Source organism: Panicum virgatum, chromosome 5N, assembly GCF_016808335.1.
Source record: "Panicum virgatum strain AP13 chromosome 5N, P.virgatum_v5, whole genome shotgun sequence".
Lineage (NCBI taxonomy): Eukaryota > Viridiplantae > Streptophyta > Magnoliopsida > Poales > Poaceae > Panicum > Panicum virgatum.
Window position 1 is genome coordinate 8,695,001 of NC_053149.1, and position 60,607 is coordinate 8,755,607.

The 60,607-nt window shown below is 44.9% G+C and overlaps 4 protein-coding genes and 1 long non-coding RNA gene across 7 annotated transcripts; 1 reads left to right on the forward strand and 4 right to left on the reverse strand.

The window, feature by feature from the left end:
* Window positions 1-1,674: 1,674 nt before the first annotated feature.
* On the reverse strand, window positions 1,675-43,067 carry LOC120676903 (LEAF RUST 10 DISEASE-RESISTANCE LOCUS RECEPTOR-LIKE PROTEIN KINASE-like 2.5). Of its 3 annotated transcripts, XM_039958236.1 has the most exons (5): window positions 42,645-43,054; window positions 12,748-13,256; window positions 3,387-3,425; window positions 2,111-3,161; window positions 1,675-2,017 (listed from the first exon to the last, which is right to left on the reverse strand). In XM_039958236.1, exons 1-5 carry the CDS (start codon window positions 42,917-42,919, stop codon window positions 1,876-1,878), a joined length of 2,016 nt encoding a protein of 671 aa, XP_039814170.1. In that variant the 5' UTR covers window positions 42,920-43,054; the 3' UTR covers window positions 1,675-1,875. The 3 variants fall into 3 exon arrangements, with proteins under 3 accessions (XP_039814170.1, XP_039814171.1, XP_039814168.1); XM_039958237.1 differs by lacking the exon at window positions 2,111-3,161 and having other exon boundaries at window positions 42,645-43,067; XM_039958234.1 differs by lacking the exons at window positions 1,675-2,017; window positions 2,111-3,161; window positions 3,387-3,425; window positions 12,748-13,256 and adding exons at window positions 39,316-39,862; window positions 39,943-41,008; window positions 41,177-41,212 and having other exon boundaries at window positions 42,139-43,040.
* Window positions 6,073-9,305, forward strand: LOC120676904. The gene is made up of 4 exons (XM_039958238.1): window positions 6,073-6,193; window positions 6,582-8,360; window positions 8,455-8,573; window positions 8,666-9,305. The coding sequence occupies exons 1-4, from the start codon at window positions 6,139-6,141 to the stop codon at window positions 8,705-8,707; spliced, it is 1,995 nt and encodes a 664-aa protein (XP_039814172.1). The 5' UTR covers window positions 6,073-6,138; the 3' UTR covers window positions 8,708-9,305.
* Window positions 27,686-34,752, reverse strand: LOC120676906 (LEAF RUST 10 DISEASE-RESISTANCE LOCUS RECEPTOR-LIKE PROTEIN KINASE-like 2.5). The gene is made up of 3 exons (XM_039958242.1): window positions 33,929-34,752; window positions 29,173-29,202; window positions 27,686-29,026 (listed from the first exon to the last, which is right to left on the reverse strand). The coding sequence occupies exons 1-3, from the start codon at window positions 34,701-34,703 to the stop codon at window positions 27,963-27,965; spliced, it is 1,869 nt and encodes a 622-aa protein (XP_039814176.1). The 5' UTR covers window positions 34,704-34,752; the 3' UTR covers window positions 27,686-27,962.
* On the reverse strand, window positions 37,192-38,237 carry LOC120676908. Its single transcript, XR_005676033.1, has 3 exons — window positions 38,178-38,237; window positions 37,552-37,767; window positions 37,192-37,451 (listed from the first exon to the last, which is right to left on the reverse strand). It is a non-coding gene; the product is annotated as an uncharacterized LOC120676908 (long non-coding RNA).
* A 4,562-nt stretch (window positions 43,068-47,629) lies between the features above and the next one.
* Window positions 47,630-50,166, reverse strand: LOC120674513. The gene is made up of 4 exons (XM_039955682.1): window positions 49,681-50,166; window positions 48,882-49,595; window positions 47,732-47,818; window positions 47,630-47,650 (listed from the first exon to the last, which is right to left on the reverse strand). Exons 1-4 carry the CDS (start codon window positions 50,164-50,166, stop codon window positions 47,630-47,632), a joined length of 1,308 nt encoding a protein of 435 aa, XP_039811616.1.
* Window positions 50,167-60,607: the final 10,441 nt, after the last annotated feature.

Sequence of the window (60,607 nt, forward strand, 5' to 3'; positions counted from 1 at the left end):
CAAGTTGGAGACGATCCGATAGAGGTACAAGTGCTTAATATGCTGTTAAAAGCTTAAATAAATTATTTAAGCATCTTAATGACTTTAAATGAAAAAACTCAAAACTACAAAGTTATAGATCTCGTTGAGAGCTACAATTTTCATATAAAAATCATCTTCATCCGAGTTCGTATGAAAAAGATATGATTTTTCTAAGGTCAAACCTTGTCGCGCCGGCGGGGGTGGCGTGACAAGACTATACTGTGGAATATGCACTGGCAGACCCCTTTCGAGCGCTCCAGAACGTGCCAACGTGGCACACCTTGTCACGCCAATGCATGTGGCGCGGCAGCATGTTTTTGTTACGCCACGCGGATTGACGCGACCAAATGGGTTAGATCTGCAAATATTTTTTGGGTGGGTTATTTTTAAAATAAAACTGAAAAATCGGTTAAAAATAAAAAAAAATCTCCAGTCGAGACAGTGGTGATCCTGTCTGCCAGTACTGAGGAAAGCCACTGAGATGAGAGCTAAGCACAATACAATGCAAGTGGAAGCAGTAAGCGTACGCCGAAATCTCCATGATTGTTGCCGGAGGGTTAAAAGGGCAGAAGCACTAACGCGACGACGCCAATGCGCCACGGAGGCGTCGCGATCGGCGTGATGCGGTGGATCAACAAAGTCTTGCAGCTAGCAAGCTAAAACCGTATCGATCTCTGCCGATTGCCGCTCGCGTCCAGGCAGTGTAGCAGCAGAACGTACGTGAGACGTGGGCAAGTCCTCAGGTGGCTTGGGTCTCGCCGGTGCTTGTCCACCTTGCGCGCAGCGCCTGCCGTCGGGGAAGAGGCGCGCGAACGCGGCGGCGGCCTCGTCGTACCGGCACTGTGCCCGCCGCACCCAGGCCGGCCGACTCCGATCTCGCTACGAACGCCCTTCAGCAGCCGGCGGTCGTTCGCCACCGTCATGCATGGCTCATGACCGCCGCCTCCGGCACTCCGGCCGGAGCACCGGCTCCATGTAGTATGAACGTACACTGGCCTGTCGCGATCGCCGGCGAACTGTCTGTCCAGATAGTCGGTTCTGTCGTGGTAAGCGTACATGGCAGAAAGCCAGAACTGCCTGGCTCCGTGCAGATGCAGTCGTGGAAAAAGCAAATAAAGGCCCGGCTACAACAATGATGGATATGACTTGTTGAAATCTCTACGGTATACGAATACGATGGTGTTTCATTGAGGTTGGTATCTCTGATAGTAGCTAGACAACTAGTCTGTAGTTGTGTTAGTTTGTTGCTGTGAGGGAGTAGTTTTCTTTTGTGTCTTACCCTTTCCCCCCTTTTGTTGTTCTTGTAATCTCAACAACGAACTGGCTAGTAGCGAGTCTAGCGACTTCTACGGGAGTGCGCGGCTAGCAAGGTTTCAGCGAAGATGCCAAATCTCTAAATCTTTCGTGTGGTTTCTTTGACTGTTCGTATGGGTCAGTGGTTCAGAGTAGCTTTCAGGCGAGGGGGAGGTCTTGAGCTCTTCTTAGTCATCTGGAAAAGTATGGCTCAATGGCCATGCTTAGTCGACGCCGCTCACGCATCCGACTACTTGATTGAAGCGCATATGTATCATCAGCATTTGGAAGATTTTGGGTGAGTGAATAAACAGTGACAACTGACAAGCTGTAACTAGCAAAAATACAGATATGTTAACATTGCATAAAAAGCATCATATGCATCTTGGATATAATATAACTTTCCCTTGGAGACCTTAATTTTTATGGCCTTGAAAAAAAATATAGTAGGCTTATTGCCTTTTCTTTTGTAACAAGTATCCTAATAACTCATCATTAAGATTTGATCCTTCTCTCATATAGACACACAAGTTCAATGCCTAATTCAAATGCTAGGAAACATCATAGAGTAGTTGGTAATCGTTGCAAGGTTTTTGAATCCACAACTCTTATCTCCATCTCTAGTACTTCGCTAAAAACTTGTGTTTCCGTACAACTAATTGTTCTTGTGCTTTCCGCATTCAAACTGTAAGATGGATCTTCGCTGCAAAAGAACAAACAAAGATGTTGCTACGTCAACATTATTGTAAATGGTATTAGCAGTTGCAGAAATGTATATCGCAAATATATATCTTACAGTATTTGACTGAAGTTTTGCCTTGGTGGCATGTCCAGTTCATCTAAACTTCTCTCAAACATTTCCAAAACCTTTGTTATGGTAGGGCGATGCATTGGTAATATTTGGATGCACCACAGGCCAATCACACTCATCTTCCTGGCTATTCCTTCATTTTCACTTGAGACTTCACATGCTTGTAATCCATCACCCTGACCAAAGTGGTCATAAATGCAATGTGGAAAATACTTTTCGCTTGACTTTTGAGCCACTGAACTCATGTTTTTTCTACCTCCAACCATCTCTAGTAACATCATTCCATAACTATAAACATCTGATTTTGTTGAAACAACACCAAAGGTTCGGGAGTGCACTTCAGGAGCGATAAACCCAATTGTTCCTCTAGCACCAGTCATAGAAACCCTGCTCTCCTTAGTGCGACACAACTTGGCCAAACCAAAATCAGCAATCTTTGGGTGAAAATCCTGATCTAGAAGAATATTTTGAGGCTTGATATCGAAATGGACAATGCGCGTATTGCAACTATGGTGCAAGTATTCCAATCCTCGAGCAATCCCAATTGCTATTGTATAGAGCTTTTCCCATCCTAGAACTGCTTTAGGATTCTCTGAGTATATGTACTTATCCAAAGAACCATTGATCATGAACTCATATATTAGGGCCCGTTTTGAGCCTTCCAAACAAAATCCAAATAAACTAACAATATTAACATGAGAGGTCCTACCGATACTCATAACCTCGTTCACAAACTCCTCTCCATCTTTTGAATCATGCAAGAATTTCACAGCAACTAGATGACTGTCATCCAGCCTTCCTTTCAAAACCATGCCATAGCCACCTTCCCCAAGTTTATGATTAAGAGAAGACGTTATCTTTGTTACTTCCGAGTACTTGTATCTTTTTGGAAATAGTGATCCATGTAGTACTATTAAAGCCTCAATTTTCCTCTCAATATTGCTGCTAGTCTTTCCGCAAAGTGTTCCCCTTTTTCTGTGCCTTCGCATCACATATATACATGGTAGGAGCAAGCTTGCAGCTACTGACATTGAAACTGAAATTAAAATAGATGTTATCTTTCACTTAAAATAGTGAGGCATATACTATGAGCATTCATATTTGCATCCTTTATATAAAAAAAGAAAGGAGGAAGTACGAAGTGCAAAGTACTAAAACAAGCTATATATAAAGATTGTGATTTTACTCCGATTCAGCCAGTTTTATATTTAAAGACATAAATCATGGATTGCTTGTGAAACTTTAGTCAAGTATTGCATACCTATTAGCATTATCTTCATCTTGTTCTTCCTGTTGTCACCTGAAATAGCACATAATATTAACTATATTGCTAAAAGGGAGGAATGAGTTATGCTCATGAAATGTGAATTATATGATACTCTACTAAGTTCAATTCTGTGATGTGCCACCTCCTAAAGTTGACCTTGTGATTCACCACCCATTTACTCGACAATCTATTGTTAGGATGTGCCTGACTGCCAGTCTTGTTTGTTGGGGGAAACTGCCTAAGTCCCCCTTCCTTGGCTCTAGATCCAACCTCTCATGAATCAAGGAAGGGAATCAGAGTCATCGTCCAAATCGTCAGGAGCACGTGAGTGATAAGAGAAAAGTGCAGGAGGAGGACACAGCTTGATACAACCCCCCATCCCACGCACCCCCCCCCCTCCCCCCACCCACCACCAAAAAAAAAATTGAAAATGAGCCCCGAGAACGGCTAGACACGGGTGGGAGGCAGGGGCAATTGGTATACAAAAGAGATAAGATCAGAAGTTAGAAGATGACCCGGAGCATTCGGATCCAAAGCCTGAATAAAACGAAAACATCAAGCACCTATTATTTAGCATCACTCTTTCGAATACCTAAATGTGAACCGAAAAAAACTTGATTATTATAGATTAATATTTTTCTGGCAGGGAGATGGACACAAGAAGTATAGACTAGTCAAGTGGAGTATCCTTTGTAACCCAAGATTGTGGGTGGCATGGGTATTCTTCACCTCGAATTGCATAATATCTCCGTACTAAGGTCTTGTTTAGTTATTTTGGCCAAATTTTTTTGAAACGGAATCTTACTATTTCGGAGTACTAAATAAAGTCTATTAACAAAACTTTTTGCAGGGATGGATTCTAAATCGCGAGATGAATCTAATGAGCCTAATTAATTCATAATTACTCCATAATTAGCAGATGGTTAATGTAGCATCACTATTGCAAATCATGAATTAAGTATGCTCATTATATTCGTCTCTCGATTTACAGCCCATCCGTGCAAAAAAGTTTTATAAAAAAACTTCATTTAGTATTCCATGCATGTGTCCAAACATTCGATGTGATGTTTTTTGTGTAAAAATTTGGCATCTAAACAAGGCCTAAGTGGCTTTTTAAACTTATGATGAGGAGGTCCCTTGGTAGGAGATTATAAAGAAAAATATTTAAAAATAAGACCTTGGCTGAAGTTGAAAAGAAAGCAGGTGATTCTCAATTTTGGGCAGGCCTGATTGCCAAGAGTTAAAAGTGATTTTGTAGCAAGAGGGAAGTTCCAAGTCAATGATGGCAACCAAACTAGATATGGGAGGATTTATGACTAGGAGACAAACCCCTTATGCTTAGCTACCCCACTCTTTATAACATTATTAGGACAAAAAATATTTCAGTTGCTAAAGTACTAAGTAGAAGGCCTCTAAACATGTTTTTCAGAAGTGCTATAGTGGGGAACAATCTGAATCTTTGGCTTGAGTTAGTAGGAAGAGTCTTGCATGTTCAGTTTAATGATAGAAGTGATAATTTTGTGTGGCTTTTGAACAAAGAATCTTTCTCAGTTGACTCTATGCATAATGACATGATGAAAGAGACAATGTTAAATGAGAATTGGATTCCCAGCTGGAAGATAAAGATTTCTCTAAAAATCCAAGTGTTTCTTTGGTACCTAAGAAGGGGCATCACTTTATTATCTAAAGATAATTAAAAGGAATTGGAAGGGTTGTACTAGGTGCTGCTTTTGTAATCTGGAAGAGTCTATTCAGCACCTCCTTTTTGATCGTCATGTGGCTAAGTTCATGTGGAACGCTCTATATTATGCTTTTGATTTTGTTCCTCCCTCTGGTGTAGTTGTAAGCTACCATCTTGTGGTAATTGAGGCCGGTTTCCTCTTATCTAAATTTTTTTTGGCATCACTCTTTATTTTCCTGCCTTGTTGTGTGTGTTTCAACGAGACCAGTCTTCATTAAGCTTGCATTGGCCGTCCGCATTCAATCATGAAATCAAAGAGTATTTAGGCGTAACGAGTTTAGGCTTAACGAAATAAATATGACATGGAGAAGAGAATCCTTCAACTCGATAACCTATATGGCACTGAACTCACCACAGGGTAAATGGTTCCACGGTGTCAGAGGAGTAGCGCTCGGACACATCTTCGGTGACTCGAGCGGAAATAGTAAGAAGCACAACCAATTGGACCTGACTACATGAAAAGCCTTATCCTTTTAGCGTTAACGGGAGAACAGTCGGTTGTTTCCGTTTTTCGTTTCTATTTTTAGCATAAATTAACATAGTTTTAAATAGCGCGCTATAGTGGCCCGTAGCTCTCACCGCGAAGCTATTCTTCTTTTCTGCGCTATCAGCGCTATTGCCGCTATATCGCGCTATCGCATAGCGCCGCTATTTTGCCGCTATAGGCTCGCAAAAAAAAAACACAGACAAGTGGACCGTAATTATAAAAAAATAGTGGCCCAGCCCAATTGGCCTTAGGCTTCCGCTTTACTGAACCCTAGTCCAGTAATTCTCATCCATCTTTCCTCACTCTCCCGTGCTCCTTCGGATGGCTGCTGGTCGAACATGGCGGCGGCGGGCGGACAGCTGCTCGGGGGCGTGGCGACTGCGGGGCTCGGAGGCAAGGCGGCTGCGGGGCTCGGAGGTGCGGCGGACGCGGGTACTCGGAGGCGCGGCGGCTGCGGCCCCGCCGAACGGGCGGACGGGCGTTGGACGAGCGCGACTGCAGGCCACCAACAGGCAACCATGGCTGATCCAGTTGAAACAGGTCCAAGTCGTGATCCCACTGCTTTAACAACAGGCAAGTTTTTAGTCTTCTCCCCTGATCTACTCTTCTGTGAATATGAGATTATGAGATTATCTGATTCTTAGTAGTTAGGTCATGTACTCTTCTCTTCTGTGGACTATGAGATATTGAGATCAGATTTCTATTAGCTATATTTCAGATTGTCATATGTTCGATTCGATGTTACTGTCAAATTATCTGATTATTTCAGATTGTCATATGTTCGATGTTACTGTCAGATACTCAGATTATCTGATTATTTGAGATTGTCATATGTTCGATGTTACTGTTAGGCGTTAGCTATATTTCAGTTTCAGTCTTTCAGATATTGTCTAGTTGAGTACAGTACTCTTCTACATAGTTTTCTGGAAGATTAATATGCACTTTTCATTTTTCTTTGTAGGCTTATCTAGCACTGCATCCACAAGGCAATCAAATGACGTTGCTGAATCAACTGACCCAGCTTGGAAGTATTGCACAATGCCAGATGTGAACAAGAAACAATCTCTCAAGTGCAACTACTGTGACAAGATTTATCATGGTGGAATAACTAGAATAAAATACCACCTAGATAAAGTTCCTAAATGTGGTGTTGCAAAGTGTGGTAAAGTTCCATCTGATGTGCAAGAAGAAATGCTTAACTTGCTTTCAAAGAAGGATGATAACAAGCAAAAGAAGAGTGTGGAGAAAGAAGAAGAAACAGCTCAAGTTGATTTGAACTATTCTGAAGGAGAGGAACACAGTGATGGATATGGCAATTCTATTCTTGTGTTGAAGAAGGTGACAAGCAAAGGTGGTCCTATGGATAAGTACTGTAAACTGACACTAGAAGAGATAGTGGCTGCAAGGAAGAGCAAATCTGGTGTTGCTGAAAAGGTCCATTCCAAGGTATCAACTGAAAAAAGGGAAGAGAAAAGGGACAGAGAATGTGATTACATATGCCAATTTTTTTATGAAGCGGGTATCCCACACAATTCAGTGACACTGCCTAGCTTTGATCTTATGCTTGAGGCTATTGGAGACTTTGGCAGGAACTTGAGAGGTCCAACTCCATATGAGATGAGTGGGAAGTACTTACAGAAAAGGAAGAGGAAAGTGCAGGAGACATTGAAGTCTCACAAAGAGTCTTGGGAGCTAAATGGATGCACAGTTATGACAGATGCTTGGACAGACAAGAGAGGTAGAGGTGTGATGAATTTGGTAGTTCATAGTGCATATGGTGTTTGCTTTATTGATTCAGTGGATTATTCAGTTGTGAAGAAGGATGGTAGGTATATTTTTAAACTGGTTGATAGATGTATTGAGGAGATAGGGGTGCAAAATGTAGTTCAAGTTGTAACTGACAATGCAAGACCTAATGAGGCAGCAGCAAGTTTGTTAAAAGCAAGGCACCCCTCTATCTTTTGGAATGGCTATGCTGCCCATACCATGGATCTGATGTTGGAAGATATAGAAAAATTGCCAAGGGTTGCAACAACAATCACCAAAGCAAAGTGCGTGATTGTTTTTCTATATGCCCATACTAGAGTTTTGAACTTGATGAGGAAGTTTCTTTCCAGAGATTTAGTAAGGTGTGGTGTTACAAGGTTTGCAACCGTTTTTCTCAACTTGAAGAGCTTGCTAGAAAACAATAAAGAATTGCAGAGGCTTTTTAGAGATGATGAGCTCAATGAACTTGGTTACCTAAAAAGTGCCAAAGGGAAGAAAGCAAATATGATTGTCAAATCTGAAACTTTTTGGAAAGGAATTGAAACTGCTGTGAATTTCTTTGAGCCGTTAGCCGTTGTGTTGAGGAGAATGGACAGTGATGTTCCAGCCATGAGTTTCTTGTATGGTTATCTTGTACAAGCTAAGATTGAGATCTCTAGGAGGTTCAACCATGACAGTACCAAGTTTCAGGAGGTTTTTCACATCATTGACAAAAGGTGGGAGAGCAAGATGAAGACACCTTTACATAGGGCTGGTTACTACTTGAACCCTTTCTATTACTATCAAAACAAGTTGGCTATGGAGGAGAATGAAACTTTTAGAGATGTTGTAGTCACTTGTATTACCAAGGTTGTTCCAGAAGAAGAGACTCAAGACAAGATTATCGAAGAGCTGCAGCTGTTTCAGGATGCTGAAGGATCCTTTGGCAAAGAAATTGCTAAAAGGCAGTGTAAAAATATCAATTTTGATCCAGGTATGAAAAATTGAAAATTTATTAATTTATTTTCTTTAGCTAAATGGTGGCTGAATACCTACATTGTCCTTTGTTTGTCACTTTTTTTCCTTAGCTAAATGGTGGCTGAATTATGGAAGTAGTGCACCAAATCTCAGAAAGTTAGCTGCGAGAATTCTAAGTTTGACATGCAGTTCATCTGCTTATGAGAGATGCTGGAGTTCATTTGAACAAGTATGAATTTGACTTAGACTTATTGATTTCTATGTTCAGTTCAGCAGTGATTTAATCCTCCTATGTTATTGACTTATTGAAACCTATGCAAGTCCACACAAAGAGACGCAACAGGCTCCTTCATGATAGAATGAAGGATCTTGTGTTTGTCAAGTTCAACTCAAGACTAAAGTAAAAGAGGGACAACAAGGATAAAGATGCCATTGAGAAACCTGTCCATGATGTGGTTTTAGAAGATGAAGACAACGAGTGGATCACTGGCATTGAGCCAACAGAAGGAGATGAAGAGCAAGAGGAACAAACTGAAGCATCATCACAAGGAGTTGCAGCTACATCTCAAAGAGAAGAGAGAACTAAGAGAGCTAACCAACAGAAATTAAGAAGCAGGAAGAGAAAGAGGTTGATCCCTACATTTGAGGAAGAGGAGTCATTTCCATCTTCTGATGGAGGAGAAGATGACATTGATATTGATATGAGATCTCCTTCCGATTCTGAGGGTGAAGACTGAAGTGTGAGCCGGTCCATAATAGATCATGCTCTTGGACTTGATGCCTTTATGGTTGTTGCTTGTTTCCTTTCAATTATAAACTTTAGACTGTTGCTGTTTGGATTGTGATTTGTGAACTTTATGGTTGTGTGGTCCATGGTTGTTTGCTTATGTACTTTAAGTGTTGACTTGATGCCTTCATGGCTATTTGGTATTTGCTTTGAGGTTGAGAACTTATCATATTATGTTGTCCATTGTCATGGCTGTTTGAATTATCAACTTATTAAGGCTGGTTGAACACTGTCATGTTACTGTTGCTGTTTCAATCAAATAGCGCGCTATAGCGGCAGCAGCAAGCTGGCGCTACTGCGCGTAGTTGCCGCTATAGCGGCGCTATAGCGGCGCAATAGCGCCAAATAGCGGCCAGACTAGGACGACGCTATTTTTCATAGCCCGCGATAAAAAACATTGAAATTAACTATTGCTATTCCAGCTAGCGGTGATATCCCCGCGCACGCTTTTTATGCATGCAGACAGTGAAAAAACAAGCTTTTCACATCGATCTCAAATTTTTTAAAAAAATCAATAATTCTCCAACCACACATCCAAATCAGAATCCAATTATATTGTTGCATTCGTTTTAACTAGAGCATCAAAATAAGACCCCACTTGAATATATTTTGCTCAAAGTGGTGAAGTTACTTTTTTAAAAACAAATATTACTTCCTCTGCCATATAAACTAGTCACAAGTTACTTTTTTTTTTTGAAATTCATATGCTACAATGTTACTTTTCTTAACTTTCACCAAGTATAAAAGCTACTTTTTTAAAAAAAATCTTACTTTCTCTACTATAAAAACTAGTCACAAGTTACTTCATATCATATATACTATTGGTATGTTACCGTTACAAATGAGAGAGTTATTTTTCTAAAATTCATATACTACAGTATTATTTTTCTTAACTTTCATGAAGTTTAAAAGTTACTTTTTTTAATAAAGTCATGTATCATAAAGCTTACTTTTTGTATTATTAATGTATTACAAAGTTACCTTTTTTGCAATTTTCACAGAGTCAAAGTTACTTTCTAAACACGGGATTGCAAAATTATTTTTAAAATAAAAACAACAACTTTCCTTTTTTATAAATCTGGTGGAATTATACTTTCCACTTTAAGAAAGTTTGAGGGCTCTCCTTTTAAGACTGCATGGAGAGGTCTCTCCATTTAGATTTTTCCCAACCAATTACTATTGTTTAGTTGCAAAATTCAAAATTTCAAAAAAAAAATTATGGCACATGCATGGAGCATTAAATCTAGACGAAATAAAAAATTAATTGCACAGTTTTCTCGTAAATTGCGAGAAGGATCTAATGAACCTAATTATGCAGCGATTGAGTACTAAATTGCTACAGTAAAGCTACAGTAAATATGTGTTAATGACGGATTACATAGTCTTAATAAATTTATCTAGTAGTTTACGAACGAGTTCTGTAATTAGTTTTGTGATTAGTCTATATTTAATACTTTAAATATGCAAAAATTCCCTTTCAAAATTTTTACCGTCTGCACCTAAACAAATCATAAGCATAAACATACTGACCACAAATGGACCAGTCGCTGCCGGCGTTGCAGTAGCACTTGAACGCATCGTCAGATACATCAACCCGGCACTGGCCGCCGGTGTCCTCGTCCAGGGCGGCGGCGAGCGGAGGCAGCAGGAGCACAAGCAGTGGTAGCACGGCGGCAGCGTGCATTATGATATCAGAGGGGGAAAAGGTGCCGACGAAAGGAGTGTGGATGCTCGAGGTTTTTATCGCATTTTATGTAGTAGGATGATTGTTGAGGTAGATGGCGGATGGAGAGAGGAGCCGATTTATCTGACATTGGGCACTTGATTACGAGGGATTCGCATGAATATGTCTTACTACGGCACCGTTTAGTAGGAGTAGAATTTTCTTAGCTTGACTTTGATGCATTATGAACAGCGAGGAATGTGTTTTGAAGTACTCTCTTCAACAGAAAATAGTGACACCATAGAACGTGTGCAATCGAACTGCATTGACTAAAATATAAAATGCTTGCTGTCAATGTCTAGACCTTTGAGTTTGGGTATGTAAAGGTTCCCATCAATTTGGTTATTGTTATTACACATTTTTAATATGTGATGATAATAGTTATTGATTGAAGTATGATCCAATAGTAGAATTAAGAAGTCAGATAGTACGCAACAGGCAGAAAACAGAGGAAAGCTCCTAAACTGTGTGGTAAAAAAAAAATGTCGACATACTGAAACGGCCGTGGAAGAATTCTAAATCCAGATTCACTGCGTTCGGCAGACTGGAGCTAGAGTGGTGTGAGAGAAAAACACTATTACCTAACTGGTGGCTGGAGACTAGTGCTAGAGCGATGTGAGAGAGAAATACTGTATGGCTGGAGGCTAATGCACCAACCGAACACGGTGATTAATGAACATTTAAGCTATTCGGTCAAAATTGCCCTTCTTTCGATGTTGTTGAATGTTGAGTATATAACCAACGGCATCTTCGAGAATTAGTTACGCAAGCATGATCTCTGTAATAGACAGCTGGTAAGATTAAACACCCGTTCGGCTTAAAGTACCTACAGTAATTATTTAAGAAGAAATATGTACCAGTCAACAGATGGTGGAGAAGGTCAGTGACACAGTACTGAATGGTGAAGGCACCTGCCAATGTATTCAGGAGGGCCAGTATGGGCCAGCAGCCCAGCACCAAGGCCTGCTTCGCCAGCTTGGGCTAGCAGCAGAGGAAGCTCAGCCTAAATTTTAGGATTACATCTGACAGCCATTACCCATTATACTTGTTTTTCTGTAATATAATCCTAAGCCCCCCTATTTTATTCGATATCTCCGAAGAGACAATGCTAAGCCCTCCTATTTTATCGGATATCTTCGAAGGGACAATCCTCAGCCCCCACTATTTTATCAGATATCTCCGAAGAGACAATACTAAGCCCCCCTAAACATACTTGAATGTCCACGACTACAAGATACTAACTATTAGGCACTTCAAATCTTCAATACAAATCAATATTGGTTGTCACTCTTCAGCATTGATATTCCTCGAGTGGATCGGATTTTGTCGATCCGTTTCTCGCCTCTTCTCTTAGAATTTTCCATGAAAAGACCGCCCTTTCTATTGACACAGGGATTAGACATTTTTGCAGCGATTGCATTTGCGCAATCATCGACTCTCTCTCTCCCACACACACAAAGTCAATGATATTAGTTTTAGAATGTTATAACACTTTTGCTCGATTAGATTTTACCATGTTTCCTTTCCGAAACATCCCGTAGGATTATAATTGGCATGTATTAATAGAGAAGAGTGAATGAAAATGGAGTACTATGCAAGCAGTGCATTCCATCATCGACGCTCTAAAAGCACGTGACGTTGTTTAACCAACAATTCAGTTGGCACTTCAGATGAAACTAAAAAAAAATATTTTCTTGACGGATGCTAATATCACTATATCAGGGCATTCTCGAGTGTTTCGGGGGCAAAAAAAAAATGTTGTGCTAATATACCAAGCTTACGCATGTTACCTGGAAATCGAGTATAGATTATAGAGGCAAAACCAACTAGACGAAGGAAACAGTAAGACACAGAACAAGTTACTACTAAATCATAAGCTTAAACAGAACTCACCGCAAACGAACCAGTTGTCGTTGCCGTCGGTGCAGTAGCACTTGAACGCATCGTCGGATGCATCAACCCGGCACTGGCCGCCAGACACTCTGCAAGCCTTGCAGGCCCCAGCATCCGTGTACTCGAGCAGAGACCCCCCCTGCAACAGCCGCCGGTAGTCTGCCCCCGTCGCTCCCTCGTATCCCAGCACCGGGATCATCGACACGGCGCAATAATTCGTCGGCGGCGGCGTCGCGATGCCGCCTGGCGTGTACTTGTTCCCAAGCAAGGCGAACACCGGCGGCAAGTCCGGCGGGCAGCGCACGCGCGTCCAAGAAGCCGGCGGTGCGGGTCTTCTCCCCAGATCGCAGTCGTAGAGGATAAACAGGTCCTGGTTCTTGGAGCTGATGTTGAACGGCGAGAGACCGAGGTCGGAGGAGGCGTTGACGAAATTCTGGGGATCGCAAGGGGCGCCAGACAGGTCGACCGTGAAGGAGCTGTTCTCGTAGAAGATGTCCAGCAGCTGGTACCTCCAGTAAGCGTTCACTACCGGAAAACCGACATATGCCGAGTGCCCGGATATTTGCCGAGTGCATAATCTCGAGCACTCGGCAAAGATACTATTTGCCGAGTGCCAAAAAACATGCACTCGGCGAATAAATAACACTCGGCGGACTATCTCTTTGCCGAGTGCCAGCCATATGGCACTCGGCAAAGACACACTTTGCCGAGTGCTAGTCAGTTGACACTCGGCAAAGAGCGTCACTTGCACCAACAGACGACCCGCAGACGACCGTTACGGTGGCGATGCTTTTGTTTGCCGAGTGCCTACATGGGGACACTCGGCAAAAAGATCTTTGCCGAGTGCCTACATGGGGACACTCGGCAACAAGATCTTTGCCGAGTGCCCTACAGTCGACACTCGGCAAACGCTGTCACGTGCACCGCACCCGCCAGCTCCCCAAGGCCGTTACGCTGTTGCCACGAACGTTCCCATTTTTCCACGGCCGTTACCATTATGCTTCGCCGAGTGCCAAATTGGGGCACTCGGCAAACATATTTTAATGCCGAGTGTAATGGAACAGGCACTCGGCATTTAATAAACTTTGCCGAGTGTCGTCTTTGGCACTCGGCAAACAAATACAAAAACTTTCTCCAACGACCTCCAAACTTTTTCCTCCGTTCTCATACTATGTGAAAGACATCATATTTAAATTTGGCAAATTATCCTTTATGTTTACTATATTTAGATTATTTACTTGATTACAAGAATATTTTGTGTATAATTCAAATTTGAACTGCCAAATGTTGTCAAAAGTGTTGATAATTAATGGAAAAATTATATTCATGTTATTGAGTCAAATTTGAGGGTTTGTACAAGAATTTAAAGGAAAAAAATCAAATATCTTATTCAGGAAACATAGCAATGAATTTGTGGCCGAATAGATTTTAAATTCTATAAAACACAAATGAAGTCCGAAAATTATGAAATTTGTAGTGAAAGCATGATAACATAAGTAGAGGCTGTGGAAAAAATTTGAGAAGATTTCAAAAAAGTTATCACATACGTTGGTTACAGGATGAGAAATCCTGAAGAGGATCCAATGACATTTGAATGAGTCAGTTAAGTTTTTGAGTCCAACGGACCATCCAATTGAGTTTTGACTTCAAAATTTTTTGTGTAGGCAATGGACATGATGGATAGGTTTATGGTAAATATTCATTATTTTTTGAGCCCATTTGATAATATTAAAGTTTTTTTAGTACTATGTAAATTGAATTTGAACTTATACTGCATGAAATAATGGAATTTTTTTGGCTAAAGTATGTTAAATTTTTTATATACGCAATAGACCTCATAAATTGGTTTATGTTAAAGTTTGGTTATTTTGCGAAATGTTTTCGTATTTTTTATTTTTTTTGAAAAATGTAGTGAATTAGTTCATACAAATTGAAATATAGCTAAAAGTGATTGAAATAATATAATTTTTATCATTGAAGCATGATATATTTGTCTGAAATATATGTTTAGTAATGAAATGTTAAATTATAATCAAAGAAATATGTTTAAATAAATTTTGAATTGAAGGATTTTGAAATGAAATCCTGGCTTTGCCGAGTGCTGCAAGCATGGCACTCGGCAAAGCGGTAGCGGCTTTGCCGAGTGCCAGATCAGGGCACTCGGCAAAGCGGTCGTGTCTTTGCCGAGTGCCGTGATCTGGCACTCGGCAAAGTTTCTGCCCCCGCCCCCAGCTAAGTGACCGGCCCGCACACACGCGCACTCACTCACGCCGCACACTCCCGTACTCACGCCGCCGCCTCCACTCCGCCGCGCCGCCGCCTCCACGCCCCGCCCCGGCGCGCCGCGCACTGCCCTGCCGCCTCCACGCCCCGCCCCGGCGCGCCGCGCACTGCCCCGCCGCCTCCACGCCCCGCCCCGGCGCGCCACGCACTGCCCCGCCGCCTCCACGCCCCGCCCCGGCGCGCCGCGCACTGCCCCGCCGCCTCCACGCCCCGCGGCCTGGCGGATTCGGCTCCCCGGCAGCGGCTGTCCACTCCGGTAGCCCCGTTCTCACCGGTAAGTTTCCCGTCGCTCTTCTCCTTTCTCTCATATCCTAGGGTTCTTGGCTCACAGCTCCGTGTTCGTGGATCTAGTTTTTCTTTGAATCATCTGTGGTAGCCGGCGTCTAGGGCATGGATCTGGCCTGGAGTAAGCGAATAGAAAGCATGATCATGAGAGGTAATGAGATTTACCTTCGCGAGAGGAGCAGGATTTGGTAGCTCGTAATGTTACACTAACGCTAATGACCTACTGTTGCTTTGCTTTTCTTGTATTGTAATCAAGATTTGTCAGATCTCTTGGTCATAGTGACAGATACTTGCTCTTGGTAAATACAGGTCCATGTCCAAGCTTTAGAATACGCCCACGGCCTGAGACTTCAGTGGCCAGCGTGCGTGCAATCCAGGTTATTTCTGCTCCATTTGTCGTTCGTTGTTGTTAGTTATATTTTGTTCGCATTGTAACATTTGGGTGAAATCTTATAGGCCCGGATGGACGAAGAGACGAAGAGGCGGGAGGAGATCGAGGCGAGGCTGGAGGAGGAGCGGACGCTAAGGCAGGAGCAAGAGCGCAGGTGGCAGGAAGAGCGGATGCAGGAGCGGCAGAGGATGGAGCAGGCGCTTCTTGCTGAGCGACAGGCCGCGCAACAACAGATGCAGACCATGTTCTCATATCTCCAAGGCCTTGGCGCGACAATCAACTATCAACCGCCGCCAACGATGGCCTGGCCTCCACCACCGCTGCCACCGCTAGGCATTCCGTCTATCTTTCCTCCATCTGGCGCTACACGCACTCCTGTGAGTATGATATATAGATTTACTTTGCTTGCACATATATATTCAAATTTTGAGATACTTTATGTCAATATATCATGTGCTATATCTGAAAGAACATCTAGACTCACTTAGTGGAGTGTTGAGATACTTAGTGGTTGGCTGATCGAACACGTGTGCTACATGATCCTTCCCAAGATCTCTCGTGCTATATACTAGAGATTAGCTAGGCTGCCAATGTAATTTCCCACAAATTAGACAGTAAATTCGTGACTATATATTGCTGTTTAATTACGTATGATTAGGAGGCACCAGGACTGATCTTTCAGCCACACTTGGAAAATTAGTGGAAGTTTAGAACGATCGTACATGATGGACAAGTAGTATAATCTCAGTACTCCTTTTATTTTTTCCTTCTTTTATCAAGCTAATACTGGTTCAGATGCATTGCAAATAATACTTGTGTTTGATGCAATATATACAGCCTGCATTTTTATTGTATTTTACCTTGTTCAGATAGTGGCTCTATGCATCACCATGCCAAAAGTTAAAATATATTTTTTTTGCAGAATCAATCGATTGGGGGGTCAAATGAGCCTCCGGACGAGCATTCACCGGCACGTGCAGCGTCGTAGTGGCCACCTAGCTGATTTAGAGTTGTTTATGATATTTGTTCTACGGGCTTGTTGTTGTTGGACTAGACTTGTTTAATTAGTTGGATTTGTGCTTGTTGAACGTTACACTTATACCATCGATGTTGGACTTATGCTATTTGTGATATTCATGCGACACAACGTGAGATATTTGTGTTATTATGTGATGGATGTGCCATATATATGTAACGCTTGTCTGGAATGTATATATGTTTTTTTTGTGACGATGAATGTGGTTAATACATAAAAACAGAAAACATATAAAAAAACAGCAACAATTTGCCGAGTGTTTTTACCCTGACACTCGGCAAAGCAATCATTTTTCGATTTCCTGGAAAACGTATTTGCCGAGTGTAATTACGTTGTCACTCGGCGAAGTTTCAAACTTCGCCGAGTGCCAGAAGACTGGCACTCGGCAAAGACCCAAACTTCGCCGAGTGCCAGACGCCTGACACTCGGCAAAAACCCAAACTTCGCCGAGTGCGGCCAGGTTGGCACTCGGCGAAGTTTGAATCTTTGCCGAGTGCCGAGCATATGGCACTCGGCAAAGTTTTCGACCCGTCCCGTTCGGCCGTCCCGTTCGCCAGTTCGCCGTCCCGTTCGCCAGTTCAACTGTCCGTCCGTCCGTCCCGTTTCAACTTTTTTTGCCGAGTGCGACTTGGCACACGGCAAAGGTTTGCCGAGTGCCCGAGAAAAGGCACTCGGCAAAGCCGGCTTCGCCGGTAGAAGAAAGGCCGTGTGCGCTTTGCCGAGTGCTACACTCGGCCAACAATTTGCCGAGTGTTTTTCTGCCTTTGCCGAGTGTCTGTGACACTCGGCAAAGTACCTGAGTCCGGTAGTGGTTCGCCAGGGAGGCGTTGCCCTGCTTGTCGTCGCATGTAACCTGGAAGGCGTTGTAGCCGCACTCCGGCGGGTGCGTGCCGGCGAGCCAGAACGGGTAGGCGACGGTGAGATTCCCGCACGACGCCGGCGCGCAGGCCGTCGACGTCTTCAGGGCGGCGACAGCGGGGGTGGGACTGGCTAGCAGTAGCAGAGGGAGAAGCATCATGGCTGGGCAGTGCAGGGCAGCCGCCGCCGCCGCCGGAACAGGACACGCAGGCTTCTCTGGGAGACCGCGAGCCAGAACGGGAAGGAGATGTTGAGGCCGCCGCACGACGCCGGCAGCCGGCTCGCAGGTGTTCGACGATGTGTTCGTGGCGGCGACAGTGGCGATGGGACTGGCAAGCAGAGCGAGCATCAGTAACACGGCCGGGCACAGCAGGGCGGCGGCTACATAGGAGGAAGAACAGATGGTTGTATCTTTGCGGTGCAACTGCGAACTGGGGTACTGCAAGTGTGCGATTAGAATAGGCGATAAGTTGCCGCGGAGGATATTCTTTTTCCGAAAGCAAGTTAAGAAAGTGGGCAGGTCAGTGAGTGATGGTTCGTCGAATTCAACTATCGCAGACGAAGTTTGACAGGTTAGTCTCTTGAAGTGAAGAAACTTGAAGCAATTTCCATGGCTGTGCGTGGGACCTTGGATAATACGGCAGAGTTGGCTAGGTCCAAGTCTTTAGTCTCCTTAGTCAATAAAAAAAAGTCTTTAGTCTCTTCCAACACTGGTCAGTCTAGCCTGACTATTCCACGCCATATACTCCCTCCGTATTGGTAAAAGAAGTCGTTTAGGACAGTGACACGGTCTCCAAAATACAACTTTGACCTCTTGTTATTATAAAAATATTTATGAAAAAGTGATATATGTATACTTTTATGAAAGTATCCTTTAAGACAAATCTATTCGTATAATTTTTATATTTGCAAACTCAACAACTTAAAAATTATTGATAATTTATATTCCTAATGTTTGACTCAAACTTTGTCCAAAACAACTTCTTTTACCAGTACGGAGGGAGTATAGTGTCTGTACGACTATTATTGATGCACGAGCATAACCAGAAATTAATTTATTTACGCTGCAATATAATGCAAGAAAACAGATGTGTGGGACGGTGGGTCCTACTACGAAGGATCGGCTCATCGGCTGCCCAGGACTTGAAGCAACGCTTTCTCAAGGAAAAAAGAAAAAGACTTAAAGCAACGCCAAGATGGACCTTATGGAAGGAGCGCAACAACCGGTTGTTCCAAGGCGTGAGTACCCATGAACCCCATCTCCAAGAAAAGATCAAGATGGACATTAAGCTGTGGATCGACGCGGAGGCAAGACGCTTGGGTTATCTAAAACGGGAGTAGTAATTTATGGGTTGGCCTCTCGCGAGCATCCGTTTCTTGTAATGATTGCAATCTACGTGCAATTGAGGTGTTGTAAAACTCTTGTTTTTTTCTTAATACAATGATACGCAGTTTTCTTACGTAATCAAGAAAAAAAAAAGCAACGCCAAGATGCCATGGGATCCACTCTCGCCGTAAATGCTGTCCTTTGCCGTCGGGGCAGAGGCACGACTATTTGGCTCGGTGGCACGCGCACCAAACGACAGCGGACAAACTAACACCAGCTATACCACCTTCAACTTCAACAAACTAACACATACAGCACGGCGGGATTATCCATCACTTCAGTGATGGTTACGAGGACTAAAAAGAAAAACAAAGAGGAAAAAAAAAGTCTATCAATGGACACAGTCAAAGAAAACTAAATAAAAAAAGATAAGAAAAATTAACTAAATAAAAAATAGTAAAATAACAAATAAAAGAATGGAATGAAAAATATCGTATAGAGAATAAGAGACAAACCATAAGAAAATATAACGAAAAAAATTAAGTATTACTATATTTATAGCATTCATATACTTAGTCCATAGAAAAAGGAAAATAGAGATTAATGGAGGAAAATATTAGAAGAAATAAAACATAAAACAACATAGAAAATAAAAATAAAAATAATGTCTACCCGAGCACAGTAAAAAGTGGATAGGAAGGAAATAAATACAAAAGAAAGAAACAAAGAAAAGAAAATGAAGAAAAAGAAAGGAAGCTCGGCTGCTTTTCCATGCCTGCATGCATGTGTCTGCTCAAAAAATTTTGTGCATGCCGTCATGTGCAACTATGCCTCTTTTTTTTTGAGAACACGCTTATGTATTTCTTAGTTAAGGATGACCTACAAGTACATGTAGAATTACAGAACCATACAGGGAGGATACAAAGATAGTTGTAACCGCCAGATTACGCAAAGGACCCTTAAGAAACTAAAAATTACAACGGCACCCCTGGATCCTTCGCGAACCAACAGGACTTGAACTCGCCGCCGCCGGAGAAGAAGCCGAGCTCCCCTATGAACCGGAGGAGCCCCATCGCACGCAGGCTTTTGTTGGAGTCGCAATAGCAAAGGCCATCGGCGGACGCACATCGACCGGGGACACACCCCAACACCTCCGGTCCCTAGATCCAACCACGCCATCGACGACTGCCGCCGCCGAGGGGAAATCGAGCCAGATCCAGCCACCGACCATCCACAGCACCCACAACCATCTCTGCACCCTTGAAGCAAAAGAAAGCCCGCAAGCACCCCGTCAGGCAGAAAGGGAGGCTCACCAGCCGCAGGTTCCGACACGGATCTCCACGACCTCGCTGGTGAAGCTGGAGCAGGGCACCACCGGGGCGAGGAAGAAGCCGGGAGACTTTATTCCTCTGCGCCGCCATCGCCATTGCCTCGCCGACGCCGCCAGGAACACCATGCCGCAGAGGACCACCCCGGCAAAACCTAGCTTCGCCGACGACCACCGATGGCAAGCACCACCTAGGACTAAGGAAGAAACTATCTATCCTATATACACCCGCACGTCGATTCCCCGGCCCTGCTCCATCTCCGATGCCACTCCGGCCGTCGGAGAAGGAGGAGGCCGGCGGAATCGCCGCCGGGAAGACTTTCCGCCTTCTTTTCGCCTCGAGCAACTGTAGCCAGGGGGAAAAGGATGGAAGGACCGAGAAGGGCACAGCAACTATACGAGTAGTTGTGCAACTATGCCTTGTCACAAGCATGATGGGTCTATGAGTCAGGGAATCACACGGCATCGTACGGATCCATTGGGCTGATTGGCTATGGGCGGCGCTTACCGAATGCTACTACAATTGCTTGCCTTCTTTCCACAAGTTATATGCATTTATGCATTGCTGTGAGTTCTCCGTAAGAGATGATCTCTCTTAACATTAGTACTGACAGTTCAGTTTGAATAGTGAAATTTACCTGATGACGGTGGCAGCGGCGGCGACGATGACGCCTGCCATGTCAAGAGGAAGCCGTCTCTGATGAGCTAGACGTCACAACGTGATCTTATCAACCCGTTACTGTCACGCCATGAATGCACGAGATAACCATGAGCCAGTGCTCACCGGGATTGATGGAAACCACTAAGGTCATGTTTAGTTCCCAAAAATTTTCAAAATTCTCCGTGACATCAAATTTTTGGACACATGCATAGAGCATTAAATATAATTTAAAAAGAATAAATTACATCCATCATACAACAACTTGGCAGGTGGGTGCAAATTGGTCCAACAACTTGTAAAGTGCTCAATTTAGTACAATAACTTGATAGCTTGGTGCAGATTGATCCAACAACTTAGAAAATGCTTAATTTAGTGCAGTAACTTCGTAAATCGGTGCGTTCACAGTCGAAAACATTACACAACAATATATTTACTAATGTCAAGTCACAATAAAGAGTATATTCACGGAACATATTATTTGACCGTGTCGCAATGGACACCAATTTTATTCTCAGAATAAATTAATTATAGTTTTATTAAAAATAATATATTATTTAACAACCATTACAACAACAACATATTAGCAAAGTAGATGAACGTCAATAATTCTTAAATTTTGTAAATGAAAATTATTGATGGTGATCCGGTTGTTGCTTTTAACTATGTACAATTTTTTATTAGTTCAAATGCAAACAAATTTTAGAATTTCACCATTAGCATCACTCAAACACTGAAGTCGGTAAGAGAGACCCTGAAACCCTATGTTTCTTTTGCGTTTTTGCTCATGTATTTAATAATACTCATGTTTGTTTCAGTTTATTTAGCTCAATTTTCTTTTCTGATGAATATATGAGGCTTTAAAAATATATGTACAAAGCTCCTAAAAGGTATCAATAGTTTGTATCAACGCATTAGTTTTTTTAGTTTAACAGTGCATAATCAAACATATTGGAAACAGTGAGGGTGAATTTTTTAATATTGAATATCAAATTAAATAGTTTTAATTAAAATTAAATCACTATATAAGAATAATTAATGTAAAGATATAACATTAATTTCTAAACAGTGAGGGTTTTTATTCTGGCCAAATACATTCCATGCAGACGCAACACGAACATCAATGATCAAATAATACTTAATAATTTGTCCTAACATGATCACATATTTGCCAAGTTATTGCATTAAGTTATGCATTTTTACAAGTTGTTGGACCGATATGCACCCACCTGTCAAGTTATTGCACTAAATTGAGCATTTTACAAGTTGTTGGACCAATTTGCACCCACCTCACAAGTTGTTGTATGGTGGGTGCAATTACTCATTTAAAAAATAACTAATTGCACAGTTTAGCTGTAAATAATGAGATGAATCTTTTAAACTTAATTAATCCTTGATTGGATAGTAATTACCAAATAAAAATGAAAATGCTACTGTAGCCGAACCCAAAAAAATTTGGGAACTAAACACATTCTAAGAAAGACACGCAATGCAAATGGGGGACAGGAAACACGGACATCTCCATGAGACCAAAGGATTCAGAGGGCAGGGCGATGACAATCTGCGCTACCGCTGCACTGCACCTCAATATGGTCCGCATGAATGCATGATGATGCCGTGGATCAAGAAATTATGTCTTGAAGAAACTATTGTTAGCAGCACAACTTGAAGTCCGCGTGGGAGCTAGGGACTCGTCGGGGCAGAGGCACCGGAACGCCGCTACGGTGTTGTTGTACTGGCACTGCCCGCCGCTCGCGTTGCAGGCGGCACAGTCGCCGACGCCGGCCGCCTCCCACTCCATGAGGAACCCGTCCTTGAGCAGCCGCCTATAGTTGGCCGCCGTCATGGCCGCCGCCTCCCGCCCCAGCACCGGGATGTACGAGTACTCGCACCGGCCCGTCGCGATCGCCGGGGGCCTGTCCCAGTAGTAGGTCCCGCCGAGGTACGCGTAGATGGGGGCGCTGCAGTTCGAGGTGGCGTTCACGAACCCCGGCCCGCTCGGGGCCGGGCCGTCGCACTTGGAGAGGAAGCACAGGGCACGGTTCCGGGGGCTAATCGTGAACGGGCTCAGCGCGATGCTGACCGACATGTTGAAGTCGGTGCTGCACACGCCGTCGTCGCCGGAGGCGATCCTTGTGTGAGAACAAACGAAGGAGTTGTTAGCGTAGTCGACGCCAAGGACGTGGATAGAGGAGCCCTTCAGTGAGGCCACGCTCCCGCCGTCGTCGTTGCACCAGACCTCGAAGGCCGGGTGGCCGCATGGTGACAAGGTCTGGTTGCCGCTGCCGAGCCAGAATGGGTATCTGAGGGTAAGGTTCCCGCATGTCGCTGGCTCGCAGTCGGCGCTCACACGACCACGGAGATGGAGGAGGAGCAAGCAGGTGACCAGCAAGAGCAGCAGCAAGGTCGGATGCATCAAGCTTGCTACTCGACCAATGGAGGAGCTAACAGACTTCGAAATGGGGGGATTGGGGATGTAGAATAGAGGCGAAGGTCCAAACTCCAAAGAGACAAGTCGCAAGGACAACTGTGCAATCGAAGGTCGTCGCAATAAAGGGAAGCACGGAAAGGGTACTGGGGAAGTGACACTGATTTTGTTTCGTTTACTAGTCTCTCCCACCTTTTCTTTTATTTTTTAGCAAAAAAGTGCAGGAGTTTGATTTTCTCTGTTCGCCCCTCTTATTCTAAGAATTTAAATTTTTTCAGTTTCGTCATACATGTTGCATACCACTCCCTCCGTCTTAGACTATTAGTCATTTTAATTTTTCTAGATATATAAATGTTGCTACGTATCTACATATTTCATAGTAAAAACTATATACCTAGAAAAGATAAAACGACCAATAATTTATCACGTAGGGAGGATGTTACTTCCCACTGTCAAGGGAACGGGCAGCAAATGAGTTTAGGACAGCACGTGATTTTTCACGTTGTAGATATTAGATTATCAAATAAAAGAAAAGAACACTATAAAAGCTGTGAAACTTTTGGCTTGCCCTCTTATTTGATTTGACAGTTTTATGCAAAACAAAACAAAAAAGACCTGTTGGCCAACTACTAAAATGCCATCTTGGCAAACATAAGAGGGGTGGAACGTCTTGCATCGCAGTTCGCTCACGGACATTATTATTCAAAATGATACTACATGAATGCACGATCTTGCTTTGGATAAATATATTCCCTCCTGCTAATCCATATGGATTAGAGTTAATTAAGGTAGCATATGGTTGGAGAGTAGAGTAGGATGGAACAATTCCATTCTAAACAGAGGGATGGAATGGCTCTATATTTTTGTGTTTAGTTTGAGGGGCGGAATCACTCTATTTTTTGTTTGGTTGGAGAGATGAAAATCAACTGCCTCCTGTTTCGTTAAACCTGTTTTTGTCGGGCCTACCTATCATGCATAACTACCCTTATCCCTCGCTTCCTCTTCCTGAGAGCTGATGCCCGTCGCCAGTTTGCCACCGCGTCCTGAGGGTCGGCATTGCCTGGCTCGCGGTCGCGGAGCAGCGGCGCAACCTACTAGGGGCCAGCGTGGCCTGTCTCGCTCCGCGGCGACACAGCACCCGACAAGCGGCGGCTGGATCGACACGCAGAGGGGCGGGCGCGACCCGACAAGCGGTGGTGCACAAACGGGCTGCGCGGCCTGCGAGCTACAGATCGGAGGCGCGGTCTGCCGAGGGCCGGCGCAGCAGTCTGAGGGGCGACGCGACCCGACGAGCAGTGGCTGGATTGGCGCGTAGAGGGGCCGCGCAGCTTGGCATGTGGCGGCGTAGCCTGCAAAGGGGAGGTGCGTTCTGGGGAGCAGTAGTGACGTGCGAGGGTGGTGGCGCCCGAAGAGCAGCGGCGGTGATGCGAGGGATAGTTGCACCAGCGAGCACGAGACGGATCTCACGCCGTCCGAGGGAAGCGAGCTCATCCAACTCTTTACTAGTAATGGGCTCATCCCAGAATCTATAGGAACTAGACGTATAGCCCGCGCATTTACGCGATTAGTATTGAAAATTCAGAAATTCGCATGTCGTTGTTTTTTTACTTAAAAATTATACTATTTTTTACCATACATCACTTTGTTTATTATCGTAAATTATATCTTATTGTTGGTTAAAACAATTCAAATATGATCTATCTATAATAACAATTTGATTTGTTTAACTTTAATTTAATAATATTATGCATATAATTATTCTTATTTTTGTTTTATTTTGATAAGTGTTGTTAGCTTTACTTTTTATTAATAGTATATATTTTTAACTGATACATAGCTAAATAATATTTTATATTTAATTTTTCATAATAGTATTGGTGGGTGATTTTTAATTAGGCACAGGGGTATTTTGGGTTAATTTTACCATAATTGCAGTGGTGGGTAATTTTTATTTTTCTATTTTTCCCCGATTAACGTGGAAATTTCTAGACCTTGAGAGCGAACGTGGAGACTCTGTTTATTGGGCAAATAATAAGATAATAGATATTCCACTTTGGAGTTGCTCCATTCTTTCTGCTCTTGAACCAAACACTGAACGGAACAGCTCCGTTCTAGTTCACTCCTGAACTAAACAGTACCTAACTAAACTTCCACCTCAATTATGTTCTTCCCAACACGTATGGATATGATTGAAGGGGATTATCACTTAAGTACCAAACAAGATCTTAGTGACAACACTAACCCCCTTCAAGTAAGTTCAATACACGCAGTATTCCACCTCATTTTTATGATACGGAATCGTGGGATCAGTAACTAACTCACCGCGCGGGCATGTCCCCGGCTGTGTGCTGCCGTCGGGGCAGAGGCACCTGACCGCTTTCACTTCGGCTTTCATGCCGGCACGGACCTCCGCTCGCGTCGTACGCCGCGCAGTCCCCGGGCACCGCCCAGTCGAGCAGGAAGCCGCGCCTGACGAGCCTCTCGTGGTCTCCCAGCGCCCTCAGCTCGAAGTATTAAATGTAGATAAAATAAAAACTGAATTGTATAGTTTGTTTGTAAATTGCGAGACGAATCTAATGAGTCTAATTAGGTTATGATTAGACACTAAATTGCTATAGTAGCTGTTACAGTACACATGTGCTAATGACAAATTAATTAGTCTTGATAAATTCGTCTCGTAGTTTACATACGAGTTCTGTAATTAATTTTATAATTAATTTATATTTAATACTTCAAATATGCAAAAAAATTTATTTCAAAAGCTTTACAGCTGCATCTAATTCGTCAGACCCGAGCATCACCGGCACGGCAAGTACTGGCATCCCGGCGATGCCGCCACCTGCACGCCCCCCCCCCCCCCCCCTCCCCCCGGTCTCGTAGCTTCCGGCTCAGGTACACGGGCCACTGGTCCAGGCCCGTACGGTTCATTGGAAATGACCCTGCTGGAGGTCTGTGCTCAGGTAATCAACCCTAGCCACCTCTGACTGCCTGACCTGCCTCTCTAGGCTTCTTATTTATCATAAGATTTGTTTTAGTTTCACATAAATTACACCTAGATCTTTTTCTGTAACCACCCTCGCTCTTCCACTACTGGAAAACCGAATTTCCCTGAGAGTTACCAAACCGATAGAAAAATTGAAAACACCAATAGAAAAATAAAAAAATAATTTTCTTGACAGTCCACTGACATGGAATAACCGATAGGAATAACACGACAGAGAAATAGCAATTTGCCTGTCGATTTTTTTACCCCTAGCGGTAACTAAAATTTCCCTACTGGTTAATGGCCGATAGGGTTTCTTCGGGTCACCAGGTCTGAATCTTTTTCCATGTTGGCCGGGACGCACAGGAAAATTATTTGTACCGATAGGAAAAAGATTTTCCCTGTTACCATTTTACCGACAAGTACCTTGTCCTTGTCGTTTCTTTTGCCGACAGGGTAATACATTTTCATGTCAACTGTTTATTTCATTTTCTACCACCATTTAGCCGACAGAGAAGTAAATATAATGCCAATTTTAAAATGCACCAGAATCACAATGTTCATCAAGAAATCAGAATCATATAACACATAAAGTCCACATCGACCATTACATAGATATCATAATATCATGTCCAAATGTCGGTATTGATCAGTACATGTTAGCAAAATAATCTCCCCACTGAACTTATGGTATGGTACTATCTAGAGCCATACTATCCGCTTTTAAAGTGTGTGCATTCATATATAGGCACAACACTACAAAATATGAACAGAGAGATGCCCTTCAATTTCCAAAATGATCAAGCATGAAGCGGGGTTGGGGGCCGAGGCGGCCGGTGGGGTGGGGGGCCGAGGTGGTGCGGATGGGAGCAGGGTTGAGTGGAACGGCGGCGGCGTGGAGGGAACTGGAGACCGGACTAGAAAAAAAAGGAGCGGCTGGCTAGGGTTTGCAAAGGCTAGGACGAGTCTTTTCTTTTCGCTAGTATTGTGCCTGCCCACTCAGTTTCAGGCACGGGAGATACGCGTGGGAGTCCAATTGTAGGCGCGCGGAGCGTAAAATATTTTTCCCTGTGAGTGATATCAGAACCAACAGGACAATTAAAATTTTTCCTGTGTGTATTACAAATGCCGACAGGGTAATTGATTTCCTTGTGAGTTATTCAACAACTGATAGGGTAATATGCGATTTCCTCCTGTGTGTACATAAAAAACTGACAGAAAAATACCGCACACTCAGGGGAATTCCGTTTTCCAGTAGTGTTCCCCGTACTATTTTCTCCTTTAGTAGAGTACTAATATAGCTGCAGATACAGCTACTGGCCTAACGTCCGAAAACATACTTTATAGAAAAAAAACAGCATATAAAAAATATAATACTCGTACCATTTGGAGAGTTCTGTGAAAATGTAATGTATAGACCACGTTTCTTGTGGGAAGGCTTCTAATGCAGGATGCACTATGTGCATGATCTAATACCTGCAGCGTAAGAAATGAATACATATATTTTTAGGTTTAGTTCAACTTCTTACAAATGTGATGTAGCACATTGATTTCCTGTTTCCCGTAGGGCTAGTTCATCCATTCATGGGTATATCATAAGAATAAATTTAAAAAGGAGGCCATCTCTCACGAGAGAAATCTAAGTCGATGAAAAATATAGTGGCTCCGAGGGACATGAAAGCAATGGCTTCGGGGGCATTTCCAATTCATTTATGTTCTTCTCCAACATTTCTATGACTCTGCTCATGGAAGGGCGATTACTCGGGGCCGTTTGTATACACCACAAGCCAACTAGGGTCATCTGTCTTGCAATCTCTTCCGTCTCACATGTGACTTCATGACTTTGTAAATCTTTAACTAGACGGTCATAAACCCAGTTTGGAAAATACGCTTCACTAGAATTCTCAATATTTCCTTTAGTATTCGTCCTCCCTCCTACCATCTCCAACAGCAGCATTCCATAGCTGTAAACATCTGACTTAGTGGATACAACTCCAAAACCCCTAGAAAATACTTCTGGAGCAATAAAACCGATGGTACCTCTTGCTTCCGCCATTGACAGGGCACTATCCTTAAGGTGACACAGTTTTGCCAATCCAAAATCGGCAATTTTAGGACAAAAGTCTTCATCTAGAAGAATGTTGTGTGGCTTGATATCAAAATGGATGATGCGAGTATTACAACCACGGTGCAAATATTCCAAGCCCCGCGCAATGCCTATTGCTATTTCTCGCAACTTTTCCCATCCAATGGCCATTTTAGTTTCTTCTGAATAAATATACTTCTCCAATGAACCATTGCCCATGTATTCGTAAATAAGTGCCCTCTTAGGTCCATGTAAACAAAAACCGAGTAAGTTAACAATATTGACATGTGATGTCTTACGGAAACTTACAACCTCATTCAGGAACTCCTCTCCATTTCCTTTTGATTGTTTCAGTAGTTTCACGGCAACCTTGCGGCCATCTTTTAAATTACCCTTGAATACCGTGCCATAGCCACCTTCTCCCAGATTATCTTTGAAGGATCCAGTTATTTTCTTTAGATCCGAGTATCTGTACTTTTTTGGGATGAGAGAATCGTATCCCTTTAGTATTTCCTCTATATTAGATTCATTGCCTCTATACCGTCTCTTGCGTAGCTTGATCTGAAGGGAGAGAACGGTCAGTATGATCACAAACAGAAGAGCTGCTGCTGCAATTCCTGCTCTTGTCACAGAGGTTGAACACCCCAAGGATAATAACGTCGTGTCAGTGTATTACAGTAGTATACTGAATTCGTTTAAGTTAATAAGGATGAGCTTAAAAGTGCAACTAGGGTTGCTTTATTTATAATAAAGTTGTAGTTACCTGTCCCGATTTTGATTACTCCTCGAGTATCTGCATAGAACAAATTACCTTAGTACAGTATAGTAGCATAAAGTATCGTGGAAACCAAACGGAGATGCAGTTTACTCTACCTAAAAATTATCAGGGAAAAAATAGTTACACGCCCATATCTTTGCAAATCAATTTCAAAGTGTCTAATTATTTTCTAGTAAAATACACCGACAGTCTCTAAACCTACGAGGGTGTGTCACTTCTTAGGTCCAAAAACTCTGAAACTGCATTTCAGGATCCATAAAGTTTTTAAGTTGTTCACTACATGTCCATATATATCCATGTATGCACATGACGCTAATATGTCACGTTGATTGTACGTTTCCAAGACTACCAACATGGATTATGATGAGAATTGAAGCATTTGCCTCTGATTTTTTTCTCCACCATGCTGTCTCCCTCCTCTTCCTCTTGGCTGGTGGGTTGCTTGTCAATCCCACCACTTGATGGGGCCACCCAAGGCCGCCACTTGGGGTGCCTCCCGCTGTGGAGGGTGGAGCCACATCAGCGATGACATTGGTGTGCGCCATGTCTGGTCATGCGGTGGACGCACTAGTGGACGTGGTGGGCGGATCGGAGGGCGACATAGAAAGCACGATAGCCCGAGCGGGGTTGGATCGAATAGATCGAGAGAAAAGGGAGATAAATGAGATGAGAAATGTACCGTAAGCGTGTCATGTCAGGATTACATGCACACGTGGATACATACGTATGGACATATAGTGAATAACTTAACAGTTTGTGGATCCAGAAATGCACTTCCGGAGTTGACGGACTTAAAAAGGACACTCTTACAAGTTTAGGGATCTCCTGTGCATTTTACTCTATTTTCTATACTTATTTAAAAAAATTTGTACATATCTAGACCACAATTCTATGGTGGTACACTTTCTACTGAATATTAGTTTGTGACGGTTAAGACGCATTTGTAGATTTGTACTAGGCCATGCGATCCTAATCACCAGATAACTTTTTTTCTAAATTGGTGCTCTGTCCTTGAAGACTAGAAGGGACAGTAGTGAAAGGACACTAACAAAGATCGAACATGTACAAATTGGACAATGTCAAATTGTAGCCCCTAAATTTGCGATACTCTTTGGTATCACTTGCAACGTTATACATCAAGCGTGCAAGCTGGAAGCAGCCAAGATGTTCGGTTGGAAAAAAGGACATGACAGCATTGTGCTCGGAAGACTTCTTTTTTTTTTGGAAGCGCTCGGAAGACTTTAGAGCTCAGAAGATGAGAATATTCTTGTGCCTGGCCTTTCACGGCAGGAAATATCTAATGAAAACGAACGCCAACCTTTCCATGGAAGACTTGGGGCGAAGACTTGCAGTGCAGATCAGGTGCTTTAGTAGTACTGTGCATGTGACCTGAGTCAACTCTCCAATGCGCCAACCTTTTTTTTTATGAAAAGCTCAAACTTTATTAATGCTCATCATTACAAGTAATATTGATCAGGCGACATGGGCCTGTTAAACAATCTCGGACGCGCCGTAGTAGGGTACATCCATCATTTTGGTGAGCACAAGAGAAAGTGAGGGACGGATTGTCCCCAAGGCCACTGTTTATGGCCGACTTTGCAGTAGTAGCTAAATCATGTGCTCGTGAATTGGAGCTCCTGCTAATTTTCCTAAAGATGCAAGTGGCATTCAAAATGTCCCTATGTATTTTTGGAACCAGCGGACGTAGCCTCCAGGGGATGTGTTGGTGACACTGGTGGATGTAGGACACAGACAGCTGTGAGTCTGTGCATGAGGACATCCGTGATCTGCAGAAGTTGTAGGATAGTTGTGGCAAGTTGAATTGCTTGGAGTTCAGCTTGAATGACTGATTCGGATTCAGTTACAGAACTGCGCCGACCTTTAGTAGTACTGTGCATGTGACCTGAGTCAACTCTCCAACTGGATCTCATCTACTATTTAGTGGAGTTTAGATAGGTACATGTGCACAGTGATCAGTCCCCTTGAGATTGCTCACCTCGTTCCCTAATCGGAAAGGCAATATTTACTAATTTCCTACTCAACCTGCTATGCGTAGTGCCCAGGAAAACATCAGGCATGTGGTTGGACCAAACGGCCTAACAAAAAGGTTGAAGTTTAAAAGTGGTTTCAGATAACGATTTGTGCGTCACAAAATTGGATGCACAACTTGATGCCGCCCGCAGCATGGCTGTTGTTGGCTTGTCCCCGTTGAAGATTAACCAAAAGCAAAAGGACTGGCTCCTGCTGGTGGCAGCCTATTGCTAAGGTTTATTAGCGCTAAGAAAGACAAAGGAACTGACCATTTCAAAATTCAAATGCTGGCTAAGATTACCCAATGTATGCGTCTGAATTTTAACAGCCCATGTTTTTGAGCAAATAGACAAATAGTCAAATGCAACCCAGATTACGTAGACCAACTAGGGATGGCAGCGGGTGAGAAACCCGGTGGGGGGTAGAGGAACATACCCGCCCTCACCTGGGTTAAATTTCCCCGCTACCCGCTCCGCTACCCATCTCGGGTACCAATTTCACCTCATACCCGCGCACCCATCGGATAATGGGTACCCATCGGGTGACAAACCCCCACATAAGAAACTAATCAATTAATGATTTAGCATGGGGGCGAGCTGGAACCCGGCGCGCCTTCTTTCTCTGGCGGCGGGCTCAAGCTGCCGCTGCCGGCTCCAACAGGCGACGCCGGCGCCATGGCAGCAGGGGCTAGGGGAGGACGGGACGTCGGAGGCTCGGAGCGGAGACCGGAGAGGCAGGAAGGGGGCATGCGGGCGGCACCGCAGGCCCGCAGCGGCCAAGGGCGCGGCCTCAAGAGGCGATCGACCTGCAGGCTGCAGGCTGCATATTCTCTTGGCGGCGGCTGGATGGGGGGGTGGAACAGTGGACTGGTGGAGATTAGGTTAGGGTTTGGGTGCTTATATACTTAGGGTTTGGAAGGTAGGCCCACATGTCATAGTCAAAACGGGTGCCCGTCAGAGTAACGGGTCTGGGGTGTGAAAGAACGTACCCGTATTCGCTTTACTCGATGGGTGAAGAAAATGCCTGTTAGCAGACCCGTGAAGACAAAAAAAGCCTATATCCGCACCCTAATAAGGTTTTTACCCGTGGGTTATCGGTTTCGAGTCCCCATTGTCATCTCTAAGACCAACAAACTTTGCAGTTTAATTTCGTTAGTCCCAAAGAGCATCTCCACCCTCCCCCCGCTGGCGCCTTCTCCCTCCCTACGTCGCGTCTCCCTCTGCCGCGCCTCCCTCCGCCGGGCCTCCTCCCTACGCCGGGCCTGCTCCCTCCGCCGAGCCACCTCCCTCCGCCAGGCCTGCTCCCTCCACCGGCTCCTTGTCCCTCCGTCGGCCTCCCCGCGGCCTGTCCGCTCCTCTCCGCCGAGCTCCCCGCTACAGGCCCTGGCGAGCGCGGCGAGGCCCGCGACGCCGAACCCCTTAGAGCGGGTGAGGTGGCATGGCGCGGAGGGGACGGCGGCGAGGGCGCGCAGAGGGAGAGGTCGAGGCGGGAGGCACACGGGTAGCAGGCCTAGCATCGACGATGGAGAGCACGAGCTGCTCGAGCTCGACCTTGACGGCGAGGAGCTGCTGCTGCGTCGCCTCGAAGCAGCCTCGCCCCTTGCCCAAAGTGGTAATCTGAACTGTTAGAACAAATTTAATATTTTAAAATAGATATGTATAAAATTGGATGGTGATCATTTCTTATATTATCAAGCACATTATTACAAATAAGAATAAAATTTTGCATAAATTATTTTATGCATTATTTGCTCCCTACAACAAAAAAAAGTGAAAAAAATACCGAATTTGTTTCCGAATCCATACCGAATTTTATATCTATCATTTGAGAAAATATAGGATGAATTTGAGGTTTACCTTTTATGAATCTTTACAAGCTCAATGCTCAAAATAAGAATACAAATTTGTATACAAGATTCTATATCCTATTTATTCGCAATCAAAGAAAAACGACCAAAAAACTGATTACCGAATAATTACCGTTTCCGACCGTTTTCAACCCTATGCCCATCCCCATGGCCGGCCACGTGTAGCAGACAACGGCCGACGGCGAGGCATGAGAACAAGCATGGAAACAAATCGAACGTGCAAGAACGAGGGAAGCATGTGCATCTGTAGTCGTCTACGGGAGTCGATTTTTATACCTAGATTGGACGTAGAAGGGCCAGATGTGGGAGTTCGACAGCGAAGGGTTGATGTCCTGTTCACAGGCAATTCTCATAGGTCTGGAGCTTCGATTCTCGGCCATGGAGGTCGCAGCTCAAGGGGGCAAAGTGGGGGAAAGTGAGGTAGGAAGGTGGTGGAGGTGTGGATGGTGGCGATTTGATTTTGGTGGCTGGAGTTAGGCGAATTTGACCGGCGGGTGGCTGCTGGAGCTCTATTGCACCGACCAGAGGAAGAAGAACAGGGCTGTGTGCGAGAGATGATAGAAGGCATGTTGGTTTACCCTCTAATTATGAAGCTCTTTACTTTTTTGCAGGCCTTCCAAACTCTAAATTTAGCTAGGATTCGACACTTGGAGTTGCTTATCATGGAAATTACCTGAGCTTCTAGTGTGAAATTACAAGAACGGGAGAAATACCAGTCTCTAACTAGATAGAAATGGCAGCATATGGTGAGACCGTGAGACACCTGTATGTATTGCCGTATTGCTTACTAGAATTCAGAAATAGACCAATTCAAGTTAACAGATGCTGCTTGCGGTAGCTTACCGCGAGAATTCCGGCAGGGCCTCCCGTCGCTGCAGATGCACTGGAACGCAAGCTCAACGAATTTGCACTCGCCGCCCCGCCCCTTGCACGCGCCGCACTCTGCCGTGGTCGACGGCCACTCCACGACGAACCCTTCATCGATCAACCTCCTGTACTCATGGGCTGGCTCCTCCGACGCGTTGCGGAAGGAGGACCGCTGCACCGGCACGCTCACCGAGCTGCAGTTCCTCGGGACCTCCGGCGGCAGCGCGCTGCCCTCGCCGTCCAGGACGTACGCTCCGATCGTGAGCCTCGCGCACGGCGGCTGCAGCAGCACGCTGGCGTTGCGGGGGAGCGTGCAGTTGTAGACGAAGGTGAGGTTCGTGTTGGCGGCGGCGCTGACGTTGACCGGCAGGAGGGAGAGGCCGGAGGACACGTTGAAGTCCGGGATGTGGCACCGCTCGTCGCCGACGAAGGACGAGTCGACGTCGACGGCCATCACGAAGGAGTTGCTCTCGTAGTAGATGCTGAGGACGCGGTACAGGCGGTCCCGGAACGTCCTGGCGAGGTAGGCGCGGCCGGCGTCGGCGGCGCACGTGAGCTCGAAGGCCGGGTTACCGCAGTAGAGCGGCTGCACGCCGCTGAGCGAGAACGGGTACGTGATGCTCAGGTTCCCGCATGTTGCCGGCGCGCAGCTGGTGTTGCCGCGGGTTCCGTTGGCGTCGGCGGTGGCGGTAGCGAAGCGCAGCAGGGCGAGCGGGAGCAGCAGCAGAAGAGGAAGAGCACCAGGCGGCATCGGGACAAGGAGAGGAGAGTAGGCTGTTCTTGGCTATGTGCACAACTATATGGAGAGATGAAAAGGAAATTGGACGACGGGATTTGTCAGTCCATCTTCAAGCTCAGAAATGCCAAATATTTGACTGCTCCAGCTTCCAGCGTTCCGATTTTTTTTTAAAAAAAAGACTACACCCTGCCAAGTAGCGACGTGTGCCGGGATGTGCACGACGGTGACTATTCCAACGCAGTAGTCTGTATCCTACGCGTCAAATTTCTCTGACTGATTATGCGGTTCAGAGGCTCAGATGGAGAAGAGTTTTCGGTGTGATGCTTCAAAGATTATCAATTTATTACAGTGGACTCTAAACTGGTAAGAAAATATGGGCTTCGAGCATATCTCAGATGCAATCAAACGTACCTTAACGTTGAAACCCGGAAGATTACCAAACACGGACCTGGACACGCGGAGTAATAATGAGAACCGAAGTTATCCTGGTATCATCCTCATGTCATTGCATCACTAATTCATGATGAAAACATCATAAACACTGCACGGCAGCACGGCAGATGTACGGGATGAACCAATGATCAGTGAAGCACTCGGCTATATGGTGACTACTATATTTCTCATGATGCGTATGGAGTAGATCTATCAGCTTTTGAACAAAGAGAGTGCGGAATAGATAAACCCTTAGAGAGGAGTTTTGGTTCCATACGCAAATGGTTTCACGAGATATTCAATGTGAATCCAAAGACTCATCTCCTAACCGTTCAGACTGTGACGAATTGGGGAACTGAAGGGGATTTCTGGGAGTTGATGCTTATAGCAAACACCGAAGAATGGCGGACTTACATGCAAGCAGCTCTTGACCGCGGGTGGCCTCTTGCAATGCTAATTCAGATTCACCAGAAGGCAGCCCATTTCGGTGAAGTGTCAACAAGTACATCATCTCATATAAACCAAGCAGTGGAACAAGAAAATAAAGATCAGAACATGCATGTTACAGAACCTGAGCCGCAAGGTATAGCTGATCAGGTAGGAGAAAAAGAAGATCAGAACGTGCATGTCTTTCAATCTGAGCCGCAAAGTTTCGCTGATGAGGGGGAGTGGATACCTGAAATAGTGGAAGCTGTATAGAATGAAACCCAAGAGGCTCGAATGATGGAAGAATGTGGGGACTCATCAGACGATGAGGACTACCCGTTGCTAGGTGAATGGCGAGACAAGGGTTTTGAAAATCCAGTGATACATGCTATTAGGAGTAATGAGTACGAATACAGAGAGAATGAGATTGTGCAGGGGGCAAAGTATCCTAGCATTGAAGTTGTGAAAGATGCTGTGAAGCTTTGGGCTATATCGTTGAGGAAGGAATTCAGAGTTGTGAAGTCTAGCAGCAAAGAATATGAGGTGAAGTGTGTCAATGACGATTGTACATGGCGAGTACATGCCTACAAGGGCAAGTACAAGACACACTGGGAGTGTTCAATTGTTACACCACATACATGTAGATTAACTGCTGTTGCGCAAACTCACCGTAACATCACATCCACCTTCGTGGCCAAGAAGATGTATGGGGTGATTCTGAACAAAATTGATTATGAGCCAAAATTGATAATTAGGGACATCGACGACCGTTTTCAATACAAAATCAGCTATGCAAAGGCTTGGCGGGCAAAACAAAAGGTGTTTGAGATGAGATTCGGCACATATGAGGCATCATATGATAACCTGCCTCACATGCTGTCAGCAATTGTGCAGAGAAATCCTGGAAGCGCGACTGATACCTACATTGTACCGAGTTTAGATGAGGGACCTGGGTTTCTGCTTCGTGCCTTCTTCTTCCTTGGTGCATGTGTGAGGGCATTTATGTATTGTCTTCTTGTTTTATGTATTGACGGCACATTCTTGACAGGAAGATATAAGGGGACAATACTGACAGCGATTGGAGTTGATTGCAACAAGCAGGTGGTTCCCATCGCCTTTGTTTTTGTTGAGAATGAGAGCACAGAGAGCTGGTACTGGTTCCTTGAACGTGTGAAGATTCACGTTGTTGGTGGAAGGCCTGATGTTTGCCTCATCAGTGACAGACATGTATGTCTTCTAGCAGCAATAAGGCAACTACATGAAGGAAGTCGAGGACAACCTCCTCTATGACCAGATGTAGTGAGTAGGTGGTGCATAAGACATATGGGTGCAAACTTTTATGAGCGCTTCAAGAATAAGGAACTTATGAATTTGTTCAAGAGGTTGTGCACTCAGAATCAACAGCGGAAGTTTTATGCATTGTGGCAGGTGCTAGATAACATGTGCGCCGAGCTGCTAAAGGAACAGGCCTCAACCTCCAGCCGGAGACGTTCCGGCGGCGGACCTTTCACACAGTGGATTAATGATGCACCTAAGGAGAAGTGATCAATTCTATACGACACTGGTGGTCGTCAATATGGGATCGAGACCCTGCTTCCTTAGCACGGCGGGCCCTCTCTCGCTTTACTGAGTGCGCCGGGGATATTTTCCCTTCCTAATAGCTTCAGACAGTGCTTCCTTAGCACGGCGGGCCCTCTCTCGCTTCCTCTCCCTATCAGCTTCACGTTTCTCTGCCTTCTGACGTTCCACTTCTGTAATCCTTTTCAGAATCTCTTCCTGGTTTTTCTTGTGCTTCTCCTCCATCTGTTCTTCATGCAGCATTCATTGCCACCTTTGTGCAGCCCACCTTGCTTGACGCTCCACGTGGTCCTTATCCTGCTGAGATTGCTCGGTGTCTAACCACTGCACGAAATCACATAGAGGCGGTGAAGTCTTTCCCTAAATCATGTTAGAAGTCATTACTAGATCTGAAAGTGACAAACTCTGATAGTATTTGTAGTACCTTTGCTCGGTCCTTGCCGTAATGCTTGGGCGGGTCGTACTCGTAATTCTCGCGCATGAAGAATCTCTTGCTAAAGTCGTCCCCCAAAATCCTTGATTTCATTAGTTTGCACAAGGATCCGCAAAAACACAGGCACCTGGACTCTTGGGGGGACTGTTTCCGTCACCTTACTCCATAGAATATAGGTGGATCCTGAGGATGCCATGGTGTTGAGCCCTGGCAATCACAAGTGAGAAATCAGATTGCTAATATACTATATCAACGCTAATCATTATCAGTAACTACACCTAAATGTACCACTAATCACTCCTAATAATAATTAAACTGATTGCTATACTACTGTTTCAATAAAATACTTTCTACAATTTTCTAACATTTTCTTAAAAAAATTAATATTATCTTCCAATTTTTAAGACTTTCTAATACTTCTCTAACAATTTTCTAGTACTTACTAATACTTAATCTAACACTAAATGTACTGTATCAATGCTAATCATTACAAGTAACTGCACCTAAATGTACCACTAATCACTCCTAACAATAATTAAATTGATTGCTAATCTACTGTTTCAACAAAAATAATTACAACATAATCTATTTATAAAGCGTAGAAGAATTTTGGTTACCTGCAGTCGTCGGCTCGAAAATGCGGCAGGGCTTCGCCTCTCTCCCTCCCTCCCTCTTTTTTCTTGATTTCTGGAATTTTAGTAATGCAAATGAGGGGTGGGGGGACCAGCCAACCCTTATATAAGGGTGGGAGAGCCGGCCGCCCCGCTGTCGGGCGACCGGCCCCCAGGGACCTGCGCGCAATTTCCTCCGCGAATTTTTTTCAGAAAAACCCCTGCCGCCCCGCTGCATCTGCATGGGTAAAAAACGAAAATATATTCCTGTAAATTTTCAAATTGAAAATATATTTTTTTTGTAAAAAACGAAAATAAAAAATATAAAAATATAAAAACCGCCTGCCCGGTTGGAAATGTTCCTGGCCCACCTTCTTACGTGGAACGCAGGCCGCCTAGGAGATCACTTTTCTTGATGGGCTATCAACACTCTGCTCGTGTTTGGGCTGAATTTGCATGGGCTTGATAGCCTGCGAGTGGTGGTGAGTGGTGACATAGCGGGTCCATGTAGACCATTTGGCGGCGGCCCCATCCCCATCCCGGCGTTTCCTGCCACACTGCTACAGGCTGCGGCCGCCGCCGCGCGGAGTCGGCGAGTCGCGGTCGCCCGGCGCGCGCGGGGAATACCAGCGCGCAGCAGCTGCTGTTCTCGGCCATCCTCTACTGCGCCCTGCCGCCATCCCCACGAGAAAATATCCCGCGCCTTGCGGCCCCGCCGGCTCCGTCCCGGTGGTTACGGCGGCAGAGGGGGATTGCCGCGCTAATTCAATCTCGCACCACCGATGGCGATGGGGAATTCAGTCTCGCGCCACCGATGGAAAAGCAAACTTTGGGTCGCTTATCTCCCCTGCACTGGCCTCGCTGCCTTGGGTGAAGAATCCGACAAGCAGTCTGCAATGGCATAAGTAAGTGACGTGCCCATTGATTATGCCGTAGAATCGTAGATTTTATTCATTGGCATTGCTGCGATTTGCTAGTTGTTAGTTGTAGTAACTGTCCAAAAATGTAATTCGATTTGCATGGAACCGATGGGGCATTTAGATTAGGTGTACATTTTGGCGTTTAGTCCGAACGATTTTTTTTTTTTCAAGGTGATTGTGCAACCGAAATATTTACTGATAAGACATCAGAACAGATGCATGAATTGGTATCTGAAAGGAACATCAGTAAAGATGGCATGAGTGCATGACTACTATCAACTTCATCCTTTCAACATGCCCATTGCCCATCATTCTGCCAGTACTTTAGTTTGCTTGACACCAGTAAAGATGGGCTCACAGCTCACTACTTGGGAATTTCTGGGTGATGATGGTCTATAAGAATACTTGTATTGGACTATATATCCTTCCCCCCAGGCCCCAGCTGGGGCCTTAATATGTAGACTAAGATGCAAGAATACCACACACTATAGTAGGCTGGTATACTTTTCTTCAGCAGAGAGTATGGCTGAAACATCAGGTTTGACCTCTCACCTGTGAACAAATGGTTGCTTCTGGTTTATGGCGGATATATGATAAATACCTAATTCTGATGCTACATCTTGACCTTGTCACAGAGTTGGTAGACGTTTTAAGTTTTTTGAACCCACAATACTCATTTCCTTGGTCTTTACAACCTCACTAAAAGCTTGTGTTTTGGTATGACTGCTGAAGCCCGTGCTTTCTGTACTCAAAATACACATCGAATCTTCGCTGAAAAAGAGAAAATAGTTGCATATATCATTGTCATTTAAAATTTTGCTGCACAGAAATATGTAGATGAAATATCTTACGGTATCTGCCTGAAGTTCTGCTTTGGCGGTATGTCCAACTCATCTAAGCCTTTTTCAAACATTTCCAAAACTTCTGTTATTGTAGGGCGAAACATGGGCAGTACTTGTACGCACCACAAGCCAATTAAAATCATCTTTCTAGCAATTTCTTCAACTTCACATGTGACTTCGCAAGCTTCTAACCCATCATCAAGTGCAAAATGGTCATAAATCCAATCTGGAAAATACTTTTGGCTTGACTTCTCAACCATAGATTTCACATTTTTTCTGCCTCCAACCATCTCTAGCAACATCATTCCATAACTATAAACATCTGATTTTGTTGAAACAACTCCAAAGGTTCGAGAGTAGACTTCAGGAGCAATGAATCCGATTGTTCCTCTTGCACCAGTCATTGAAAGTTTACTCTCCTTAGTGTGACACAATTTAGCTAAACCAAAATCAGCAATCTTTGGGCGAAAACCCTGATCTAGAAGGATATTTTGAGGCTTGATATCAAAATGTATAATGCGTGTATTACAGCTGTGGTGCAAGTATTCAAGCCCACGAGCAATTCCAATCGCTATCATGTAGAGCTTTTGCCATCCTAACTTTTCTTTGGGGTTGTCAGAGAAAATGTATTGATCCAGAGAACCATTGGGCATGTACTCATAGATAAGAGCCCTTTTTGAGCGCTCCAAACAAAACCCAAATAAGCTTACAATATTCACATGAGATGTCCTGCCAATGCTCATAACCTCATTCACGAACTCCTCCCCTTTACCTTTGCTGTCATGCAGAAATTTTACTGCAACCAGACGGCCATCACGTAGCTTTCCTTTGTAAACCACTCCATAACCACCCTGTCCGAGCTTATTACTGAGAAAAGAAGTTATCTTCATTACCTGTGAGTAGTTGTATCTTTTTGGAGCTAGGGATCCATAGGATACTATTAGAGCCTCAATGTTCCTTTCAGTACTGCTGATAGCCCTTTTGCCCAGGAGTAACCGTAGTCTTTGCCCTTTCTGATGGCAGACCATCACATAAATACATGGAAAGAGCAAGCTTGCAGCTGCTGCCATCAAAACTGAGATAAAATCATATGTTATTTTCTTGAAATATCAAAATTTACGTTATGTTTTGTATTTTTTTTCTAAATATATGCCATTTTGTGCGCCAGATGAACAGTCTCCTAGGAGGACATGACTGCCTTCATTTTTTTAAATGTTAAAGCATCATTGTGTTTATCATTTACCTATTCGTATTATCTTCCCATCGCTCCTCTTGCGTCCTGTAATAGCAACAAGTTTCATTAATGCTAGAACAATAACATAATTTAGTACTAAAATAATATATTTAGAAAACAGTAAAGTACATTGGGGTCTTAATTTTTTACTCTGGATTCCCGCCTAGGTGCATAAACTCTCGAAGTGGCGATGTGAGACTCTAGGTCCATATAATTGGTCTTGGAGTGAACCACTAAAATTTGAAGGACCCAAGTCCTCACTTAAAGAATTCATGGACCTATGTGATAAACTAGAAAAAGCTAACCAGTAGTATGATGAGGAAAACATATTGATTACAAATTAGTGAAGAGCAGCAATGGCGTTTCTCATCTCTTTTGATTGAAGAAATAAATTACTCAAAATGAGGGGTTTCTGTTCCATACAAGGAACAGCCACACAAACAGATCTGCATGTGGATGCCAATATACATATTTGTGGAGATATTTTTGTTCTTTTAAGAAAAATATTTGTTACCGCACTGCTGTGTTAATTCTACCGATCTGCGTGGTGATCTTATTATCGTGAACACAAGTAGTGGTTATACTGCCGATGATCTCTGCCATCAACAATATGCAATCGGTCTTGTTACTGAACAACTATCTTGTGGAAAGGTTACACAAGAGTTCAGTGTTTGTTTTCCAAAGAGCAAGCATGTAGGGTTCAGGATGTGAAATGAATAATTAACAATATAATTAAGTCTTCCCCTAAAAAGTACTACGGACGTTTGAAATTTTAGATTGTTTTAACTTTTCAAGATATATATAGATTTTGTTACGCATCTAATTATATGCTATGTTAGATATATAACAAAAGTAATGTATCTAGAAAACCAAAACGACTGACAATTTGAAAAGCAAGAAGTATGTAGAAAAGATAGCCTGAAATTCTTGGGAAGCTAAGGTAGCCTCTATCACTATGGCACTGAACTCACCGCATGTCGCCGAGTGAACACGGTTGTAGCAGTAGCACTTGAACGCATCGTCGGATACATCAACCCGGCACTGGCCGCCGGTGTCCGTGCAAGCCTTGCAGGCCCCAGCATCCGTGTACTCGAGCAGAGACCCCCCCTGCAACAGCCGCCGGTAGTCTGCCCCCGTCGCTCCCTCGTATCCCAGCACCGGGATCATCGACACGGCGCAATAATTCGTCGGCGGCGGCGTCGCGATGCCGCCTGGCGTGTACTTGTTCCCAAGCAAGGCGAACACCGGCGGCAAGTCCGGCGGGCAGCGCACGCGCATCCAAGAAGGCGGCGGTGCGGGTCTTCTCCCCAGATCGCAGTCGTAGAGGATAAACAGGTCCTGGTTCTTGGAGCTGATGTTGAACGGCGAGAGACCGAGGTCGGAGGAGGCGTTGACGAAATTCTGGGGATCGCAAGGGGCGCCAGACAGGTCGACCGTGAAGGAGCTGTTCTCGTAGAAGATGTCCAGCAGCTGGTACCTCCAGTAAGCGTTCGCCAGGGAAGCGTTGCCCTGCTTTTCGCATGTAACCTCGAAGGCCTTGTACCCGCACTCCGGCGGGTGCGTGCCGGCGAGCCAGAACGGGTAGGAGATGTTGAGGCTGCCGCACCTCGCCGGCGCGCAGGCCGCCGACGTGTTCAGGGCAGCGACAGCGGGGGTGGGACTGGCTAGCAGTAGCAGAGGGAGAAGCGTCATGGCTGGGCAGAGCAGGGCAGCCGCCGCCGCCGCCTTTGGAACAGGAGGACACACACGCATCTCGCCGGGTCGGGGCCTCAGCGGCCTTGCACGCAGTTGTGCGATCAGAGCAGGCGAGAATTGAGGTGCGGCGGTAGAGAGGCGAATGCAAGTCCGGAGATTAACGTGACAAACAGCATCTGGGATGGAAAAATCAAGCTCACGTTGAATGGGCATGACTCTCCCGTGTGACTATTAGAGCATCTCCAGCAGTCTCTTGATAATTTTTTTTCTAACTGGTATTGGGATATGTTTCAATAGCAATTATGGAATTATTGGGGAGTTATTTTTACAGTTCTCAATAATTTTCTTCCAATCCAACTATCTTATTGGGAGAGTCGGGACTCTCCCTTTGCTTAGGGAGAGGTGGGGTGAATTGTTGAGATGTTCTAATAATTACTAGAAAAAGAGAAAAGTTTTGGAAGTCTGTTGGAGCACTAGTTTTTATCTATTTTTTAATATGGTACTCCTTCCGTTCTAAATTATAAGTCATTTCAAGAATTTTGGAGAGTCAAACCATCTCAAAGTTTGACCAAAATTATAGATAGAAGCATAAAAATTTATGACATCAAATAAAAATACTATGAAAATATAGCTAACAAAGAATCTAATGATACTTAATTGATATAATAAACGTTATTATCTTATTATATAAATTTGGTCAAATTTGAAAAAATTTGACTCTCCAAAATTTTTGAAATGACTTATAATTTAGAACTGAGGAAGTAGTTGGATTGGGAATTACCGGATTGCTGTAGGTGCTCTTAACAAAAAGATTCTCCCGTGTGGACCCAGTATACTATTGCTCGATGGGAACGGGACGCTTGAGGGACCAACTGGCCCAATTCCATTGACTTCAGCTGACGTGCAGGTCCTCATCCTGTGTCTTGTAGTACGTTGCACTGTCCATCTGTCATTTCTGATGGGGCCGGCCTGCCAGAACGTTGAGCTTGACTGCTTGAGGGCGTATTTAGATTATTTTGGTCAAAATGTTTTAATTTTTTTTATTAATTTAGAGTATTAAATAAAATTTATTTATAAAATATTTTGCACGGATGAATTGTAAATTGCGAGACGGATCTTGTCGGTGTCCTGACCCGGGGGTCCGGATCCTAACTAGTAAATGCCGTGTGTTTCCTCGTCCCAGATGTTGATGCAAGAGGCAACACAGTAACGCACGGGTTTATCCTGGTTCTGGCCACGGGGCCGTACGTCCAGTAAATGGGGTGTGCGAGTGCACTGTATTATCTTGCACCCGGAGTGCTGGTAGTAGGGGTACAAGCGAGGTGAGAGAGGGAGGGAGGCTCCCAAGTCTCCGCTAGAAGAGGGGTTTGAGCGTGGTGAATAACGATGTCGGAAGCTAGGAGCAGGTGCGTGTGCTCTAAGCGGTAGATGTCTAGAGAGTCAACCGACCTTTTTAAGGGATGCCCGCCTCCTCCTTTTATAGACACAAGGAGGGGCGGGATACATGAGTAGGGGAACACGGAAGTCGCCATTTTCCCCCAAATCGTGGGGTGTAGTGGTCAAACACTGTAGAAAGTACACTATGGGGCATGGCGTTGGGCGTGGCGATCGTCCTGGCCATCGTCCTTGATCTCGCGGAGATCGCGCCGGCGTCCTGCCAACCCATGTAGGCGGAGTGGTCGTTGCTGTAGGGCGTACAGTTCTCCAGATGTGGCGTTCCGTGGGCCCTGCGGGTCAGGATCTTGCGTACTCCAGCGGCGGCGGGGCACGCGGCGGTCCCGGACCCCCTGGACGGAGTGCTGTCGTGCACACTAGAAGGTCCGGGAGACACGTGGAGGTCCCGGACCCCTCGAGGGGGGAGGTCCGGGCTCCTGGCTGCGAGTGATGGGCGTCCCTCTCTGAGGGGCTCGTGGCGACACCGGACCCCCTCCCAAGAAGGTGGTGGTCCGGGGCCATACGTATGATGAGGTAGAGTCCGGTCGGCCGGAGTTGGCAGAATAGTACGGGGAGCAGTGCCGGGCACGCTCCGTCTCGCGTCGCAGGTCCCATAGTATCGCCACAGCGCCCGGGATGGCGGAGCAGTGACCGGAGTTGGCGGATGGGACTCCGGTCACAGCCATCGTGGGAAATGGCGGTCTGACATCGTCTGTCCTGAGCACTGTGGAGGAGTGGTTGGCACTTAAAGCCTCCGTACGACGGGCGAGTGAGCTGCAGGGCTGTTTGTCCCTTGCGCCGTGGGGTGGCCTCAAGCGAGGCGAAGATGATTCGCCCTCTCGAGGGTAGGTTCGCTACCCTCGAGCGAGGCGGAAATATGGGCGCAGTCGAGGGGTCTCGACGGGAGCCCTCGAGCGAGGCGGAAACCACCCCGCTGTCTGAGGGGAGCGTGGATGGGCCGCACCGTGTTGGTGGGCCACGTGTTTGGGCTTCTTTGAGTCCTTTTCTTTCTTCCAGATCGGAGGGAGGCCGTGGGCCTTTGTGGGCCCAATTGCCTTAGCATGTGTTTGCTTTTTAAAGCGATCTTAGTACCCCCGATTAGGGTGTCCCTAATCGTGGTACCCGACAGATCTAATAAGCTTAATTAATCTATAAATTAGCGAATGATACTGTAGCATCACTGTTGCAAATTATGGATTAAGTAGGCTCGTTAGATTCATCTCACGATTACAATTCATTCGTGCAAAAAATTTTGTAAATAGATTTTATTTAATACTTCATGCATGTGTCCAAATATCGATGTGATGTTTTTGGTGTAAAATTTTGGGATCTAAACTAACCTGATTGGTTGGATTTCAAAATGTTAGCATACCAAAAATGTGGATAAACCTATTAATTTTAGCACTCATTTGCTTCTAGGCTAAAAAAACAGCCCACCTAACCAAATAGTACGGTAAACTTGCCAAGATTTTAGTAAAAAGAATTAGTATGGCCACATTTTGGCATGCCTGTATTTTGGCATCCAACCAAACAGACCCCATATTTTTACTCAATGGAAAGTTGCTGACCCATTTTGTCAAGTCTTTAAGATGTACTCCTTCCGTCCTGCAAAGAGCCTCCAAATTTTGTTCCACAAAGACTGTTTCATTTAGATTGTAGTAAGTCCATCTAATTAAAGCAATATCAAATACCAAAAAAAAATTACATAGAGAAGGACATGGAGCCAAAAAGACTATCCCACAAAGACCGTTCCAATCAAATGCAAATGCATCGGAATCAGAAAAGTAACATCTAATTAAGTATTTGATTGGCTCTATGCCCTTCTCTATACAATTATTTCTTAGTATTTGATATTGCTTTAGTTAGATGGATTTTTTTTTAAACGAACCACCAAGAGATATGCCTGTTATATTAAAAAGCAGGAGGAGCCCGATGGGCCAAAGTACAGAAATGTGAAAAGTCCCAAAAAAAATTAGACACCGTTAATTAGAATGCTAAATGAATAGTTTTTGTGGGATAAAATTTGAATGCTAAACAAACCGTCTTTGTAGGATGGAGGGAGTGTGTCTGAAATTTTCTAAACAAATACAGTAGTATTTGTGGGACGGAGGGACTCCTAGCATACGTTTAGTCAAGGAACTCGCAAGTCTTCCATCAAAGAAGGAACTCGCAGTCGCAGTCGCAATTATCAGAAAAAAAAAAGGAACTCGCAGTCGCTGAGACTGCTGACGTTGCTAGGCTTCTGGACTTCTGGCTGGCGTTAGTTTGCTACTGATGTTTACCACTGACTGTTCCAAAGGAAATAACGCTAGAGCTTTGGTTACCCATTGCGGAGCCACTGGCTGTATGCCGCTAACACGTTCTGAATCAAGCCAAATTAGGACTTGTTCGGTTAAACATTGATTCATTTCGGGTCGAAAATAATAGAAATAATAAAAAATATAACAAGGAATCGGGATTCATTACAAGTCGAAAATTAATTGCAATAAAAGAAATTTATGATAGATACACTAAAAAACATGAAATCAATCCATGAGTCTAGAGGTGTGGAATTAATCCCTGTCTCTTGTTGTACTTATTATGAGTCTATTTTGTTGCAATTAGTTTTTGACCCGGAATGAATCCCGGTCTCTTGTTATATTTCTTATTGCTTCTATCGTTCCCGGTTTGGAATGAATCCATGTCTAACCGAATAAGACCTTACTGATGTGCCAGGTACCCAGTAGCAGCAAGGTTGCGCTCTCGTACGAGTTGTGATGTTAAGCTCTTCCCCTAGAGCAGTTCCTTGTTGTCTCAAGGCCAACTTCCTTGGAAAGGGAAAAAGAATGGGGAAAATTGGCCCCTGGACACTGTTAAAGTGTGGCTTTTGCCACAGGCCACTAAAAAAACTGTCTTTGCTATGAACCATTACAAATCTGTGTACATTTACTAGAACACACTATGACCAATACAATATCATTTCCACCTCAAACAGGTCACATAACACATGAATGAGGACAGTTATACCCCTGCCCATTAAACAGCTCATATTGCTCTTAAAAAAGCACGTCCAGCAACATAAAAACACATGGTTGAGCCCTATTTGGCTATCAAGTACAGTAACACAAAATAGCATGGTTTCAGCCACATTTGGCTTTCAAGTACAGTAACAGAAAATGACATGTTCTACTCCAAATCTACATATTACAGATCCATAACTGAAGAGCAATGACACAGCATATAGCCTATTTTTTCTTGGGATTCTTGGACCTGACAACCTTCAACTTTTTTGCCTTTCCCTTCTCAGCAGTAATTGGAGATGTAGATGCACATTTAAAAGGCTCTATAGTGCCTTCAAATAGCATCCTGTGGCGGCTGTAGACACGCATGTTAAGTAAATATAAATAACAGAAATAACAAATAGGAACACACAAAGAAGTATCTCAGGAGCCATACCCCCTTGTCATAGGACTTGGAGAAGAAACAGGAGTGATGGCTCTTGTTGGTGTAGATGGTTCTAATTCCATCAATCTCTTTGACATGCTGCATGTAAAAAGAATAATGTGAAATTGCAGATTTGAAAAATATATAATTCCAGATTTTGAAATTTGTACATTTTAGTTACACCTTCTTGTAACAGGGCTCGCTGTAGAAGCATTAGTGATGGCTCTGGGTGGTGTAGAAGCACTAGATGGAACTACTGTGACATTTTTCTTGCCTCTCTTTCTCTTTGGTTTTGGAGGGGCAGGTGGTGGTGCATCAGAATCATAAACATATTCATTGCAAGTTTTTGCCATATGTCCAAGCTGGTTGCACCTACTACATTTTGTGGTTTTTGTTTGAGTGCCCCCTTCTGCAGCTGATTTGAACCTTCTCTTTCTTGGCCTGCCAGCTGCCCGTTTTAGAATTGGAGGCCACAACTTGAACCCGGAATCCACTTGAGGCCATTGATTACTATCTGTCATTGGCTTCACAGACTTTCCATAGGCTTTCTTGAACTTTGCCACAGAGTAGTAATCATGAACATAGTCTTCTATGTTATAACCCCGAATTGAGGTGATAATGCATAGTGCATGTGTACATGGTAGACCAGTAACTTGCCAACATCTACAGGTGCATGTTCGCTCCTGAAGATCACGGTATGCCTCCAATGAACTAGATCTCTAGTGACACCTTCAACTTCGCCTAACATTTCAGCATTTGAACCACCATCTTTGTGTGAATACCTCCATATATATTTCAGCCCCCTGCTCCTTGCATTGAGGTCCTTCATGACGTTAGGTAATATCTTGCCTTCAAGCTTTCTAGCAATTTTTCTTCTCAAGAACATTTTCTCCATGCATAGCTGCCTTATCCTATCCATGAGATCAACAACATTCAATGATTTTTCATTCCTAATCCAGCTGTTGAATGTTTCAGCAATGTTATTTGTTACATATTCACACTTGCTTGCTTCATAAAACAAGTGCCTTGTCCAAAGGTGCTTATGGTTTTCATGTATCCATTTCATGGCTTGAGGACATGCTTTATACATCAGATTGTAGTGCTCTTCAAATCTGTGTTTTTGAAAAGATCTACATGCTGGCCACAAGTGCTTCTCAAATACCTCACCTCGAAATCTTTTCTGAAAGTTTGCAACTAAGTGCCTCATGCACTCCCTATGCTCAACCCCATTGTTGAACACTTGAGTAACAGCAGAATCAATTCCTTTGCCAGCATCTGTTGAAATCACTAATCCCGGAGGTGACCCAATTGCTTGATGAAGTCTGCTGAAAAACCAAGACCAATTTTCAGTTGTCTCTGACCCAAACACACCATAACACACAGGGAACATCCAATTATTTCCATCAATAGCAGTCGCAGATGCAAGTTGGCCCTTCCATTTTCCAGTCAAATGGGTGGAGTCCACACCAAGAAAAGGTCTGCAACCATCCAAAAAACCATCCACACAAGATTTCAATGCAACAAACATTCTAGTAAATCTCATTTTCTTCCCAACTTGCTCATACTCAATGTCCACCAAACTGCCAGGATTGGTCTTCTCCACCTCAGCCTTGAAACTCCAAACATGTTCAAAACTGTCATCCCACTTCCCTTTCAGCTGATCCAAAGCCATTTTCCTTCCATCCCACACTACCCAATATGACAATTGCAGGTGATACTGCTCTTCTAGCCTTTTCTGCAATGCTTTTGCCCCAATTGTAGCATCCTTGGCAAGCCAATCAAGAACTCTATCCTTGACCCAATGGTTTGTTGCCATGCAATTCTTCTCAACTTTTCCTGTGCTTTGACAAGTGTGAGCATGAGGCATCTTCTTTATCTGCACCAAAATGGAAAAATCAGTTCAGCAAATCTACTACAAAATTTCAGCAAAAAAAAGAAAAGAAAAGAAGAAGAAACAATACCTTCCAAGTCCTCTCGTCCTGCAATCGTGACGCGTGTATCAGCCACTTGCACCCTTTAGCCTTGCAATAGGCTCTATACCGTGTTGCCTCAGAGTAGGGAGCTGCAATTTCATATTCACCTTTTATTGCATATTGTCTTATAGCCTTCTTAAAAGTATCGCCGTCCCCAAAAGTTATACCAACTTCTATTCTTGGATTCTCTAAGTCAGTTGCATGGACAATATTCTCACAGCCCCATGCATCATCCACAACTAATTCATCCACCAAGCCAACATACTCTACATCATCATCTATTTCAGAGTCGGATGAATCAAAAACTGGGTCTTCATCATCCAGACCAACATACTCTACCTCATCATCCACCCATGGCACTTCATTGTTGTTCTGGATAGAAGGCTCTACAAGGGATGAGGCTATTTCAAGTGGGGGTTGTGCAATAATTTGGTTAGCTGGGCTATCAATGCTTCCTTGCAACACACAAGGCATGCTCTCTAGTCGTCCAACATCATGCATGACTTCTGGATCATCCTTTCTCAGAACACGGACTTGTACAGATAGCCTCCTTGACTCCTAGTACATGTCAGTTGCATGAAGCAATTTCTGATCAGAAGTGATCTCTTCATAAGTACGACTCATTTTATCCCAATATGTGACACGTAATTTGTGTTTAGAGCCAAGCTTAATTTCTGCACTAATGTCAAGCAGCAAATCATTCAAATTTGTACTATCCCTGTCTAAAACCTTAGGAATGTTACATGCTTCACAATATTCCCGACCACCATCATCATTAAATTTCACATAAGCACCTACTCGGGCAGCCAGCCTGTAGGACGAATTGGGATCCATCCTACACACATAGCAACCAATTTTGCCAACGAAAAAAGGATATCAATCTACACATAGATGTAGAATCAAGACTACAGTTAGCTCTAACCCTAGGACAAATGGCAGAAACCTTACCCATCGAGAACCCATGAAAGATCGGTGTGATCCTCAGGAAAAATCTCGCTCAAGAATCGTGGAGGCTCCATTTGCAATACTCCAGAAAATCCGGCCCTCGGCGCAGCAATTTGCCGCCCCTTGCGGCCGGCTCGCTGCAACCCCGGGATCCGCTGGGCGGCAGCCCGAGCGCCCCGTGCGGCCCTGGTCCTGCCGCCGGCCCCGACCGTCCCGCGCGGCGCGGGTCTGGCCGCGGTCTCCGAGCACGGGACCGCCCCTGGCAGCAGGCGGGAGCGGGAGCAGGACCACGGGACCGCCCCTGGCAGTAGGCGGGAGCACGGGACCGTCCCGCGCGGCGCGGGTCTGGCCGCTGCCAAGGATGCAGGAGGTGGGAGCAGGAGCTGCCGGGTCCAGGCTCGAGCAGGAGGCGCCAGGAAAGGATCTCGGGAGACTTCTGATTCGATTCAGCTCCAGGGGAAGGATAGGAAGGATAGGGATAAGGGGTACAATTGTCATTTCCCGTGGGTTTCTATTAAAAACGAGTATAATATGGGTGCGGTGTCCTACAGCTAATTGCCACGTTTTTACGGTGTGAACCGGCAAAGGCAGTTTTTTGTAGTGTTCTGTGCCAAATTCCAAACTTTAACAGTGTCCGATAGCCAATTTTCCCAAAAGAATGAGAGAGGCGAAATGCCTGTTCCCCTCCCCCTCCCCTCCTCTTCCCCCCTGTATCAAGAAGCTCGCGAATCGATGGTTTCGCCGGCGTTCCTAGAAGATCGACAACGCATCTCCCATGCATCGAAGCATCCTCGACACGCGTCTCATCTCACTGTCCAAGATTCACCGCTCAACAAAACTCTCCAACACGGTAACTCCCCTGCTCACTGCCTCGTCCTCATTTTGCACCCGGAACACATCGACGACATGGAAAATCTCGTCGGAGACACCGACCGCCGAGAAACCCCTCCCCTACACCAAGATCCACCTCCGATGAACCAAGATCCGCCTCCTCCGACCCAACCTCCACCACGACCTCCTCCTCCACCACTTCCGCTGCCGATGTCGTCCCCTACAACTCAGCTGCTGATGGCCGCCCACCCAAGAACCTGAACCCGACCAGTAGCTAAATGCAAATCGCGCGCTGCTTACCACGCCTAGCAGAGTGCATGATATCCCAGAACTAGAAGCCTCTATGCAGGCCATGCAGCTAGCACCCCCTAGACAGCTCCGTGTAGCCCCAACTTCCAAACCACAAGCAACCATCCCAGAAACTGGTTTCAATATTATTATGAAAGTGGCATACCCTGAAGGAGTTAGGAAACAGATGCACCTGGCTACAGTTCGTTCTGAGCTTAGCAGAGCTTGGAGGCAGAGCTATTATGACATTTCAGAGGTATGTCCCAACATGTTCATCGCACATTTCAAAGATCAGAACAGCATGCACTTTGTTTGGTCTAGGCAGCCGTGGAATGTTAAAAGAGAAACTATGCTCATGGAATGGATAGATCCAGCAAAACCACTCAGTTCTTATCGATTTGAATATCTTTATGTCACGGTGAAGCTGTTTGGCATCCCTTCCAACCTTAGATGCTTGGACTTATTAGATCAGATTTTGCATGAGATTGGCACCTCATCTGATCTGCAGCCAATGAATGAGTACATGCTATTTAGGGACAATGAAAATATAACTACTAGAGCTAAGATCAATGTCACAGCTAAAGCAGTGGATAGGTTGCAATTTCCAGTCCCAGATAATGGACAGATCACCGTTTATGTTCACTACGAGAAAATCAACAAGATCTGCACCTACTGTGCTAGGTTTTTTCACAATGTCAGTGATTGCAATGAAAGAAACTCGCTGCTGCATCAGCATCAGTCCAGGTTTGGTCATACACAGAATGTTCCATTCGTTCGACATGGAGCTTGGATGACCCAGATTGCAGCTATTCCAAACTCTGCTACATTCATGCAAGATCAAAGGCCAACCAACAGTTTGTTACAAAGATTTCAGCAACATTTTGCTACTGAAGAACAACAGCTACTGCAACCTGGTACAAGCTGCAAGCAAGGGCAAGATGCAGGGTCAACTAGGCGAGGCAATGAAGTCCACCAAAGTCAACTTATCCTGACATCTGAACAGCAGAGGATAAGTGCTGATAAGAATGCTACACAAGTCTCCACAACCCTTCAGCAAGTTGTTCTGACTTCTGAACTCACAGCCTCCAGAGCAAGCCAATCAGATGCAAGTGGATCCAATTGCTGGGATGTATGGTCTCGGATCAGCATGGCAATAGGGGCATTTTGGGAAAACAGCCGGTGCCAAACCTGGAATGTATGGTCTCGGATCAGCAGCATGTGCGTGAGCAAACTGAACCAAAGGAGGCCTTTTCCCCTGCTGACCTGGGGAAGCAGATAAACCAACTAGTACAGCCTCCTAGCATGGGGGCACTACAGAGGGCAGGACTTCGGCAACCTTTTTCGCCGACCTCTTCAGCTTCGCATGTCCCAACCCCTCAGATCCCACCACAGCCACATATCCAGCCCGGGGACCCCTTTGCTGAACAAACTAATATTCTGCAGGCCCACCAGCTTTCCCCCTTTCTCTCCCTACATGATCCTCTCCTCAATCCCCAACGACGCAGATCGAATGCAGTCGCTTCAGCGACTGCAACTTAAGGACTGCACGTGATCTGAGCCATCCATTTTCCCCGCGAACTGACCAGATCTGATGCTACAGTGGTAAACTATAATGAACAATACCCTGGTGAACAGTGATTAACAGTACCGTACAGTGTTCCCCTCTGCGCCCGCGACTGCTTAAGTTGCAGTCGAAGTAGCAACTGCACAGGAACTCGGTCCCCATTTTGGCATCACTGCCTCCCTTCCTCGCGCTTCAGCGCCCCTCACCTTCCAGCTTCCGCTTCCTACAACCCAAACCGATAAACCCCCACCCAGAGCCAAAACCAAGTTTCCATCCAACAAAACTCCCGATGCTGGTCAATCAGCTCCCACTGCCCGTACATCCACCCTTCCTCCTCCCAGATCTAGGCACCCTCATCGACACCTTCCATCTCCTCCGAAACTGGGTCGGCCGGCGCGTCGATCCCTATCGCCGGCGCTCTCTGCTGCAGCCTCTTCTCCTGCGCCTCTCCGCCAAGACCGCAACCCTTCCAACTCCCCTACGCCTCCGTCAGCTCCCGCCTCCCGCCGGCAGGGCCACTTCCGACGCTTCACCGCAGTAGAGTAAGACAAATGGACGGTCGAGGGTGGTTCTCTTCAAGCTCCTCATCTCCCGCTGGCTGGCGCTCGGCGTCCGCGGTCTCCTAATCCTGGAGCCAACCTCGACTACGACTATAGGGCTTCCGCAGCCGCCCACGCCGACTATGGAGATGCACGCGGGCGACCTCGAGCTCGGCCTAGCGGGTGGGATTCGCCAAATCCCGTTCACGGTGGGGGGCACCGCACGCTTCCTCAGCGAATTCCTTCAGCTGGTAGCGAGCTTTCCCATCCTACTCCTCTGCAACAATCCCAGGGGAGCCTTGCTGGCCATCTTGGAGGCTACTTTGAGGGAGGCCCTCTGGCAGAAGCTCTGCATCACCTGCTTCCACTCAATACTGCTGAACATCAACTCCAAGCTCACACTGCCGGTGGCGACAACATCTCCTGGCCAGGAGATCTTCCTGCAGCGACGCATCTAGCAGCTCAAGATTTGCCTACTCTCTCGCTGTTTTTAGGCCAACACATCACTGCAAGCAGCCAACTGTGTGTGGTTCCTCACACCTCCCAGCTGCTTCCCGAAGGCCAAACCAACAATCAAATTGAGAATCAAGCCCGAGACATTCAGCAAGATCATCGCCAACATCCTCATGGAAGCCCAGAAAATCATCAACTTCAACATGATCAAGAACAGGCTAGGATGCCAGCCTCAAGGGCGTCGGGTGACAAATGAGTCTTCTGAGCTGGAACTGTAGAGGTTCGGGCGGGAACCACTACAGTCCGACGCTGAACCATCTCGCCCGCCTGATCAACTCAACCAAGACATAGGTAATATTCATATCTGAAACAAGGAACTCCAAAATAAATTCAACTCAGCTAATCAATCATTTTTCCATGCATGATAGTTATATAGTGAAGGCAACAGGACTCTCTGGAGGTCTTTGGCTTTTGTGGACTGACGAAGTAGACCTGCAAGTAGTGCACTCTAGTCACTTTATATCCTAGCAAAATGTGTACATAAACCAACTACCCAGACCTTTAATCTAGTTAGTATCTATGGAGACCCGCATCACCAGCAGACTAGTCTTATCTGGCAGGATGTATCAACTTTTGTTTTAGCAGTTCCTGATACTCCTACTTTCTGTATGGGTGATATGAACAATATTATGCATGTAGCAGAAAAATGTGGTCCTAAAGCTCCTAATTTTAATCGTATCCGTGACTTCTGCTATCTTGTGAAACAATGTGGTTTATTTGATTTGGGCTACAATGGCCCTGCTTATACTTGGTCCAACAAGCGCATTACAACTAACCCCACTTATGAACGTCTTGATCGCTGTTTAGCTAATGCTGAGTGGTGCAGATTTTTTCCAAGAACGACCATATATCACCTACCCATCCTTTATAGTGACCATGCACCCATTCTTGCCATCCTACAATCCAAACAAACTCCAAAACCTAAACCTTTCAGATTTGAAAACAGGTGGCTACTTGAAGAGGATTTCCAAACAACTGCGAATGGAAGTTGGCGCAAAACAGCAAATAATTATTTCCACACCAGAACAAACCAACTAGCCAGAGATCTCAAACACTGGAGCAAAGCCAAAAAAACCTATCCACCAGCAGCTGGACCAAATTGAAAACCAACTAATACAACTTCAATCAGCCCACCCATCAAACAGAAACCACAACAAAGAAGCCGCTCTTACCCATCAGCACCACCATCTTATGCAAAGAAATGCTGAATATCATCGCCAAAGAGTCAAAAAGACCTGGGTCTGCAAAGGAGACAAAAACACTAATTTTTTTCATCAGACAATAATCAAGAGAACAAGGAAGAATAGGATCTCCTTCATCCAGGACAGTCAAGGACAACAAACTGCAAACGTCATGGACAACAAACTGCAAACGTGCAAGAAATTGGAACTGTTTTCATCGACTACTTCACGAAACTATTTACTACACAGCTGACTCACGATCCAGCCCAGCAACCAACCCTTCATCAGCAGCCACCTCAGGTACCAATTAATGACGAGTTCATTCTGTCCATACCAGATAAACAGGAAATCAGAAACATACTTCAAGAGATGAAGAGAGATGCATCGCCTGGACTAGATGGCCTAAATGTTGCCTTTTATAGGGCTTCCTGGCCCTGGATAGCTGAAGACCACAGGTACACTTCCAGAAAATGCAAATAACACCTATATTGTGCTTATCCCTAAGAAAACAAACTGTTTAATGCCCCAAGATTTTAGACCCATCAGCTTGTGCAATGTGTTTTATAAGATCATAGCAAAGTCTTTAGCTGAAAGAATAAAAAACCATTTGCCACACCTCATTCATCCGTCTCAGCATGCTTTTGTAAAAGGAAGGAACATTACAACAAATATCATTTTAGCACAGGAAATTGTTCATTCTTTTCAGCTAAGATCTTGGAAATTCCCGGGTTTCATGTTAAAATTAGACCTAGCTAAAGCCTTTGATTGCCTAGAATGGTCCTTTGTTGCTCAGGCTCTTCGACGCCAGGGGTTTCATGGTCATTTCATCGATCTTGTCCGCACTTGCATGACTTCTACGTCCTTTTCAGTGCTTATCAATGGTCAGCCTTTTGGAGCTTTTAGTGCCCAGAGAGGAATACGACAAGGTTGCCCTTTATCCCCGTACCTTTTTGTCATCGTTATCAATGAACTGTCCATTTGCCTTCAGGAAGCGATGGATAATGATTCTGTGTCGGGTATTCGGTTAGGTCCCAATGGTCCTGCCATTCATTCTTTTATGTTCGCTGACGACCTAATTATCTGTGGCAAAGCTGACCCTGCAGAAGTTGCAACCATAAAACAGATTCTACGAAATTTCTGCCGAGTTTCAGGTCAGACACCAAATTGGAACAAATCCTCCATACTCTTCAGCACGGTCCATCGGCCACAGCACCTCCAGGAGTTACTCGTGATTTCAGGGGGATTAGCACTAGGTTAGATGTATTAGAATCACTGCAAAGAGTCACTCGATCATCAGAAAACCACTCGTCATCTCGTGCTCAAGATTCGTCGAGGGAAAATTGAATTCATCCAAAACAAAGCACAAATCGTACGAGATTGAATCGAATTCAAAACCCCGGAGGGCACAAGGAGGATTGGGCCTCCTTTTCCGATCAATCTCAGTACAAAAACTCAAAACTCCATGGTTCCAAAACCTACTCTAGAGAAGAGAGGGAGGAGGAACAGAGAGGAGGAGAGAGAGGTGGCGCCAGGCAAGGGAGAGGCGGTTCTGTTCTGGCAAGGCGCGAGAGGAGAGAGAGGAGAGGGTGAGGAGTATTTAAGGTGCCCACGCAGGGGTCCAAAATACCCTCGACTCAAACTAGACACTAAAACGCCCGTAGGGGCAAAACCGGAAATATGTACACGATCTCATCCGACGGCGGAGTTTCTTTCTTCGACTCGAAGCCTTCTCCGCGATGCCGCCATGCCGATGAAGATCTGGTTCACGGTTTTGGGGGGTCCGCGAAACCCAGGTAGGTGGCCGGTTTTGAGAAAATCGCCAAAACTCCACGCGCAGGAAGATTCCCGCCTCCACGTCGTGGCCCTAGACGCCGTTCCCGCCTCGGCCTTCTGACGGCCCTAGACGCCGCCCGACGCCCGTCACCTCCTCGCCCGCAGCGAGGCCCTAGACGCCGTCGACGCCCGTCGCCTCCGTCAGTCCCGAGACCGATGCCCGTGCCTCCACGACTTGGCGTCTTCAACCGCCGTCCGCCTCCTTGGTTTTGTGGCGCAAACCAAGAAACCCGCCTTCCGTCGCCGCTTGCACCCTCGATCCAGGAGTGGACGCCACAGCTGCCGCCCGGCACGAGCTCCAGTCCCGGCTGCCCTTCACCACCGTCCACCGCACGGTCCATCGGCCACAGCACCTCCACAGCAGCTCTCCGTCGACACTTGACGCTCGTGGACCTACAATCCAAAGACCAAGCGCACGATCACACCGCACGGTTGACAATTCACTCATCACAAGCAGGATAGAGTACTCAACATTCCTCACATTAACCAAGCTGATAGGATACAGGCCTATGATTTCATATACCATAAATTCAAAAATAAGTTAACAACTTTAAAGGCAAACAAACTTAACCATGCCGATAGATTGGCTTACATTCAATCTGTTTTTGCATCTATCCCTATCTATTACATGGCTCATGTTTTGCTAAAAAAGAAACTTCTTGCAAAAATTACTACCATTACTAGGAATTTCTGGTGGGCAGGAGTACAGGAAGAGGATGCTTCACAACCTTTGCACCTAAGAGCCTGGGAAGACATTTGCAGGGACAAAGCACAGGGAGGCCTTGGCATCAAAAGAATTGACCTGGTAAACAAAAGTCTCTTGTTCAAAATGGCCTGGAGCATAGCTTCTCAACAGGACCCATACCTCTCTGCTATTCTCAAAGATAAGTACTATCCCAGCAACTCTTTTTGGACAGCGCCCTTGCACACTCCTAGATCCATTTTCTGGGCATCTATCTTGAAAATAAAAAATGATTTACATGAGCACTACTTCTACCAATTAGCTAATGGCAACACAAACATTTGGTCTCAACCTTGGGTACCCTCCTGGAACGATATGCATGATAGACTACAAGATAATGCACCCCGCACCTCTATCCCCAACATAGTTTCTGACCTTTGGATCCAGCACACAAAACAATGGGATACACAAAAAATAGAGCTCTTGTTTGGACCACAAAGTGTTCAAGAGTTTACAAAAATCCAGATTATTAATCACCAACATGATGATTACCTTTGTTGGGACACTTCCATCTCCGGCACCTGCACTGCTAAAGAAGCATACCTAATGTTAGCCAATCAAAACCAGGCTCTGATTAACACTCAAGGCAGTCGTGCTCTTCCAGAATCTATCTTGCGCATTCTGAACTCTATTTGGAGAAACAACTTACTGCAGCCAAGACTCAAGACTTTTACTTGGAGACTTCTCAGGCAAGCATTTTCGACAGGGCAAAGAGCTGGACGCTTTTCCCAGCATATTGATGAAAAATGCACACATTGTGGAAATTTGGAAACTGATAATCATCTTTTCTTTTCCTGTGATTTTGCTAAAGCTGTATGGTTTGCAGGAACGCCTTCCATCAGAACAGACCTCCTCCCTCAAGGACCACAAGGAGTACAACAAGAAGTAAGCTCACTCATCACCCCTACTACCTCTATGCAGGAAATTCAGAGGCTCATCACCACTATGTAGTTCCTCTGGAAGGCTCGAAATGATCTTAGATTCAACAAAAAAGAGTGGAAAGTTTCAAATGTCCTTCATGCTGTTAAGGAAGACATCCACATCGCACACACTATCACACAGGACCTGCAAAATCAACCTTCTGCACCCACCCAGCCACAAAATACAGCACCACCACACAACAACACGCTTGCACCTTTTGCAGGAACAAGATGCTACGTGGATGCAGCAATCACACCAGACGCACAGAGGTCTAACCCAAGACAAGCTGGCCTTGGAATTTTAATCCAAGGAGCACAACAATCTACGCTCAACAATGTCTTCACTCAGGCAGTTACTGACTCAGCGCTGAACCCACTACAAGCTGAGACACATGCCCTAATGCTAGCTTCAGCAGTAATCAAGACTTTACAGATTAATCAAGTGCAATACCTGACAGATTCTAAGCTACTTGCAACAAACCTACACAAACAAGACCCTGTCACTCAGGCCGCTGACTTGAGAACAAGACCACTGATTGCAGATTTCCTCTGCAATTCTGAACAAGCAAACTTCACGATCATCAACATTCCAAGACAGAGGAACTCCACTGCACACGTTCTAGCAGCTCAGGCTAGATCACAAGCTGACCTTCCAGCTTGCCTTTTTGCTTGTAATAATGCTAATCACTTGGCACCTTGTGATGTCTTTTCAGCTCTACAAAACATACATTGGGACAACTACCGCCTCATATCTGTATCTTGTATTTGATAATTTAATAAAGTTCTTAAGTATAAAAAAAAGCTCTTCCACTAATCTCCGGAAAGAGTTGCAATAGTGATAATATCAAAACAGATATATTTATTTGTCAAGTAGACTGCTACTAGACAAGTTTTCCCCTCTTCCTTCTCAGTTTTCGCTTACAACTTCACTGCCTTTATATCTCATCTGTTAGTAACTACTCCCTCCTTCCTCGATTCTAAGGCGCATGAGCGTTTTGCACTTTTCTTTCAATATAAGGCGCGCACCATCGGGACTTCTCAGACTCCAGTAATAATTGTCCTCGGTATGAGCTATGAACGAATGAGCAAGCCATGCAGGTTTTCACAACGGGAAAACAGGATAGCTGCATGCGACCATGCATGCTTTCCCTAGAATCAAAGCGACATTTGCATGCAGTCATGCAAACTTCCACAGTATTAACACAAATCTTGGTCTCCGTGATCCTTCTTGGTACGCCTAAGAATCAAGGAAGGAGGGAGTATAATACCTAAAACTAATCTACAATTATCTTTCCACAATTGATTTCCTCAATTATTGATATAAGTTTTTTAAAACATATATACTTTTTCCCTTACAAAGAGGAGGCCCCGGAACATAATTAAGAACTGGACTGGTATCTGAATTGCAAAAGGTATGTTTTGAAGAGTCGGCCTTGTGAGTGCTGTAGTCTACTTTGAAATTTTTTTCCAATCTTGATTAGTGGGCCAAAACGAAAAAGAACTTACCTATGGGCCAACAAGCACGTCTGGGCCAGAAGGAACACAAGAGCAGAAAGCAG

Bases quoted from the DNA above. Each gene is read 5' to 3' on its own strand.
- LOC120676904 (XM_039958238.1), top strand. From the start codon at position 6,139: ATGGCTGATCCAGTTGAAACAGGTCCAAGTCGTGATCCCACTGCTTTA. The intron at 6,194-6,581 runs GCAAGTTTTTAG...TTTTCTTTGTAG, and splicing joins TCCCACTGCTTTAACAACAG to GCTTATCTAGCACTGCATCC. The intron at 8,574-8,665 runs GTATGAATTTGA...AACCTATGCAAG, and splicing joins GCTGGAGTTCATTTGAACAA to TCCACACAAAGAGACGCAAC.
- LOC120676906 (XM_039958242.1), bottom strand. From the start codon at position 34,703: ATGCCGCCTGGTGCTCTTCCTCTTCTGCTGCTGCTCCCGCTCGCCCTG. The intron at 29,203-33,928 runs GTAAGCTACCGC...TGTTCTATGCAG, and splicing joins GCCCTGCCGGAATTCTCGCG to ATACTCGAGGAGTAATCAAA. The intron at 29,027-29,172 runs GTAACTACAACT...TGACAAGAGCAG, and splicing joins AGTAATCAAAATCGGGACAG to GAATTGCAGCAGCAGCTCTT.
- LOC120676903 (XM_039958234.1), bottom strand. From the start codon at position 42,919: ATGCGTGTGTGTCCTCCTGTTCCAAAGGCGGCGGCGGCGGCTGCCCTG. The intron at 41,213-42,138 runs GTGAGTTCAGTG...TTGCTATTACAG, and splicing joins TGTTCACTCGGCGACATGCG to GACGCAAGAGGAGCGATGGG. The intron at 39,863-39,942 runs GTAAGATATTTC...TCTCTTTTTCAG, and splicing joins CAGAACTTCAGGCAGATACC to CGAAGATTCGATGTGTATTT.
- LOC120674513 (XM_039955682.1), bottom strand. From the start codon at position 50,166: ATGCCTTGTGTGTTGCAAGGAAGCATTGATAGCCCAGCTAACCAAATT. The intron at 47,819-48,881 runs GTATTTGAGAAG...TTTTACATGCAG, and splicing joins AGAAAAGATTTCGAGGTGAG to CATGTCAAAGAGATTGATGG. The intron at 47,651-47,731 runs GTATGGCTCCTG...GCGTGTCTACAG, and splicing joins CCAAGTCCTATGACAAGGGG to CCGCCACAGGATGCTATTTG.